A 72,089-nucleotide genomic window follows, 5' to 3' on the forward strand; every position below is an offset into this window, starting at 1 on the left:
TGGCCCTGTTTTATGCGATTCGTTAGTGATCCATGAATATCTTGCACTTTCTTGAATAATATTTCTTTTCTCTCCAGGAAACAAATGTGAAGGTAACTTCCCTGTAACCAAGTAATTAGCAACATCTACAAACCAAAGAGTTTGAGTAGTTACTACAAAAATATATTGATCAGGAAACTTATCTTCAACTGGAGAGTCTTCTTTGATATTTTGAATCCTGGACAAGAAATCAACAACTGAGTTTTGTTTTCCAAGTCTATCTAGCATAGTAATGTTGAATTCTTGCAAAAGTAAAAGCCATTTTGTAACTCTGCCATTAGTAATAAATTTATGAACAAAGGTTTCATAGCTTATTACATAGTGTCTGAACTTATTAATTGCATGAACAACAACTAAAACATCCTTTTCAGTCACAGTATAATTCAACTCAGTGGGAGTCAAATTCTTACTTGTATAGTAAATGGCATAAGGAATCAAATCTTTTTGTCCCAATACAGCTCACAGAGCTATATCTCAAGCATCAATGGAAATGTGGAAAGGAAGTTTCCAATTTGGTCCTCTCAAAATGGGTTCTTTGGATATTTTTTCTTTCAAGGTTTCAAATGCTAGTTGGCAATCAGGATTCCAACTGAATTCACAGTCTGTTGTAAGCAATTTGAAGAGTGGAGATGCTATTTTAGTGAAGTTTTATATAAACCTTCTATAGTATCCTGTAAATCCTAGAAAACTTCTAACATCCTTTTGGAAATTTGGAATTGATAACTTAGAGATGACTTCAACTTTATATTTGTCAACTTTAATTCCATCTCCTGAAATGTGATGTCGTAAAATAATACCTTCTTTAAAAATCATAAAACATTTTTCATGGCTTAGTGAAAGGTTTGTTTCTTTACATCTTTTAAGAACCTTTTCAAAATTTTCCAAATCTTCTTCAAATGTGTTTCCATAGACTATAAAATCATCCATATATACCTCTACACAATCATGTATTAGATCAAAAAAAATTCCTAGTACTACTCTTTGGAATGTTGCAAGAGCATTACATAACCCAAAAGGAAGTACTCGGTAGGCAAAAGTTCCCCATGGAAAGGTAAATGTGGTTTTATCCTGATCCTTAGGTGCTACCTGAATTTGATTATAACCACTAGAACCATCCAAGAATGAGAAATACTTCTTACCTGCTAATGAATCTAACACTTGATCTATAAAGGGCAAAGGAAAATTATCTTTAAGGGTTGATTTATTCAATTATCGGTAATCAATGCACACCCTCCATTTACCATTCCTTTTAGGCACAATTACCAAAGGAGAAACCCATTGGCTATCTGAAATTGGGTAAATGAAGTTTACATTGAGTAATTTTTGGAGCTCTTCTTTCACAATTTCCCTGAGATTTGGATTCATCCTTCTCTGAGGTTGTCTGATTGGTCTACTATTTTCCTCAATATAGATATGATGGATACAAATCTTAGGATCAATACCTTTCATGTCAATGTACTCCCATGGAAATGCAGCATAATGTTTTTGTAATATTTTGGTTAGCTCTTCTTGTTATAGTTTCTCCAAGTTTTTGTTTATGTTCAATGTCCTACCTGGAAAAATTTCAATTGTAGAGCTACCAAACTCTTCCATAGAATAGAGATACATCTGCCTAGATGACAAGTATTCAACGTTAGATTTTTCTTGAAATGGTGCATGATCATATTCTGAAGATGTTTCAAAATTTTCCAATGTGTTCAGAATTTGACTATCTTCACTCATTTTTGACATAGTAAAGAGAGGTTGAATATAATCTTCATCATCAATCAATTCCTTGTCATCTATTGTTGTGATTTCTTTTGCTTGAGGAGACAAAGTAAATTTCTTTGTTGAATTACCATCATAAATATACATGTCACCAGATCTACAATGAATAAAAGCATCAGCTGTGGTCATCCAAGGTCTTCTTAATATGAGTGGGTGTCCTCCTAAGTTATTCTTGGGAGTTAAGAACATGAAATCAACAGGATATTCCCAAGAATCTAAGGATAATGAGATATCTTCTAGCGCACCATCTGGTTTGATTGCTGATCTATCTGCAAGTTGCAGTAAGGTAGGTGCGTAAAGAAGATTAGGAAGTTTAAGCTGCTCCATAGTTTGTCTACTCATAATGTTTATTGCTGCCCCTAAGATAATCAATTTATTTGGAATTTCAATTCCATTTATATGTGTCTTGACAATTGGACTTCCTGGATCCACATATTTTTGCATGGAAATCTTTCCCATGATTATGTCTGCTATCTTTCCTACTAGGTGAATTATTTTTGTTTCTCTTGGTTTTCTTCCTGGTGTTTTGATGCTCAACTCCTTTATTGTCTTGGCTAGAATTGGAATTTCTCTAATGGCATGTAACAAAGGAGTTTCGATACAGACATTCTTCAGTTCATCTAGAAAATCATAATTGGGCAACAAGATTTGTTTCTCTACCCCTCTATCAATTTGTAGTCTTTCAGGAAAAGCAGGTGTAGAAGTAGATGCTAGTTGCTCAATGATAGGAGTCGTGTCCACTGATTCTTTTTGTTTTTCTTTTTCAATGTTTTGGTTTTGGAGGGATGTTCCCTCAACTTTTGTCGACTTTTAGAGAATATTCCTCAGAAGTCTCTTGTTCTTGAATAACTACAGAAGGTTTTTCTAATATCCTACCAAATCTTAGTCGAACATCACTAAGATCTAGAGGAGTAATCATGTAAGTTGGAAATTGTTGTCCTTCTACCACGTAAGCATTCTGAGGGTTTTTACTGTTGGGGTTTAGTAACTGTTGGGTAGGTAGATGATTTGGTTTCTGTTGAAATGGGAGTAGAAGTTGAGGATTTTTACTTTGTTGTGGAGATTGTTGTGGAAATGGCAATGAAAGTTGAGGGTTCTGATTTGGAAGTTGTGGTTGCTGATTTTGTGGCTGAGGATAATTCTAATAGGATGGAGGATATTGATAATATTGAGAAAATCTCCCATAAGGATTTTGTACCCCTTGTGCCCATGGTTGAGTTTGATATTGAGATTGAGGTTGAGGCAAAGGTTGCTACAAAGAATTCCATTTTCGTGGGGGCTGAAGATACATTGGATTTTTAAATCCTTGATTTTGTGGCCCCTCCCAAGGTCTTCTTGCAATAAAACAAAGAGGTTCTACAAGATTTGGGATTTCTTTCTCTTGAAAGATAGCCTTAAGACCTGGGATTGAAGGACAAGCCTTGGTTTCATGGCTTTCTGAACAAATCATACAAGTTTCTACAATTTTTGCATCTAAAGGGCATTCCCTTGGAGCATGTTTTTTTTTGCATTTTGGACAAAATATGGCTAAAGCATCAGCCTCTGTTTTCTACCTGTTTTGAATTTTAAGGGTGTCTAGTTTCTCACTAAGGCTCCCTAGAATGTCAGTTTTAAACTCATCAAGCATATTGCCAATTTCTGCCCTACTTATAGATCCATTTGCAGATTTGTTTGCTCTAACAAGAGAAGGATCTCTTGGCCCTTTCCCTGTTTTAGATTTCCCTCTTGAGAGATGAGCACATAGTTCTAATATGTCACTGAATGTAAGTTGAGAGATATCTCCCTTCCCCATCATATTAAGGATATCTATCCACTCATCTCTAATGGCCTTTAACAAAAGAGCTTTCAAAGTTTCTTCATCTAAATTGTTCATCTTTGCTCTTTTCAAATTATAGTTGAATCTCTCAATCAAATCCTCTAAGTTTTCATCCTCTCTCTACATCATTTTGAAGACCTCATCTTTATGATTGGTAGGCATGCAATAATCCAAGTATCTATCCAAAAATGCCTTTTTCATGTCATTCCATGTTCTAATGGATTGAGTGACTAACCCCATGAACCATTTCAAAGGAGCTCCTTTCAACGTTGAAGGAAACAATTTGAGTTTTCGAGAGTCCTCTAGACAGTCATAAGTTCTGGACAAGACTTCAAACTTGAACAAAAATGTTTTAGGGTCCTCACTTCTCAACCCATAGAAGTTTTGGAGGACAGATGGTGAGATATTTTTCATTGTGGCATGTGATTCCTCATCCACTATAGGGAATCCAAAAGAGTTATCTACTTCCCTATTTCCTCTGCCTCCACCATTATTACCTCTACCTCCTTCATTATTACCTCTACCTCTCCCTCTACCCCCTCCTCCAAACAATGAAAATTCTCCATCTTGTTCTTCTTCTACCATTATAGTTTCTTCATAGTCAGTATGGGGCTCAACTTGCAAGGTTATTCCCTCCTCCTTTGGTTCATCTATCAATGGACTATGGGAGAGAGTTTCTACTTCTTCTTCCTCACCTAGTATTCCTAATTCTTCAACTACAATAGGCTCTCCTGTGGAGGTGAAAAAGGTTCTCCCTGCTATTGGAGATTCAAAAATTTTCTCTCCTAGGACTGTTTTGGTAGATGAAATAGGAAGATCTTCTGATTGAGTTTTTGCCCCTTGAATTCCAGGAATCCTATGGCAAGGAGTATGAGTCTGGGATGTAGGTGTGCCTTTTCTAACTCTTGGTGGAATTGTAGGAATTGAACATCTGCCCCTAGCTAAAAATCTACCCCTAGAGTCTCTTTCGCTATGCATGTCATTGTTTTTTTTTGTTGTTGTTGTTGTTTTTTTTTAATGTAAGAGATAAGGCTACCTAGTTACACTTCCTTGGAAAAAATGCCAAAATTCTTATTCAAATTAGTGTCCTAAATTTCTCTACATAAATAATTAATCTAGGTATCATAAAATGATGAAGTGTAGTGCACTATATGTGCTAGATGACCCTTCTTACTTCATTGTTTTTGAGTTTTATGTTGTTTTGGGGATTTTTGATCCTCTAATCCCTACTGATTTACAATGTGCTTAACAGAATCTTAAATCTAACTTCTGTAAAGACTGCTAAGAACCTAAAGAAATGAGAATTGAAAGAGCTTTAAGTAAGATTTGGAAGTAAAGTTTAATCAAGAAATGAAAACAGAGTTTCTATTTCCAATCATATCATTATTTCCAAATCATGAGCTACAAACTAAAAAGTAAAATTGCAACTACTGTCTAATCAATTACAGAATCAAAACTAAATGAAATACTAAAAATTGAAAGTGAAATTACAACTAATGTCTAATCTATTGTAAAAACAAAACTAAATGAAATACTAAAACTAAAAATGAAATTGCAACTATCTATTATGGAAAACAAAACTAAATGAAGTGCTTAGTTACTCTGCCTCTCAATTTTGGGAGAAAAACCTCCTTGTGATGGCATTTTGAGGAATTCTGTACTTCATTGTTCTAAGAAAATAAATGCAAGAATACAGAAAAGACTCATTGTATGAATGAATTATTCAACCACTTAGTTTAAGATGAGTCATCAACTAGAAGGGCTTTTTAGAAACATTCACCTACACCATGAGTCACTAAACTAGTAATAAAATGGCAAGAACAGTAATGGCACTTATCAGTTTAATCGAAAACCTAAAGACTAATGAAATAGAAAATGAACAAACTACTCTACACTACTGATAAGAAACTAGAAAGAAATTAAGCAAAAAGAACTATTATGCACTGAAAGAAGCTATTCCGCATTAGTAAGAAAATGATAAAGACTGAATTATAAACAAGGTTAGTAAATGGTTATAAACATTATGGAAGAAACAATGGATTTACAGTTTAACTATAAAAGACAACATAGGATGAAATGAAACCTTAGTCAGTGCAGGGGCCCTCTGCAGCTGCTCAGGTTATCCGTACTTAATCAAAACTCCAAAAAAAATTCTTTCAGATATCCATGAAACTTGCGGTCTTCATATTAAAAAAACATAGTAAATGAGTTTTCAAAATTACAGAGCAGTGGTTTCAGCTTAATACATGAGTAAATTCGAATATTGTCTACATTCTTCAAACATGTATTTATAAGGAAATTATACAACTGTTTATGGAGAAAAATAAGCTATAGCCAAAAACACGTAGCAGACAGGCACACAGAGTTCTCTTCCTCAGCTGTTGGAGACATAAATCTAAGGTGATGGTTGTTGGATTTGGTTGCACAGATGGTTGTTGGAGTCTATGGGTTCAGGAAGTTGTTTCGGATCCCATCATTATGAAATGTGTACAAAATAGAGTCATGTTTGTCTTAGGTCTCTACATTTGACTTCTTCTTTGACCGGAATCTTGTACCATCTTCCTTTGCGACCTAGGCTAGGTGAATAGGACACGATCCATGTCATGATGTTTTCCAAGCTACCCATGTGGTTATTTTCTCCTTCTGACACCTGAAACCTGTTAAAGCATGGAAGTAGTTGTAGAACATTCGATTAGCTGCAAAATAGGCTGCATTCTGTAGCTAAAAGACAAAACTTATTTAAACAGCAAAACATAAAAGAATAACATGTAAATCACTAAAATGTTCTCCTTAAGGTAATGTATACTGGTCTTGATGATAGGAGTGCATTTCTTCATGGAAAAACAAAGAACAAGGGATGAGAAAAGTTTCCAAGGAAAGGGAAGTTTTGAGGCTCAGTCATGAATGAAGAGCTTGAGCAAATTGAAAAGAATAATACTTGGGAACTAGTTCCTAGACCTCATGATAAAAATATTATAGGAACTAAATGGATATTCAAAAACAAGCTGAATGAAAATGGAGAAGTCATTTGAAACAAGGCCAAACTTGTTTGTAAAGGGTATGCTCAACAAGAAGGCATAGATTTTGAAGAAACCTTTTCACCTATTGCTAGACTTGAAGCCATAAGGATGTTTCTTGCTCTTTCTAGCTTTCAGAAATTCAAACGGATGTCAAATCTGCTTTCCTTAATGGAGATTTAGAAGAAGAAGTTTATATTGAACAACCAAAAGGATTCATTCTTGGAAATGATGTAAAAATTCTATGCTGGCTCAAAAAGGTTCTCTAAGGTCTGAAATAGGCTCCAAGGGCCTGGTATTACCACCTTGACAAATATCTATACCAACAAGGTTTTACAAAAGGTTCAATAGATAGCAACCTATCTGAAAAGATTAAAACTGATAAATTGCTAATTATTGTTGTATATGTTGATGATATCATTTTTGGTAGTAATGAAGAATCCATGAGTCAAAATTTTGCTTCAGTAATGCAGCAAGAATTTGAAATGTCCTTGCTTGGAGAACTTACCTATTTTCTTGGTCTACAAGTTCAACAAAATAAAGATGGTATTTTTCTTTCACAAACCAAATATCTCAAACAGATCTTGAAAAGGTATGGCATGGAAGATTCTAAACCTATATGTACCCCAATGGTAACAGGATGCAATCCCAACTCAAATGATGAATCAACAGCAGTACATCAACTAATTTACAGATCCATGATTGGCAGTCTGCTTTATCTAACAGGTACCCAACCTGACATCATGCGTGCAGTTGGAATAGTTGTAAGATTCCAAGCAAATCCAAAGGAATCACACCTTCAAGCAGTCAGAAGAATTTTCAAATATCTTCAAGGAACTCAGAAATTTGGTTCATGGTATCCTAGAGATACAGATCTTACTCTTCATGCATATACAGATGCAGATTGCACAGGAAGTGTTGATGACAGAAAAAGCACTAGTGGTGGTGCATTTTGTATGGGCTATAGGTTAGTGTCTTGGTTCAGCAATAAACAAAGTTCAATTGCTTTATCCACAGCTGAAGGACAATATGTGGCAGCTACATCTTGTTGCACACAACTACTTTGGATGATGCAAACCTTGCAAGACATTCAGATCACATGTACTCCACCAATCTCCATTCTATGTGATAATACAAGTGCCATCTGTATTTCAAAGAATCCAGTCATGCACTCCAAGACCAAGCACATACCCATCAAATAGCATTTTTTACGTGAACAAGTGCTTGAACAAAAACTCAAATTGGAGTATGTTCCCTCCAAAGAATAGGTTGCTGATATATTCACTAAACCACTGCCTAGAGAGACATTTGAATATGTCAGACAAAATCTAGGAGTAGTTGCTGCATCATCCTGCTATTAAATCTAATTTTTCAGAGGAAGGTTATTATATGCATGTTTCATGGAGAATAGTCGTGTACACACACGGGTTTCTGTGGGTCAAGGAGAGTATATGTTTTTCAAACAAGAAAAACAGTGGGGCAAGCTCTGATATGGCTGCTATGACTGATATGGATGATTAATGTCTATCTGATTGACAAAGATTCCTTGATCATTGACCTGTTAACAAAGCAAAGGTAGCACAGGTTCGGGGGGAGCATTAACCTTCATGTACATTCAGCATTGTTGGCATTATGGTTGTTGAGTCCAGCTATGGTTTCAGATATCTATAACATTTGTTTCTTAAGTCATGTAAAAGTCTAGGGTGTGATATGTCTTCTCATACGTTTGAATGAGTCCTCTAGGACAAATAATGTAATTTTTATCCCCACTTTACATGGGATGGATGATGTAATGTTTATTGTTTCTGTCATGTATAAACAATTGGTATATCCCCACTTGGTTGGGTGGATGAGTCAAAATTGGTATATCCCCACTTGGTTGGGCAATGGATGTATGTATGAGTCATTGGTGATACGAAGGTCATCCTCACATAGCTGAGTTATAGAGTCATTCTTTTAGAAAATATTTTTTTGCAAACTCTGCTTGTGCTCAGGGGGAGCATTGACAGTTTCAATATATCTCAGCATGTACAAAAGGGAAGCTCTATCAGAGAATTCAACATGTACTCAGGGGGAGCATGAACAACATAATGTATGTCAAAGGGAGAAAGTATCTTGGTCCACCCTTTTCCCTTGATCTCAAAGGGGGAGAGTGACTTGGTGTTGCTGTTGCCATCATGTCCAAAGGGGGGGATTGTTGGCATTATGATACAGGTGTTCTCCTTGATGGCAACCCACTCAGATGAAAAATCATAGTGCAGCATGTGAACAGCAAAGAATTACAGATTAGACTACAAAGAATAAAGAAAGAGAGGTATACGCAGGTTCACCTTGACCAAGTTGCGTATACACGTAGGTTTACTGAACAAAAGAAGCGTATACATACACACACACCTTCACAGAAGGAAAAACACGTATATCTTGGGGAAACAAAGTTTTTGGTCCAAGGTATTTGACCCAAGGTAATTGGTCCGAGGTAGTTGGTCCAAGTTATTAGTCCTAAGTAGTTTTGGTCCATGGTATTGAGAAAGGCCTAAAACTATATAAGGAGGAGAAGATCATTAGGCCAAAGTGTGCAAGGATTTGAATATCTTCTGAAGTGTTGAATCATATATGCAGGTTAATGAGCTCCGATGGTTTTCTTGATCTGATCTAAGGATGCACCTACAAGGCTGATGAAGGTTGATGGATTGGGAGCATAAAGGCTTAAGAGTATTATCATTATGTGGTTTGATCTTGAACAGTCTAGATCTGAATACTGACACATGTTTATTTCTGTAAATGTGATGATATGGGTATAACTGAAGTCTGGAATAGTTGTGATATTTAAGTTATCATTTACAGATCTGTACGCAGGTTCGATTTAGTAAAAGAGCATATACACGTTGGTTCTACATAGCAAAGTAGCGTATACATCATAAATTTGAATTTTCAGATCTGTACACTAGTTCCCTTTGGTAAAAGTTCATATAAACGTAGGTTCAACACATGGAAGTAGCGTATACCTTATGAAGTATGATGTTTAAAGTTTCAATTGTCTCTGTTTGCTGTTGCAGAGTTCTGGGTTCTGCTTTGTGTTCTGGTGACTGTATTTTGGTGACGGTGTTCTGGATGATTAGATTGATTGATTGTGATTTGCTTCAGTGATGATGGGTTATCAAGTGATTGATTGATTTAGTTGTGGTTGATTCACAAAGTAATGATTGGGTTTCAGTGATTGGTTGATGCATATGTATTTGATGGTTGTATTGCAATTATGATTTTCTGAGTTTCAATGTTGTTGATGGGTCGAGTATAAAAATTGGATGAAACGTGGTCTTCAGATTGGGTGTTGTATTCCAGGAGTATCTAGTCCGAAAATTCATGAAACGTGGTCCCTGGTGGAAGAGTGGAGTTTTTCTGTAGGCTAGCACCTACGTACTAGTAAACATATTGGCTAGTACAAGAGCTAGGGGGTTGTATCTCCCTTCCAGTAGTAGCTGGAGAATGAGAGAAGGTTGTAGCCTTCTGCAGGTGGGTGCCTGTGTACTGGTATCAGTCTGCACCAGTACAAGATTTTAAATAGATTTTCTTATTATTAAAAAGGAAGACAAAGAGGACAGTGGCAGGTGGTTTCTACCCACATTGGGTTTCCACCTTATATCTTGGTGTTCATGTGTGTTGCTTATGTGTGATGCTTTATTCTACTTTTACTGCACTGTTTAATAAATCTCTGATATACTGGTTTAAGCTCAATACATGAAAATTTGGCTAAATCAAAGGTTCTCTACATATACACTAGTTGTTTTAAGTGCAGTCACATGTACATGCTAGTTCACTTCATTGAAGTAGCGTATATAAATCTATTTGGGAAATAAAATTATAGATTTGATAATACTGATTCACCCGCCTCTCAATGTTATTTCTAACAATATCATGGAAAAAGCCATCCCCTAAGAGTGGAATTGCTTGTAATAAAGTAGGGGAAACACTTTTTGGATCATTTCTGTGGAATTTAGCCCTAAGTTGGGAACTCTTCATAGATATAACAATAATTTTATTGTTTTCGATTTTTGAGTAGCGAAATAATCTATAAGGATAATTTTTGACATTGTAAAACGAAAATCTATATGGGACTCAATGTATAAATGAGACTTTTATTAATTTGTTGACTATGTTTATCTTTATAATTTTCTTGACAATTTGCTATTATAAAATATATGTAGTCTACTTTAGATTATATTCTAATGTTCCTTGTCTTTCATATCTTATATTTTGCATTGTACCTTCTTTCATTTTCAGAAGTGGAACTCAGTATTGATGGGAAGAAGCAAGAATTTAATAAAAAGGAGAACAACGTCTTGCCAACATAGTATGAATTCATTTGCTAATATTTTACACCAATTCTTATGTATGATGTTTTAAATTTTTACCATCATATAAATTTCATGGATAAATGATTACTTATTGTTTTTAAATAGATGATTGTGCAAGAGCTATCTCCAAACTCAACTGTGAAGGATTTGCTTGAGAAAATAGCTTATGGTAGTTGACTTTGTACATCATATAGTTTGCCAATACAAGGGGAGCGTAGGTACTTGAGCTATCAATTTTGGAAATGTTTCAAGTAGGGATTACTATGGTTTTCAATGTTGTGATTCTTTCACCTCATGGTTATTTTGGGCAGGAAAATGTTTTGGGAATGCCAGACAAGACACTGGTGGACAAGTAAACATATTTTTTATAATTGCAATGTCCATTCCATGATATCCTCTCTTTTTTGTTTGATTGTATTTTGAATGTTTCCTTTGATTTTGTTTTGTCTTTTAAATATGAAATTGAAAATACTTGGTATCATGTCCATTTAAACAACATCCAAAGCTTGAAGATGAGATTAGTAATACACAATATTAATTGAAATCCTTTTCACTGTTTTGTGTTAAGAAAATTTCATGACTATTAGAAAAGTTTACTGTCATATTGTTATTTGAGCACAAGTTGTCTATATATTTGACCAAGTTCATGCGTTACAAAATGAAATTTTGTTGCAAATAAAATGACAAGGATTAGACATCACACCTCAGATTATTTGTTTTCACAAAGTATCCACATCCTGAGCTTTTTAACATGTAAGTTGGCATGATTGTGCTTAAGATTTCTCTAGAGGTTAAATACTAAGTTATTAAGGTGTTATTTTATTTGGGGATGTTTTATTTGTTTTGTTTCTACATGTCATCTGTCCACATAGTGGCCGCTATCACCAGAATGACAAAAAATTGTTCGAGTTTCTTACTTTTATGGGGAAAAATGGCATTGCAATTACTGATGTTGAGGTATATGTTGTATAAATATTTTATAGTCTACTTTAGTTTATATTCCAATATTCATTGTCTTTCATGTCTTATAATCTTCATTGTATCTTCTTTTGTTTTCAGGAGAGGAACTGATCAATATTGATGGTAAGAAGCAAGAATTGAAGAAATATGAGAACAATAACATTCACTGGTACAAAATTATGAAATTAATGACTAGGTGACTAAAGAAGTCAGTCACCGCAATTATTTCAAGTGAATTACTACTAAATTTGAGCAATTTTATGTCACTAAACTAGAAATAACTAACTTAAATGACTAATTTAGTCTAGGGATAAAATATGCGACTAGCTAATAAGTGACTAAACTAAAAGCGACTAACTTAAATGACTAATTTATTCTAGGATTAAAAAATAAGACTAGATAATAAGTGAAAAAATTATTTCATGATGAGACTACCCTACAAGCCACCAAATTTCTATCATATCCATGAGGTCAACAACAATTTGTGGTTTAAGATATAGCTAATTTGGAACAAACTTAGCTCTAGAGCCTCGGGTTTTTTTCCACCTGTAATGTTTATGGACAAAGAGATCAATTTTTAAAGCATGTGGGAGCCAAACTATCACCTTTCCCATGTTGTCTCCCTCTATTGAACATCATGGAAAATCTCCATACATTAGTTATCCTTACTAAAACAAACATTTCATTGGAAACGATCATTAATCCTATGAGATTACTACTTCACTATACTTTTTGACCACACAGAGCTTATTTTGATGTCTAACCTTATTATTTTATGACAATACTACCATACAAGCCACCAAATTTCTATCATATCCATGAGGTCAACACCAATTTGTGGTTCAATATATAACTAAGTTGGAACAAACTTAGCTCTAGAACCTATGTTATTTTTTCACCCCTAATGTTTATGGAAAAAGAGATATCAATTTCTAAAACATGTGAGAGCCAAAGTATTACCTTTCCCATGTTGACTCCCTCTATTGAACATCATGAAAAATCTCCATAAATTAGTTATCCTTATTAAAACAAACATTTAATTGGAAATGATGATTGATCATTACCATGACATTACTAGTTTTCTGTAGTTTTTAACCACACAAAGCTTGTTTTGATATCACCATAATTCACTTTTAATAAATCAACCAAAATCCCCTCAAATAATATTGGTGACATAAATACCTAACAATTTTCATAAATTAATAATTATTTATAATTAGAATTACCTCCCACTAAATGCAAGAAAATACTCAACATTTTATTTAATGGAATTTACTTCACCTTGAAAACACACAAGAATTTAACACGAGCATTTCATTTAAGTTCCATTCAAGGTTTCCTGGATTTGTTTCTTTCAAATATCAAAAGTTTTTGTTTTCCTCCATTTGAAAGGTTTGTCTATGGGGCAGAAGCAGAAGGAGAGTTGTGGCCATACCATCACATGTATGAATTGATTCACTTGGTTGAGTTCATGAGATTGGATTCTCCATGCCTCCAATCGTGGTGATTTGGTTCTACCACGGGAATGTGCATAAGATTTCCCACACTACTAGGTGATGGCCCATAACCAAGCCCTCCATCTCTCTATGCAACTTCAAAATACTTATAGACAAGGACAAACAGGTGCTCAACTAACGGAGATGTATTTGGGAGAGTTAGAAATGTCAGGAAACCTGGCTATGGAAATGGGAATAGAAACGATCCTCACCTCTAATAAAGATAGCCATATCAGGGGTACTACCATCCATCAATCAAGATTTCCTGTCAGATTATGTATTGGGGCCTGGAGGGAATCCCTGATACTAGTGGGGTTGGGAAGGGACAAATAGGTTCCTAAAATAGGGATTCGAAGGTTAAAGCCCATGTTTCATTAGGTTATTTCCATCATCAAATAGGATTGGATGGAGAAGTTGTTTGGTTGGTGCACCTCACATTAATTAGGAATCATTTCTCTATCAGTGTAAGCTAAATCTACTATATGTTTCTTTTTATCTCTTGTCCTTCCTGACATGTATTATGACGCCATCTGTCTAGGATCCCATAGAGGAAGATGAACCCAAAGGCATAAGCAATAATGGCTTCACCAAAGAAGACGACATGTGCCTTTTTGACACAAAAATAATCCAAGAAAATTAGCAAATAAGAGAGAAAGAATGCATTGATTACAACAAGGAAATCAGATATCCTAAGACCATAGGTGGTCACAAGGTAGAGGCTCTAGCACAGATGGATTATGATGATCCAATCATCCCTAAAAATGACAGAGACCCAAAAAGGACCTCAGATTCACCTGGACCCAGGATTTTGAGAGTCCCAAAGCAAATAAATACGATGTCGAGGAAATGGACTTGGGCTCAGACAAGAAGGATTGAGGCCTTGTGCCAGAGGAGAAGTTTACAAAGGCCAAACCCACTCAAAAGGTAGGTAGCTAACCACATTTTATCTTTACTTTTTAATTATAATAATTACTAATTCTTTCCCATGAGGAACTTGAAAGAGTCTCAAACTCTCTAGAATCAGACTACAAAGCCAACCTTCTACTTTATTAAACACAAAAGAAAATGAATATGTATATATACAATGGGATGAGCCCCATGGATAACCTCCATAGTGGGAAAATAGAAAAGCTACGTGAGCTTACATCTCACAACACAACAAAGAAAACTAATTTCCTTTCTTTAGAAATTACCAACACCAACACCCCCCCATAAGCGAAATGTAGGGAGGAAATAAACAAATGGGTCCCAACGACTAGGCCTGATGAGGTACCCATGTACAACAAAAATTAACCTCATAGAAACCAAGAAACAAGAAAACAAAGAAAAAATAACTTAGTGTAGGAGGATTCAAGAGGACCCCCCAAAGACTACTTCCTTCACCCAAAGCATCAAATGAAGCTGAAGAAACCTAGGAGATGCAAGAGGTTTAGTGAAGATGTTAGCCACTTGCGCTTTAGTAGGCCGATATTCTAGATGGATAACTCTATCTTGGATCAATTGCTGTATAAAGTGCATGTAGATCTTTATGTGTTTGCTTCACTCATGCTGAACTGGATTTCTAGAGATGTTGATGGAACTTTTGTTGTCACACCTGAGTGGTCAGATGCTCCTGTTCAATTAAAAAATCCAGCAGTAACTATCAAATCCAAAGTACTTCTTTACTAGCCAATATTGTAGCACATTATTCAGCCTCGGTGAAAGACAATGCAATTACATATTGTTTCTTGCAAGACCAAAAAATAGGAGTTGAACCAAGATGGTAAACAAAGCCTGATGTAGACTTCCGAACATGAACAAAACTAGCCCAATCAAAGTCAATAAAACCTTCCAGATCAAAACAACCAACGGTGTACTGAATGAGAAACTTGGAAGTTCCTTGAATATACTGAAGAATGGAATTAATTGCTTTCCAGTGACTCCCATGTGGATCCTGGGAGAACCGACAGACAAGTGCAACTGCAAAAGAGATGTTTGGTCGGGTATATGTCAAGTACAACAAAATCCCAACCAACTATCGATACAAGGTCAGATCAACACTCAGTGACAAGAAACTTGCAGTGATTGTAACACCTCGCCGAAATGGAGAGGGTGTTGACTTACAATCAACCATGCCAAATCTCTGAAGAAAATCAAGAGCATACTTTTGCTGATAAATGAAGATTCCATCTGAATATTAATGAACCTGCAAACCAAGAAAATAATGCATAAAGCCAAGATCTATCATGTCGAACTGCTTCATCAACTATTGTTGTACACTCTGTATCATGGATGAATAACTCCGAGTAATAATAAAATCATCCACATATAGAAATAATACCAAAGATCAATTCCTTCTCTTTTAGTATAAACTGTAGGATCTAAGTGACAACGAGAAAAGTCTGTAGTCAGTAGAAAACTATCCATCTTCTCATACCAAGCTCGTAGAGCCTGTTTGACACCATACAAAGAATGATGAAGCCTACAGACAAGAGAAGAGACCTGCACAAAACCAAGAGGCTGCTCCATGTAGATTTCTTCCTGCAAATATCCATGAAAGAAAGCACTCTTCACATCCATCTGATAAACTAACCAGTGTTGTGAGGCAACAAGAGACAACAAAAGACATATGGAATTCATTTTGGCAACAGGGGAAAAAGATTCAAAGTAATCAATACCTTCAGTTGCCTGTGAAAAACCCTTGGCCACTAGTTGTGCCTTATACATGTCAACAGTACCATATGCAACATAATTTGTCCTATAGACCGATTTGCAATGAACTAGTTTTCTTCCCTTGGGAAGAGGAATGAGATCCCATGTGTGATTTGTCATCAAAGAAGAATACTCCTCTGTCATGGAAGCTTCCCGTTAAGGTATCCCAACAACATCAAAAAATTGTTGGGGATCCTCTGAAATGGAATGACTGAAAAGAGAAATACCAACTATCTTGGGCTAAATATTTCTGGGAGCAGGCAAAAAATAACGAAAATCAGACACATCATATCCATACCTTTCAGGCTGCTTCTTCTAGAAAAGGCTTCTCCTCCCTTGTTCTTGATTAAGTTTGTTCCTGTCTAGGCTTATCAAATGCAGGAAGTGGTTGTTCTTCTAGTTGATTTTCATCTTCAGGAGGAGGATTCTCATCATCCTCTTGATCATCAAGAATAAAAGTATCATCATGACCTACATAATCATGGTAATATATGAAGAGAGTGGGTTATGATGATTGTTTGAAGTTCTCATAAAAATGAATAGGTCTACGAAACAAAAAAACCTTTGAAACATGATCAAACAATATATATGCTTTCATGTCTTCAAAGTAGCCAACAAAAAACAGTGGTTAGCTCTTTTTCTCCATAGCTTTACATTTCTCATTTGGAATCAAGGCCCATGTTGCACTACCAAAGGCTCTGAAAGTAAAGACATCAGGTTTGAAAATATTCCAAGCTTCCTCTGGAATAATATGTAACACTACTTTAAAAGGCATATGATTCTAAATATAATTGGCACAGTATACTACTTCAGCCTAGAAGGAGGATGGCAGGTTCTTGGATTGAATCATGCAATTGGCCATTTCTTTCAATGTCCCGTTCTTCCTTTCAGCAACGCCATTCTACTGAGGGGTGTAGGAAACAAAGTGTTGATGCAAGATGCCATGCTCTCTACAAAAATATTTGAATGCCTAACTGACATAATCCCCACCATTATTTGTGCGTAGATTCTTGATATAAAGAGATGATTTCTTCTCAACAAAATCTTTAAATGTTTTGAAAGTAGCCAAGAATTCACTTTTAAAGTTAAGAAAATATACCCAATATCTACGTGAGAAATGATAAATGAAGGTAAGTTCATACTTAGCTCCCGAAAAGGAATGGGTTGGAAATATCAGAAGATCACTATGCACCAACTTGAGAGGAACAATAGCCCATAATGCTTTCCCTTTTGGAAAGGGGCCTTGATATTGTTTGCTAGGAACACATCCTGGACAAACTCCATCTGTGCATGACACCTTAGGAAGACCAAGAAAAATATTTTGAGAATTCATTTGCTGCAAATATTTGTAGTTAAGGTGTCCAAATATTTCATTCCAAAGCTTACTTAATGAATCAGCATGTGCAATAAAAGAGTTACCAAAAGAAGGTTCAAAACCTACAAATCTGTATAAGCGAGATTTGTGATCTACCAATCCATATGCAACAACAATTTTTGTATATTGTAGTTATTGAATGACTACACCATTGGGAGAAGACTCAACTATTTTCCCATCCCCGGAATGGCAGATCTGGTAAATAGAAAGTAAATTTTTGGAGATGTCAGGCACAAGAAAAAATTTCTTGATGCAACCATCATCTAACTGCACAGTGCTTGATCAACGAACACCAAGTTGTGAAGAGTCTCCCACTGCAATATGGGAAACACTACAATCAAATGGAGATGGAAGAAAATTAATGGAATGAGTCATATGATGAGATGCACCTCAGTCAAATATCCAGTTGTTTGAGAATGCATGTAAGGCTCAAGTAGATAAAGCATGGTTTGTTTGACTATTCGCACACTTATCTTCGTTAAGGAACTTCCCTTCATTACTCAATGACCTAGCTTAGCTCGATCTTTAAGGATTACCCACTCGACAAGGATATGGTTCTTGTAATCTAAAGAGTGAGAGAAGGCTTCCAAGGTAAAATTTGGTGGCTTTCTTGAGAGTTTCCTTTTAGGCATTTTGGATGGGGTTAAGAATATTTTTTTTTTCTATGAGAGTGTTTGAGTGGATACATAATTTAGAAAATGCTTACAAGGAAATTAGTTTCCCTTGTTCACATCGCCTAAACTACTTCAAATAAAATCATGTTCTTTTAATAACATCTAATTTTGATAAATAAATAATTTAATAAAATTGAAAAAATAAGATTAATATGATTATTGTTATTTTTTGTATATGGAAGAATCTAAAACTATAGTGAGCTTGTACTTACGTGACAGGGGACCGATTCTATCCACTACCACAATCACCTCAAAGTGTTAAAACATTGCCTCACACGTGGAACACTGAGCTAATTGAAGTTTAAACCAATAACATCATAAGAATTTCCTTAACAACCCATTCTATCATGATCTACACCATGGGGCAATTTAAAAATAACTTTTAATATTAAAAAATATAGCCATTTTATTTTATTTGAAAATCAATTTTAATATATAATTTGAGGAAGTCGACTCAATTAAAACTATTTTGCAAGTGAGAGGAGTATAAATTGTCAGGTTGGATGCTATGGGTAAAAATAGTCATTTCGAAAGCAATGAACAGGGGGATCACATGAAACAAAGGAAGGCTTCATGTTGGCTTGATTGCAACACATGCATGCGAGATCAGTAAGCCTCTCCCATTTACATAATTTTTCCAGCCATCTTTCCACCATCTTCCCATGCATGCCCGAATCTTCTATCCTGCACTTCACATTGTTGGGATTCTAAGGTGTTTTTCACTCTCCTTGTTTTTCTCTTTTTCACAATTCACTTTTCTTGCTTTATTGTTTGAGTTCTTCCTCTACTTTTATTTTCTCATCGAAATTTCAGCTCTCATTGAGGAGGTTTGCCGTCATGGTATAAATGTGTGGACTAGAATTGGTTGATCATGAGGGAAAAAATGATTAAACTGTAGAGGCCATAAATTTGGGGTTTTGGGTGCCTTGGTGGTAAACCCCAGGGATTATAAATTGTATATCCTTCCTTGATAATTGCCATTGTTTTACAACTTGGCATTGTTTCTGCGACGATAGCACCTGGACGATCCAGATCTCTATGGTGGGGTTGGATTTTCGATAGATATCTGTGTTTGGTGCCCCTAAATCCCAGCATCTCAACCACCCCAGTGATTTCATAATCTATTAGTGCTTATAATGGCAATTGAACTAGGGACAACTAGTTCTGAACTACCAATTCCATATCTTTGATATCTGTTATATTGTGGAATTTCACCATCATACTAGTGTAGCGAGCCTTTACTGATGGATTGTTTGCACAATTTGAATTTGAATTGTATTGTCCATGGCATGATTGATTCTTCCACCCTTACAAAGTTTGTAGTCCATGCTATTAAATCATGTAATAGTTCATCTTCTGTGCAATCCATGTATTTGGGATCATGAGTACAGGAATCACGGAATTTGCATCAAACAACCATTGGATATAGACAAAAACTCTTTAATCACATTACTTCAAACCATAGTTAGCAAGATCGAATTCGGATTCAGATTCGAATTCGATAGGATATGGTAAAAATTAGAATAATAGTTTTTCAATTCTAAAAAAATTCGACAACATACATCTTAAATTTAAGTATTTGGGGGTTTACGCAGTGCATTATATTAGATATCATTTTGGGATTCAACTGCATTAAGTAAGTCATTCACATATGACCATTTCCATGAGAGGTAATCGTAACTGACTAATTTCTCATGATTTTTGAATAGTTTACTTAACACTCATTGCATCAGGCGATGCTCATAGGGGTGAAAAGGTGGGATTGAAACTCGTGAAATGAATCACATAGCGTCATCATCACTTCCGAGGCTTGCACATCGTAACCAAGACTTCCTGGGAGGTTACCCATCCCAAATCGCCTTTGGCTCAAGCATGCTTAACTGTGGAGTTTTCTCCACGATCAATCCCACTTAGCTTGCTACCCCATTTGTAAAACCTTAGCAAGTATTGTGCCTCATGAACCACTCAAGTAGAGATACATCTTAAATGTTAACAAATATGTATTTTTCTTTCTATAACAACCACTTTTTGCTCATTTATTTCCATTAATTTTGAAATTTAAATATATTATATTAATTTTGACAAATATAAACAATTTTAAATTTACAATTCACCAAAAAAAAACTCATTTCAGTCCTCCCTCCAAAAATTTATATTTTCAAAATTTAAAACTTTAATCGAAAATCTAAATATGAGATATTAAAAATATATAAAATTTATTCTTATATAAACCTATTAATAATTTCAATTAGTTAAGTTTAATAATTAACATGTAATTAAATTTAAATATTAAAAATATAAAAATAAATAAATTAATTAATATAAATATATTTAAAATTTCAAATAATTTGAATTACACATCGAATTTTTTGACTTCACAACTCAAATTCTTCCATCCTGTGGCTATTTATTTTGGCTTTAGTGGCCACCATTCTATGTAGGTAGATATAGAATAAACTCTCAACCTAATTTCTTTATAGGAAAATGATAAACTAATCCTGTAAAATGAATGGAATTTTTTCCGAACAATTCCATATACAAATGGAATTACCCAATTTTCGTATTTTTCACAATAGATCCAAACTCTTTATGTAGTGAACTACTTTGGTCTTCAGACATGGGTCGCATTATTCGTGCACAAAGAAAAGGAGCAAGATCCATGTTCAAATCCCACACCCATCACAGGAAGGGACCTGCATGTTTCAGAAGCCTCAACTATGGCGACATACACAACCCTAGCCACGGCGCTCCCCTCTGCAAGGTGACCTTCAAGAACTCATTCCTTTACAAGCATCCGAAATAGATCTTGGTAGCAAATGAAGGTATGTACATAGGATAGTTCGTTTACTATAGAAGCAAGGCCAATTTGATTGTGCGTAACGTGTTTCCCTTGAGGTCTATTCCGGAGGGAGCCATTGTTTGCAACGTGGAACAAAATGTCAATGATCAGGGTTCTTTTGCTAGGTCTTCTGGAGACTACGCCATCGTCGTCAACCACAATATCAATAACGGCACTACCAGGTTTGTTTTTCAATTATATTTAGGGTGGGTTTGTTTCTGTCACCACTAGTGTCGACCACAATCCTGACAATAGCACTACCAGGTTTGATTGGTTTTTATATTTTAAGGATGATGGTTTTCAAGCGTAGAAATTCTTAGGGTTTCGCTATGTTTTCCCCGTGACAATTGTATTTGGAGATCTAATTGCTCAATATCATTAGGTTGAATTGCATTAGCGAGTTTGTTTCTGATTCCTACCTCTAGGAGTTTATTGGTAACCGTGAAAACCTTAAGTTGGGATCTTTGTTAAAAAGGAAAAGTCTTAAATATATTCTTTCAAAACATAAATTATTTGTGTTTATCTTTAGTGCTTCCAAAACAATACTTGGATTTGCAAAAAGTCGACAGTACTACGAGATAGGCTTCACCACCCCACCGGCCTGCATGTGCTAGCCATGGCTATCCTCTCTTCATGAATTTATCTAAACATGTCACAGTGATGGGGTAATTGAACTCTAGTGGGCGGTATCACCACCCCTACTTGAAAACCAATTAAGTCTCTAGTGAATAAACAATTTGTGTTTTCCTTCAATTTCATTTTTGTTGCAAGTAAATAAAAGTTTATTAGAGAGAAAATAATGTACAAGATTTCTATGTCAAGTATTTAGCTTATATGATACATTGTTTGGTATTTAGGTAAATGATCGATAGACACTTTATACTTCGAGACTGACAACAGTACATATTATACTAGCTAATCAAAAACCCTATCAAAAATTTGACCAAAAAGCATCAATTTATTTCACCTCCCCTTGATTGAAGGGTCATATAATATGAAATTTTTCCCCTTTTATTTCTTATTTAACTTAAATTCAATTTAACCCTTGTCATCATATTTCAAAGAAGACTTCACTGAAGTTCAGGGTTCCTTAGCAATCATGATTGGATTTCACCTGTCTGCTTATTCAAAGGATTGATTTCCAACATCTTCCCCTGCTCATAACACACATTAGCCACATTATTTGCTACAATTTCACCCAACATCTCAGGACCAGAACTGGCCCAATGAGGATGTAAGATTTACATTCACCCTTAAGCTTATCAGAAAGATCTCGTTTTATTTTCTTTTAGCTGCAACATCTCCCCTAGCTAATATGACATATTATCCGGAATATTATTTGCTACAGTTCCCCTAACATTGGTAGGACCAGTGCCAGTACCAGAGGAAGGTGAGCATTTTAGAGTCAGGAGGGCCTGAGATCATATTTATGTGATATTTTTTCTACCCAGTGGTGATTGAACACACTATCCTCTCATCAAGTGGTCCTCTATTTATGTGCATACATGCCTGAGAAAAAGTTTCAGATTTATCCGTTAGACAAGGTTATGCTCAGAAAGAAACGTGTTCATAATCCAACATTTATGTCCAACTGCAACGATTATAATATATCATGAATTTTTCTGCAAGACCCTTTCTCAAATCAATTTAAAGTATTTGGGTAGAGGTATAATTTGAAAGATCAGCTATCCTTGTGGCCATGGAAACAAATCTACAAAAAAATTTCTAATTTCCTTGAGGGAGTTGGCATTCATACATCCAATAGGCAGGCTAGACATTTGCACCCAGATAATGCCTAAGGATAAGAATTCAATGAATATATTAAAACCTATCTTCCATGGCCTTGGAAAAAAATATCCAACCCTCCATAAACCAAGGCATATTGTACATAAGATTTTCTTTTTCAAGAACAAAGATAAATGCAATGATGAAAAACTCTTGCCCCTGGGGTGTATCACCATAGTAGTTTGCAAGAAGAAGCCTCAGGACTTGGATACACATTGATATCTTTCAGCATCGGACATACACTATTTAGTATAGAATCAACCTATGCGCATGGTAGTAAGACTCCTCCACGATAACCTAGGAGGCATAGAGAATCAGAACCAATACAAAGGTTGGCTTGTAGGTGTAAAAGAATGAACGTGAGGGATTATTTGAGATAAAAGAAAATCCTTTAAAGAGAAAATTTTTTGGGTCATCCCTCTATTGGTTGAATCCATCAAAGCAAAAGGGATTGTTTCTTTGTCAAGGGGAGATTTTCGAGGAGCCAAGCCATTTTTGATTGAAAATCTGAATGCCTATATGCCATTTTCATTTATCATATATATAGAGGGACATTTGGAGTAGGCCTTGGGTCATCACTACCACTGAGTGTGAAACCATAAGAAAAGAGATTGTGGTGATTGAATATCCATAAGTGGATGGTGTATGCTTGCAAAGACAACATGAGATGTTTGGAGCCCAATATGCACAAAGTTGTGTATAGCGTGAAATCATAATCACAAGCTTCAAACAAGTTAACAGGCTTTAGCTTGGATGTTTAGGAGACGTTATCCTCTCCACCTAGATTCGAATCGTTCTTTTGACATGTGGTCCTTGTGGGCTATTTGACTCTCCAAGGAGCCATTTCATGTGGATGGGGACAAGAACAATCCTTGGGTGACTTTGATGGGTTAGATTCTGACCAGTCAGTCGCATAGCCAAGAATTGACTCCACAAATATGCTAGTAGATATTAGTTTTTCCAATAGATCGGGGAGTAAACACTATAGGAAAAACCGAGCAATATGAAAAGGTCAAATAAGCCCTATCTTAGCTTTACACATATATATTTAATGAGTTAGAAGAATATTTACATGAGTAACAAATGAATCAACTTACATAACCTTATTGGAAGTGCCACGCCCATAATATTTATGTATAATAGATATGCAAGGTGGCATGTAAGAAAAATGGAGTTGAAAATAAGAGAACATGATCTCATGTGGTGCTTTCATCTAGCTTATAACACCATGCATAGAAAAAATAGCATAGTCAACATCAACAAATTTATTTAAATGACTTTAAGCTAGAATATTTGGTAGTGGAAACATGAGAACGAAGAGTGGGACTACTTAAAAAATAATTATTTTAATTCTTCTTAAAATTTATTGGAAACATGTTAATCACACTTTACAAGTTACTTGGGGCCTTATTTTCAGATTGTATGTTGAATCTCGGTTCTATGTTGAATTTCAATTTTTGTATATGATGTGATTGTCTCATTTTCCAGGGTGAAGCTTCCCTCTGGAGCTATGAAGATTGTGCCAAGTGGTTGTAGATCTATGATTGGTCAAGTTGCTGGAGGTGGAAGAACAAAAAAAACCAATGCTTAAGGTTGGCAATGCATACCACAAATACAAGGTCAGAAGAAATTGTTGGCCCAAGGTTCGTGGTGTGGCTATGAATCTAGTTGAGCATCCTCATGGTGGTGGTAACCATCAACATATTGGTCATGCTAGTAATGTACGTCATGATGCACCACCAGGGAAAAAAGTTGGGCTTATTTCTACCAGAAGAATTGTTCATCTACATGGACAAGCTGCATCAATAGCTGCAAATATGGACAACTAATCTTAGTTCATTTATATTTGCAAGGATTTCATTGTCTTATTTTGGTGTTTTATTTTGTCATAATGTATCTAATGAATTCTACTGTGGATACGAGGAAGTGGACACCAGTTGAACGACTTGCTTAGTCCTGGGAAGCATCGAGTATGGAAGCGGATGGAAGTCTCTTAGAGTGGGTATGCAACATTTTTACCCATTTTCATTTTGTTTATCATTCATTGTTTGTGCTGGTTCTGATAACCAATTTTAATTATTTATCTTTTTTTCACTTTATATCATTAACATTCCATGTTTCCCATGCTAGGTAACATTTTTGGTTGCTTTATACGAGTAGCCTATAGGCCTAGGATGTTCCCAATGAGTTTTGAACATTTGTCGAGTATGCCTTATCGATTCTAGATTGTCATTGCGGGTTATAGCTTGAATTGTTATTAGGTTTTATATTTGATTGACAATGAAATTCCCTGCTTTTTATAAATTAGTTGTATGTTAATTTTTAAAATTATTTAATAAAATTGTCTTCAATAGCCACACTTCAAACAATTGATTTCACGCTACTAGGTTTAAGGTTTGGGTTATTTATTTGGTTAAAATTTCCCAAGATTTATATCATATCTTAGGTGTCAGGTTCGAGTTATTTATTTGGTCAAAATTTCCCAAGATTTATATCATATCTCAACCATTTGAAATTCATGGAATTCGAGTGTAATAGATCGTGACAAGGATGAGCTCTATTAAGTTCACCAACTCTTTTACTACGCTTCATGAATCATAATGAAAATGGACTCTGAATTTGATTATTTTCCTTGAATAAATAGTATTAAGAAAACTCCTCTCAGTCAAGCTTAGCCCCAAGTCATACTAGAAATTCTAACATGTCAAGAAGATTGGCTCAGCAACGAGTTTAACACCCAATTCCTTGCAAGTCAGAGAAGACTGTCTATTTAAAAAATAGATTGATCACATCCTTAAATTTTTAGCCCTTGGACTCCCTCATTAAAGAGAATATCATTCTATGATCCTGATAATTGGTCTATCAAAATGCTCATGGGGCGAAATATGAGTTATGGAGTAGAGAAAGTAATTTTCCTTAACATTTCCTAGAATATTTTAAACTTTTGGTGGCACCTCACTAACACTACCATCTCCACACCAACATTTTTTGGTAATGTTCCATTGCAAGAGGCATCCACTGATTCACATTCCTCAGCCCATGACCATAACGATGATTCTTCTTGAACATTTTGCCTAGATCTAGACATATAGTCCTTATCATCATCAAGTATAGATTTCCTTTCTTCACCTGTGCCCCACCTTCCCCCTCCAAATTTTAAATAAGAATCAATTTCTATTGCATGCTTCCCTTCGATTACAAATTTATAGACATACGTGACATCCTCATCTTCATCCTGGTTCTTATGCTTCTCTTATTGTTCTAAGCTAAGCAATCGGGAAACCATTACCTCCCTACCACCACGAATAGATAAACCATTTTTCCTACACCGTCTTTCATGCTCCATAGGAGGAATACTAAAAACCTCTCGAGTTGTTTCTCCCAATCCAATCGCTAGATAAACATCTTGATTTGGACCAGATTAGTCTATTATGTTCGTAAGATTGGCTTTAGAACTATCAAGGTCCTTCAATGGTGGGGCATATCCACATATTGAATGAAAAGGAGGAACATTTGAATTTCCATCCCAAAGAAAGGTAGCTCTCAGTTCATTCATATAAGCATTTGAAAAGAGAAACCAATCTAACCAAACCTAGAGAGCTTTCATGACTCTCTCCTGCAAAAACGACATAATATAAATGTGAAAAAATTCATAGAGTGATCCACAAAGTTATTACACTTATTATGATATTTATTTTTTTATGAGTAAAAATTACCAGTTTCCTTGCTAATTGATTACCAATAATGTAATATTCCATACACTTTTCCCATATACAAGATAAATCAAATCTAAAACTATTAAATAAGTTGTAAATATAAGATAGACTAGCATTAAGTTTCCTATGAAAACTCTCAAGCAGCTCAAAAATGTCCAGGAATTTCAAACACTACGATGGTACCAAGGCCACTATAAATGATCAAAATATAAAAACTTGAAAGTCCTAACATGGTGCTTCTCAAAAATGAGAATCTCAAAACCTAAGTTTTGTAAAGAACCATTTATTCTTCCTTGCCTTGAACCTCTCCTCAAAGGATGATATCGCACCACAACCTTGGAAACGCTAATGTCACTAGCAGTAAACATAGAGCACTCAAAGGTCATGGGTACACCCATGTAACAATGTCAATAAAAACTGTAGTAAAAAGGGAAAAACCAAGGCTGTGGTATAGAGAATCTGATCTAGTGTCTTTATTAGTCACGGGGTCTATTAACCCATATTCAACTTCTAATCTCTTTATGTGGGAAGAGACATTTCTTTCAATTTCTCTAACATTCTTAGTGCCATGTTCTTCAAGAGACTCAGGATACTCATTAGTGTTACCTCCATTTGACATCGATTTTTCTTGATATTACACATTTATAGTATCAAACCAGATGGTATATATATAAAGGAACAAAATAAATTAGCATCCTAGAGGCAAGGAGAATCACCTGTGACCTTCATCCATTCCATCGTCATTAAGAGTAGAAGCAATGTTGTCCATTGTGACTTCTTGTTTGTGTTCTTTCCCAGAACCCCCAAATATGTCCTCACTACTAGAAGAAGAGTAATTAAAACCAAGTCCCATAAGCTCTGCCTTATCTTCTATATCAGTTCCACCATCCTCACAAGTCCACTTTGAAGCCTGTAATATAGGATGGGTTTTCATAGATTTGCATGTTAAAGGTCTTAGATCGGGCTGTGGGAACGATGACTTTGAGGTCCCCACCACACCAACATATTTTAGTAAAGTTCCACTGTAAGAGGCATCCACTGATTCACGTTCCTCAGACCCTGACCATAAAGATGATTCTTCCTGAACATTTTTCCTATATCTGGACATATATTCCTTATCTTTATCAAGTATGGATTTTATTTCTTCACTTGTGCTCCACCTTCCCCCTCCAAATTTTAAATAAGCATTAGCTTCTCTTGCATGCTTCCCTCCTATTGCAAAGTTATACCCATACCTGACCTCCTCATCTTGACCTTGGTTCTTATGCTTCTCTACTTCATCTAAGCTAAGAAATCAGGAAACTATTACCTCCCTCCCACCATGAACAAAAAAACCATTTTTCCTATACCTTCTTTCAAGCTCCACAAGAGGAATACTAAACAATTCTCGAGTGCCTTCTCCCTCTCCAATCGCTAGAGTAAGATCTTGATTTGGACCAGATCCTAAGATTGGCTTGAGAACTATTAAGGTCCTTCAACGATGGGGCATCTCCACATATTGAATGAAAAGGAGGGACACCTGAATTTTGATATTGAAGAAAGGTAGCTCTTAGTCTGTTCACATAAGCATATGAAAAGAGAAACCAGTCTAACCAAACCTAGAGATATTTCATCACTCTCTCCTTCAAACCTTCTGCAATAATTGACCAGTGATGTTTCGGTATAATTCATTAAATCTTTCCATAATATCATGCAATGCTGCTTCAAACGGTTTCCTATATGCAGAAGATTTTTTTACAGGAGCACTACTATTGTGAAGAATATCAGAAACTAACATGAGTCTTGCAACTTTATTCGGAATAGGAATCTCCTTTAGAGTCAAATACTCTGTAACTACCTCAACTACCTTACCAGTTGCATCGACATTGTCAAAAGAAAACCCCATTGCTTCTTTTATTTGATTTCTCTCCAAGGTTAAAGGATGAAGCATGTCCTCAAATTCATTTCTTTGGCCCTCTCTTAAGGTGCATTCCTGATCCACTCTCTTGGTCCTTCTAGCAGCATAAGTTGTAGTTTAGGCTTTCTCATGCTCATGCACGTGTTCATATTTAATCACATGAGTGGGGGAACTTAGACGTATTCAAAATTGATAAAATTATTATTGTGGAAATATGTCTATAAGAGTTATTTCTTGCATTGAAAGCTACATATTATTTTCACAAGCATGAAACAAATCATGTTACAAACATTTGAGGGAGGGATTGCTTTAAAAAGTCAAGTTTTAGCCTATCTTTAGGATGGGTTAGTTCCTATGGAATCATAAAGCACCTAAATATTGATTGTATGTAGACCAAGAAAAATAGATGTATACCAAACTAGAGAAATCAAAGCTACAGGTACAATGTTGATGTTGGGTTGTTGGAGCCTGACCTAGGTTCGAAGTTAATTAGCCAAACAAATCCCTGTACTACTGGCCCTTTCGGAAACAGTCCACGGAGTGCAGACTGAGGTCTCACCCGAAGTAGTATGGGAGGGTGATAGAACCAAGTTTCCACACCCTTGAGATGTCTGAGAGGTTTGATTGGTCCTTTGTTTTCTCTTGCACATAGGTTGCTTCGCGCACTTCCCATTCCTCGTGGCCTGATACACTGCCTTCGCGTAGCCCTAACCAGGGGTTGTGTCGCGCTCTGTGCTATTACCCGAGATCTTACTTATCTTCCCATGTTAATTAACTACCTTTTCATACTTGAATGTCTTATAATTATCAATCCAAAGCATTTATACACGATTGCGCAGAAAATAAACAATGTATTTGCAAATTATATCCAGTCATGCATTAAACCAGGAAAAGGTACACAAAATTATAGAAAAACTTCTCTTTATTGATTCTTCCAATGGTTACAGACTCGACCTACCCTACGCACTCAGCTGTAGGGGTCTGTGCATGCAGCTGCAGGGGTCTGCGTACTCAGCTACAGGGGTCTGCGCACTCAGCTGCGGACTACTATGCCTCTGCGCACTCAGTTGCAGAGCCTTCTCCTACTCTATGACCCACAGACACACTTTTCACTTAGACTCAATCACCTAGACTTCTCATCCTTCTGTTAGTTAGTTCTTCTATAGTTAGAGCCTCACTCTATTTATACAATCCCATAGTCTATGGACCATGGGTAGGTCTATCCAGATGACATTACATTACAAAAACTAGGGTGGACAACCCTGTGACTCTATTATACTTTTGCGCCCCACGCCCACAATTTGTGGAGCTTTTACAACAATATTCGGTCAAAACTTGGGCTTTAAGCCCCAAAACATGCCTTGAGGGGATTCCTTGCCCAACAGGCCCCCAACAAAAACATCGTGACTCACCCTCGAGTCACTTTGTCAGCGTGAAGATCTTTAGACGAAGTCCCTCCAACTATTCTCGAACTACAGTGAGGTCAACAACACACTGAGTTGCTACTTATTGGATCTGTTGCATATGTTGTTCCAAGACCTTTGTGTTGGACGTTTTTCTCTACATCAGTGCGTGCATCCCCTACATTTGTGCGAGTTTTCCTTCAATTTCTGTTGTGATGGTGAAGGCCTTGTCGATCCAAGGCTGAACATGCGCCTTCAAGACTGCTTCCTTATGTCATGCCACATCCACCTGTTCTTTCAACACTTTAGCCTATTGCATCAACGCAAGCCTCTGAGTGAGGGCCACCGTTTGCACAGTTCCTTTGACGTTTTCATACTGTTGTTGGAGTTCTTGCACCTCTGTCTCTAAGTGTTGGATGTTCGGGTCCTCCTGTAGATTTTTGAAGACCTCAAATGATTCTTCCAACATGCTGGTACAGTCTCGGACTGCATTGCCAATTTCATCCAATCTCACTATGATAGTGCTAGCGCACTGTTCTCTAACTTCTGTGGGGGTGGATGGCTGTGACTTTAACCGTGGCTCGGTGATCTGAAGGTTCAACTATAGCTGCACCTTTGTCATTTCTTCACTCGCCTCATGTACCCATGCTGCTAACCTGTGGATCCGCACCTCTACTGACATGTCTCCTGGGATGGCCAGCCCGAGGACGCTTTGGCAAGCATCGTCTATTACCTATACTAGTTGTTGATTCTGTGACTCCACTTCGTCACGTTGCAAGCTCAATTGTTCCATATTCATTTTCTACTCACTAAGTAATTGTAGTGCGTATCTCTCCCTAGCTTGCAGCTCTGCAGTTATCCCATCCTGTAAAACATATAAGGTCTCTCGTGAGAGTGCAGCTATGTTGATACCGAGACCCTTTAGTGTGCTAACCGTAGGCCTGTCGGCCTCATTTGTTGTCACTAGTGCCCCTTCTGGCAGCACTATGGTATTCGTCATCTGCGCGCGCAACATCTGTTCTGCTCTCGTTGTTCCGACTGTGAGGCTAGTTGAGAGGATACCAGACTGAGGAGGGCATACCTACAATTGCTGCAACTGCACTCTGAGGGCCCCCAACACAATCTAGTTCTCCTACATGAAATTTTGGAGGGCCTCATAGGTGACATCGTGCACTGTCTCATCGAAGTCATGCAAATCACCCTCAGTTAGGGTGATCAGGTCAATCAACAACTTTGATGCCTTGACCTTCTTACGTGACCCTGTCTGCTATGCTGGGTGCTGGCGCTTCAACTATGTTGATGCGGTTCGTGGGTCCGCACCTCCCTCTTCTTCCTCTACTTCCTTCCCATGCAAAGGCTACGTTTAGCCCTCAAGCGCCTTCGTGACTACCTCTTACGCTTCTGCTACCTCTATTGAAGCATGTTGCTTCTCTGTTCCTGTCTGTGCAACATCCTGCGCTGCCCACACTTCTGCTGCCACTGCCTCCTTCCTTCGCTTTTCAGCCAACTATGTAATGCACAACTTGGCCTCGTCTTTCTTTCGTTGTGTGCCAACTTCTCTATCTCCGTGATGTCTGGGGCGCGCCACTCCAGCAGCCATGCCTCTAGTATGTTAAATATGACTTCATTCATGGCTACAAAGAGTAGCTTTGTCCATTGATTGGTCAGGCCCTTGCACGCTCTGATGTAAATATTATGGATGCCCGTTTTAAATTCCACAAAACTCTCCAGGAGCACTATGGACAGTAGAAGCCATGCAGAGTGGAATGTTTTGCCCTGTTCCTGAGCTTCGTGACAATTCTCCAAAAACTCCTTGCAGAGGAACTCCAACCAGTTAAACTGGAACCCCTCCACGCACTGCTCAGCCAGTGCGACCACTAGTGTGGGTACTTCGTCTGCACAGTACTTGCACATAACCTTAGTAGCCAGTATTTGGGTTGCCACTTTCACTTCCTTGTCATTGATGCTAAATATGTTGTAGCCCCTTTTCTTCTTCACCAACTTCTATTTTTTCTTCATGGCCTCCACGATGGCCAAGTCACTTCTCTTCCCCTCTGAGATGTCCGCTGGGTCCTCTCCTTTGCATGGAAGCTAGGAGATGCGGTGAATTAAGTCTGTCGTGACGGGGATGGGCTCCTATAGTGACAAACACCCATCATGCACTAGGCAGAGTAGCTGCCTGATGACGAAAATAGTTATTGGGGTGTGATGGAAATGTGGCACCCAAAGCAGGTTCAATAGCCTAGCATTTTCCATTCTGCGCAACCACTTTCGCAACTCTAATTCTGTAACCCCCATCATGGTGTTCTGCTTGAGCTTCATGAGGTGCCTGGTCTCAAGGTGAGGGAACTTCTTGTGGTCAATGATGTCCCAATCTTTGAAGTTTAGGCTCGGCACCCATCCCATGTGCGTACCCTCAAAAATAATGTTGTCTGGGAGGAGCGGGGTCTTGGAGTGAGCTCTTGGTCTCATACAGGTCCTTGGGAACTATAGCCTTCCCTTTTCACAGGGGCACATAGGCTAGAAACCTTGTCAGGGGGTGCACATGTTGAGTTTCTTCCTCCATGCCTTCATCCTCATCTTCTCCGATGATTAGGTCCTCCAGGTCTTCCTCTTCTTCATCGGTCTCAATGGCGATGGTTTTCTTGTTCTCCTCCATTGATAGCTTGGTGTGCAGCGGGTTTCGCAGGGACACACATACGGGAACCATCACTTATTTGTCCTTCTTGGGTCTTGGCGTGCGTAGTGATTTCAGGATTTCTGCCAGAATCCCGACACCTTCTAGAGCATCCCCCACAATCAGGGCCTGCGTGGCCTCCTCAGTGGTCGTTACTATTATCTGCATAACATCCTCGGCTGTTGCCATCGTATATGTCCAGAAATCTACCACTTGTGAACTTAGGGGCTCAATCAGCGCTCAACACACGACAATCAAGGCTTTGCTCAATAGCTCAATTCGAAAATGACCAAGTGTTGTTTGCTGGGTAGCCCTTTGTAATTTATGGTGCCTTTTGAATTTGAATTCGACTGTTCCCCCCAAATCTGGTTCATTAATGCTCCCTTGGCGGCATATTTTCCCTAATCTTTCCCATAAATCATGTCTTAAATGCCTATTGCCCGCTCCATTTTGTCTCAAGTCGAGCATCCCATCATGAATAGTGACATCAACAGTCACTTTCTGGTCAACCCGCGCGGCAGCACAGGCCCCCATGCACGGTTGCAGACCTTATGACTCTTTCCATCTGTGCGCAACTCCAATATCGCGCAACTCCCGGGTAGAATAGTTTATAGTCTCGCACTCCCTTTCAACTGCCTAGAGTGCTAAGACTATTCTTCCTTCATCTAGTTAGGTGGTCACACCACCCGTGAAAAGTTTCATCCTGTCATCCATCATGTTTCCTGGAGAATACCCACCTTTTATTGTTACAGTTGGCATCGCACACTTTACCATCTCCAATGTGCTACCCTGGTCAATATGCTTAGCAATGTGTGGTCCAAGCCAAGGCATCAGACTAATGAATTCATGGCGATAGGCCTTAAACCTGTCATTGCGATCGTACGCATCGTAACTTATCACCCTATTTTTCTTTTCGAGAAAATCTTCTTTTATCTCGTCCTCCAGCTTGTTGACTTTCGCATTCACTAGAGCACTTTTCTTCCTTAATCGTATCCTTTCATCTTCAAGTTGTTGGAGTCTAAGATTTCCTTGTTGGATTTCTGCTTCCAAGGTTCCGCGAACCGTCATATCTATCGATGCTATCATGCGTGTTCTAAGTTCTCCAAGTACTATAGGGCTTACTGTGGTTGCTTCATACTCCAGCCTTGGTGGTGCCTGCGCGGTTAGGTTTTTGCACATGGTCCTATGAGCCCAGAGAACTACTGGTATGTGCAGGTCCCAGTTAGTCCACCTCACATTGTGGACCTTGTTCAGTGCCTCGCGTACTTTGTTAAAAGCTTCTGCGTGGATATTCTTCTACGCACTTGGTTTTTCCATACTTCGTGGTCCCATTCAGAGGGGTCATTCATGCCATTGCCTTACCTCTACCTCCTTACTGATCGTGTCTCCTATTGCAAGGACGGTGTGCATTTGCACAGGTTTCACACCATATGCCTGTATCCACCTGGATAGGTGGGTGTGTGGGCCGGTTTGTCCACCATACTTGTCTTTCAATTGCATATGAGGCTTCCCAAACCGCATGAGCATCATCCTTTTGCATTCGCGCCAGTCCTCAAAACTTCTTTGGTGCATCCCCCACCATCTTGTGGGCATAGCTCATAGTACCCATTTTAGAGCGTCGAAACAATTCTATTCCAGTACTTCTGTTTCAAATTTGTTCAGGAAGTCATCCAACTCGCTCAACTCATCATACGTAGGTAGATCTCTTACCTTTGTTTCCACATAGCGTAGTGACCTTGTCATCATGTTACAGTTGAGCATGGTTACCTCCTGTAATCGGTTCTACCATCATTTTATCTCCTCATCAGAATCGGATGTGGAAGAGATTTCGTGCTCCAAAGAGATTCGGTCATCCGCAGTTGGATTTACCCAATCTTTCTCCCGCATGGTTATCTTGTAGACGCAGTCCAGATCGTCCTCACTGTCTTAATCGTGCAGTGGCTCTGTGTACCGCGATCCTTCTGCAGGTTAGGGATTGCTATCATCAACAATTTCTATCACTTTGAAATCTGCTAGCGCACTTGCTCCTTTGTGCCTACTGTGATTCCCTACAATCTCCCTATAGGTAGGATCTTTTCCTAGTTTTCCATTCATAGTTGGATAGGAGACCATTGTAGTGTAGGCATGCCCATGCACTCCCATGTCTACTTTGGCAGGACGTTCGCGTCCGATTCTAGCTCCAGAATCACTTGGTCCATCTCATATTCCCCAATCTGCACAATCAATCTCATCTCCCTTCCTGTTTGCATCATGTTCTTCCTGAGCTTCCGGACTATGCGGGGCTCTCCTGGCGTGGTCCCAACGCGTCTAGTTATGAGTTCTTGTAGCCCCTTTACATCCTTTTTATTGCGCAGCAGCTTCATGCATGTCTCCAACAATGTGTTGAGCATCGATTGGTCGATTTCCGGCTCTAGTCCGTCTTTACTTCCTGAAGTGGAGGCATCAATGAAGCTCCTCTTAGCTTCCATGGAGGTCTCCTTAGTGCGCTCCAAATCAAATTCTGGTTCCTTCCTTGGGGCCTTGCGAACCTAGATACTTTCTTTAGGTTACTTGCCTTTGTCATCCCTTGTTGTAATACCACTCCGGAGCATGATATTTACATTAGAGTCTTCCTCGCGTGGCTCAGACCTCATCATTTGCAGGTTCTGAGTCGGGGGAGGTTGGAGTGTTCCTTTATCACGTAACCTCACTATCAGTGTTGGACAGTCCTCTATCTCATGATCAAACAATGTACAATACAAGCATGATGGTTGTGTTCGATTCATACAATCGCGGGCGTAATGTCCTAGCCCTGTGCAATTGTAAAATATCAGCTGTCTACGACCTCTTCATGGTCCCACTCAACCTCAGCCTCATTCACACCCATAAAATCTAGTGCGCGCCATTCCTATGTTTTGATTGAGGGCCCGTGTTTTGGCCTAAACTCTGTAGGTAGGAGTTCAATCCATCATCAGTTCATAACTTCTATGAGTGCACTCATCATGTCCTACTGACCTACAGAAACTATAGAACAACTGCTATGAAATCTACATATACTTCTGTAATAGATGGCAATTATCTGTAGCACGCTTTCCTCCTATCTGACAAATCGCACACCATAATGCAGGCACCACACTTGGTCCTACTTGTGCCTCTGGTCTTAGTGGCATTGGCCCTCCTCTTGCAAGGTAATTTGCGAACACCGGGCAGTGATCCATGTACTGCCCTTGGCCCTTGAATTTTACGCACCATACCTCATCATGCACTTCTGGCTGAGCCATCCTATCTTGTTTCAAACTCTGCATCTCAAGGCACAAGTTTTTCAACTGCGCATGAATCTATTGAACTCCCAGGTTAGGATCTTGTATCAGAGTCTCGTGCAATCTCATCGCGACCTCCAAAGCCTCAGCCTGAGTGGTTAGCCTTTGTTACAACAATATGCTCCGTAGATGCAGTGTTAATGATGCTACAAACCATTCACGGTGTTTCCCACAAGGTTTCACCTGGTTGCATTGCGATTTCCTTGAATCCAATGATCGACTGTGCCTCTGATTTTGGCCTGCTAAATTCATTGTTTAGCGTAGCTTGGATATCTGATATCCTCACATTTGGATTGTCATTGGAATGCTTAATGTACCAGGTCAGCACACGATCCTGCAAAGCACTAACCAACGTTGCCTTCTTTATATTGTCATCCGTGACACCTCGTGCTTCCCATACAGCTTTTATCACAAACCAAAACTGGTTCGTATCTTCATTCCCTACTCCCTTAAACACTGGTAGCTTTATCATGATGGCCATACTACTTCATGGTGGTGGCGGAGGTGGTATGGCCGAAGTCGGGGGTGAAGATAGTGAAACTAGTGGTGGTATGGGTGGGGGTGGTATGCGCGGAATTCTCTGCCTTATCAGATTGATCGCACTTCTTAGCGAAAACTTCAGGAGCACTTATTCTCCCCCTCACAGAGGTGAAATCAAGGGGCTAGTGCTACCTTCATTTCTGTAAATTTTCCCACTCTGCGTAGCCCCAAACATCAATTTATTCACATAACCTATTTTTCACACAGTAGCATTTTAATCCAAGTGTTCAAGGATTTAACATACTTACCTTGCCGTCCCTTGAGGAAACATTGCTCTACCTTGCTATAGCTTATTGAAGTATCTACCGCAAATTCGGTGATGAATCCTCCTATGATCTGATTGAGCTAGTGATCCACAGTGGGCGTGATCTTATCTTCCAATGCTTCCAGTTTGCTCACCAATTCTGGAGTCCACACAATAGGTTTGTCGAGTTTACACCTTGCTTAGCTATCTTCTGGCTTCCCAATCCACTCGTACAACTCACTAAAGAAGGATGCAAAGAAAATTTCATGGATCTCCATGTACAAGTAGAAATCTAACCACTCTTCCTTTGATAGTCGCGGATTCCTCTTTTCCTGTGCCGGGAACTCGTGAATCTTTCTGTCCAACCACTCTTCAATTCCTTTCTTTGTCGGATTCCACTGATACGACATCAGACATATCTATGCAGATCCCAGTCCCGACAACGGAACCATTTGTTGGCTTGTTGGGGCCTGACCCAGGTTCAGAGTTAATTAGCCAAACAAATCCCTATAATACTGGCCCTTTCGGCAACAGTCCGTAGAGCGCGGACTGAGGTCTAACCCGAAGTAATATGGGAGGGTGCTAGAACCAGGCTTTTGCACCCTTGAGATGTCTGAGAGGTTCGACTAGTCCTTTGTTTGCTCCTGCGCACAGGTTGCTTCACACACTTCCCGTTCCTCATGGCTTGATACACTGCCTTTGCATAGCCCTAACTAGGGGTTATGTCGCATGCTATTACCCAAGATCTTACTTATATTCCCGTGTTAATTAACTACCTTTGGCTACTTGAATGTCTTATAATTAGCAATACAAAGCATTCATCAATACAAAGCATTTATACATGATTGCGCAGTAAATAAACAATGTATTTGCAAATTATATCCAGTCATGCAGTAAACCACGAAAAGATACACATAATTATAGCAAAAATTTTCTTTAAAGATTCTTCCAATGGTTAGAGACTCAACTTTCCTTGCGCACTCAGTTGCACAACCTTCTCCTACTCTAGGACCCACAGACACACTTTTCACTTCGACTCAATCACCTAGACTTCTCATCCTTCTATTAGTTATTTCTTCTACACTTAGAGCCTTGCTCTATTTATACAATCCCATGGTCTGTGGACCATGGTTAGGTCTATCTAGTCGACATTACATTACAAAAACTAGGGTGGACAACCCTGTGACTCTATTATACTTTCACGCCCCGCGCTCGCAATTTGTGGAGCTTTTACAACAAGATTCGGTCAAAACTTGGGCTTTAAGCCCCAAAACATGCCTTGGGGGGATTCCATGCACAATAGTTGATATTTGGATTTGAAAATCCTATAGACTATATAAGTTTTCAAGTAATCTTTGGAAAGGACAAATTGTAGTCTTTTAAATGTAGACCCAATATATTCTTGTTTGTTTTCATAAAATTAGAAAACTTGGACAATCTAAATCTCAATGAAACTTAAAGGCTCTTGATCTTCATACATGCTTTGTTTTCATCATTATTATCCTCAACATGTTCTATTATTTAGAGTGAGATTTCATGAATTGGTAGGCATGTTTTCCCACATTGTTGTTTTTATATCCCACACAATTGGAATCCTTCTACATTTGGCCTCCTCTACTTCCCTAGGCTACATGTGTTAAAGAGGGTACAAGAAACTAACGATATGTTCTTTTACAATAAGTTCTTCTCATTTTTTGGATGGATTCTATGGAAATATTATGCATGCCAATTATCTGGCAGGAAAGAATGTTACATTATTCTTTTTTATCATCTCTTGTTTTTGAGTTAGCATGCTTCTATTGTACTAGTTCATTATGCCTATATTATGTAAAGATCGAGTTGAATGGGTTTTACATTTGATTTCTGCTATAGTCAGCAACTTAATATTTATGTTTTCTGTGTTGGTTGGATGATGGGACGACACACTTTGATTTCCACTATTGCTTTCTTTTTCATATACTATCACAAGTACACAAATACAACCTCACTTTTATTTTTGCCTAGATGATCAAATGATGACATCCTTGTATTTTGTAGTGACAATGATAACTATGTATTGGAGGTAGACCTTGAGCCCTTCAATTCATCCGTTCCTTACGCAACACTAACATCTCCTATTGGTAATGGAGTTCAATTTTTGAAACTACATTTGTCTTAAATACTATTTCATGATAAAGAAAGCACACAAATACCACAGTCATGTCATTTTTCTTTCCTTGGTTAATATATTTCATCATTGTGTTTGAAATTTAATTCATTATTATTTTATTCACAATAAATCTCTATCAAATAGAAGAGAAGGATGCGCTCATTGTTTTAGAGATATATAATATGAATTGATTAAAAATTCACGGGGCTATTTCAATTCTTATCTTTCTATTTCACTTCTTTAGAGAAAACTATATATTTAAATACAAACTCAACTCAAATCAAACTAAAATAGAGAATCCTAATTATGAATATGTTTCTCTCTCCATACCTTGCAATGGCATTTTTTTTCTCTGAATTATACTTGAATTTCATTGATGATAACCTGGATTTATATATTACTTTTAGCACCAAATTGACATCATGGTAAACATACAAATATCCCATTAAATATGACCTAAAGATGATTCAAATAATATTACCTTTAGTCTAATCACATGGTAGAGTAATTTCTGAGGTGTGAAGTTTTATTAGAGGCACTTTTGTTTGTTTAGGTTAGATAAGGGTATTCTCTTGCTTTTATGTGACTTTCAATTTATCATATGTACCATGTTGAGAAATGGGAAGGAATAAGGTGTGACATTTATCTTGTAGAAATTGACATTGAACGAAAGGATATAGAGTTTAACCAAGCTACAATCCACTTTGGTAAAGGCAGATGGACATATTAAAAAACTACCCAAGAATACACATATACAGAGTTTGAACATAAGTAATATATGGTTTTTTCTTTTGCAGATATGTTCTTTTTTCTATCCAAGATATCGCAACGAAACAAATATTGATATTATAGAAATTGTTAGAGGACCTCATTGAGGTCCAATTTTCTGATGTACTACTTGATTGATACCTTCTCATGACAGGAAGGATTTAAAAACGAATTCATATGTTCTTGAAACAAATTAGACTCAAAGTTTATAGATATAAAAGATAAAAACAAATTTAAATGACTTCATTTGATTGTTACTTGATTCTGGTGTGGGCAGGTTACATGAAATGTGCTTGGAAAAAGGATGGGGAGACAATGCAAATCACGTTTTGGATATGATTCATTTGTTGTTAGAGATCCTTCAGGAACTTGAGTCATCGACTTTGGAAATGTTTCTAGTAGGTATTCCTATGGTTTTTAATGTTGTGATTCTTTCAACTGATGGTTATTTTGGGAAAGCAAATGTTTTAGTAATGCCTAATAAGACATCGATGGACAGGTAAACAATTTTTTTATAATTGCAATGTTCAATCCATGATATCCTCTCTTTATTATTTAATTGTATTTTGAATGTTTATTTTGATTTTGCTTTGTATTTTAACTATGAAATTGAAAATAATTGTTATCATGTTTGTTTAAACAACATCCAAAGCTTGAAGATGAAATTAGCGTTACACGATATTGATTCAAAATCCTTTTAACTGTTTTGTGTTGAAATATTTTCATGGCTATTAGAAAAGTTTACTTTCATGTTGTTATTTGAGCACATGTTATTTATATAGTTGACCAAGTTCACGCGTTAGAGAACAAAATGTTATTGCAAATAAAACGACAAGGATTAAACATCACACCTTAGATTATTTGTTTTCACAAGCTGTTTACAACTTGAGCTTTTTAGCATGTAACTTAATTGAAATGATTGTGCCTAAGTTTTCCATGAAGGTTGAATACTAAGTTACTAAGGTGTTCTTTTCTATGGTGACGTTTACTTGTTTATATAGGTCATCTAGCCACATAGTGGTATTTATCACTCAACTGAAGAAAACGTGTTCAGGTTTCTTGATTTTATGTGAAATAATGGCTTTAACATTCTTGATGTTGAGGTATATGTCATAAAAATCCTTTATAGTATACTTTAGTTTATATTCTAGTGTTCATCGTCTTTCATGTCTTACACTTTGCATTGTATCTTCTTTTGTTTTTAGAAAAGGAACTCAATATTGATGGTAAGCAACAAGATTTGAATCAAGAGGAGAGAACTAACACTGGAGAGACAAATGCAAAAGGAGAGAGAAAAGAATTGGTGTAGTGATACCCTTAAAGTCAATATCCCACAGAAGACACACACATATAGACTTATGTTCAAGTCTTTATTGTTGGCGAATTCACCTGCAATGACTTGGCAACACAATGATAATGTTTTGTAGTGATGAAACAACATTTCATGTGTAAATTGTAGTCCTACCAATGTTAAGTTGGAAACTCATATTGTAATCCTTGACATTTCATATAATATAATTTATGTGGTTGGAATTATTTATAGTTGCACTTGATATTGTTTAGTATTTTAATTAACATATGTAACTTTTCATTTTCATATTAGATAAATCAGTGCACATTGTATGACAATTAATTTAGTCGCAAAATCATACCAATTAATTTATGTTGATTAATAATGAACATAAAATCAGTCTAAAACAACTAAATTAGTAGTTTATATTGATTAATGATGAACACAAATAAAATGAATATGCGATTAAATTAGTCATTTATAATGATTATTAATATAAATAAATGAAATGAATATAAACTACTAAATTAGTCGTTTATATAATGAATATGAAACTACCAAAAAAATATAAATGACTACTGCAAATGATTAATTTGTGATTACAAATGACAACTAAATTTTGCATATATACGACTATTAGTAGCTAATTTAGAGTATCTTATAACACGACAAAAATTTAGTCATATTTCTTTGGTCATTAATTGGATTCAAATGGCAACTAAAATTTTTATATATATGACTATTAGTTACTACTGGTCACCAACTGAGAAATGGTCGTTTATATGAAAATTTTAGTCATTGTTTTAGTAAATAATTAGTCATTTTGTACTAGTGATTGGAGCGACAAATGAAAAAAGGGAGAGAGAAGAAAACCAGTCTAGTGATACTCTTAGAGCCACTATCTCACATAAGACACACACATAGAGACTGATGGTCAAGTCTTCGGAGTTGGTGAATTCACTTGCAATGCCTTGGCAACACAGTGATAATATTTTGAAGTGATGAAACAATATTTCATGTGTAAATTGTAGTCCAACTAATTAATATCAAGTTGGAAACTAATATTTTAATACTTGACATTTTATATAATATAATTTGTGGTTGAAATTATTTATAGTTGCACTTGATATTATTTAGTATTGTAATTAAAATATGTAGCTTTTTGTTTTCATATTATATGAACATGCACATTGTATGCCAAATTTTTTTAATTTAGTCGCAAAATCATACTAATTAATTTATGTTGATTAATAACGAATACATAAAATCGCTCTAAAACTACCAAATTTATAGCTTATATTGATTAATGATGAACACAAATAAAATTAATACATGACTAAATTAGTCATTTATAGTGATTATTAATGAAAGTAAATGAAATGAATATAAACTACTAAATCAGTCATTTATGTAATGAATATGAAACTACCAGAAAAAAAAAAAAGAAGATAAATGACTACTACAAATGATAAATTTGTGATTAGAAATGAAGACTAAATTTTGCATATATACAACTATTAGTAGCTAATTTACAGTATCTAACAATGTAGACTTTGAAACACAAACTATAAACTAAAAACGGGAACTATAGCCCAAAAACCTCGAAAAAACATTAAAAACAGTGCTAAAAATGAAAAGTGTGCATACTGGAACAATGGTTTTTTTTAAGGGTAAATTTTGAACATGTTTTACAAATGGAAGTGAAAACGAATTTTGTGTGCAAAAATTGTGCAAAAAACACCTTGAAAATTAAAACTGTTGATACTAAAATGATGGTTTTTATTTTAGGGTCAATTTTCAACATTTTTAAAAAATGCTATTAAAACCGAATTTTTATGTGTAAAAATTGTGCAAAAAACACCCTCAAAATGAAAAGTGTTGATTCTGCAATAACACTTTTTTTTTGTAGGGTAAATTTTCAACATGTTTTAAAAATGGCACTGAAAACCAATTTTTTGTGCAAAATTTGTGCAAAAAACACCCTCAAAATGAAAAGTGTGATGCTCGAATAACACTTTTTTTTCCTGGGGTAAATTTTCAACATTTTGAAATAATGGTGTAAACGATTTTAACATGACTCTGAAAAACATTAAAATTTCAAAAGAATATTGAAAACATAGAATTAAAAATTAAAACAATGAAAAAAAACCAAAAAAAGAAGTTAAAAAAAAATAAGAAAACATAAATAAAAATATATATTAAAAACAAAATTAAAAATTAAAAAAAAAAAAAAATATATATATATATATATATATATACAAAAAAGACAAAAAGAAAAAATAGCAAACATAAAAAAAAATCAATCATAAAAATGTTAAAAAAAAAGGAAATTAACCTACAAAAGATAAGAATTAAAAAACTAAAAAATAAAAAATAAATATAAAGAAATAAATAATAAGATAAACATATTTTTATAGAAAGTTACATTTTTTTTGTTTTATCTCGTAAACTATAAAACAAATTGGAAAAAAAAACCTATAAAATTAAGCACGTAAAAATAGAAAAATTTAAAAAGCATATACTAAAAAAATTTAAGATTAAAAAAGAAAATATAGAAAATTACCAAAAAAAAAAATACTAAAATTAAGTTTAAAAACATTAAAAAAAAAACCTAAAAAGATAAAAATATACTAAAATTAAAAAAAAAAAACCATTCTAATTTTTAAAAAATATATATATTTTCAAATTAAAAAAAAATAATCAAAGGTGTTATATATATATATATATATATATATATATATATATATATATTTTCCAAAGGAAAAAGCAGTAACTTTTATTAAAAAAATAATGAAAGTTACATTAGCATATGCCACTAAGGCTCGAGTGCTTTCGCACCCCCCGCAACGTTAGGAGGCTAACGTGCAAAAGAAAAAAGAGGAAATGAGAAGAGAGAGAAGAGAGAGAAAAAAGAAACAGAACAAAAATTCCGGCTGCAAGTGAGATTCGTGCCTCAAGTTTTTCTCCCCTTTTTCTTTTCGACCTTTCGCCACTCTCCTTGAGAGGGTTCGATCGAAGCTATGACTATCTGTGTTTCTGCATTCTGTGGGTTGGTTTCTTTGTCTGAGTCTGAGGTATCAGAGTGGTGATGACGTTTGATGCCTCCCATGCTTGGATCCACCCTTGTCATCTCTGTCTTGTCATGCGGACTGGTTCCCTTCTGATTCTCCATTTCTTGTGGTATCTCAGTCTTCTCTGCAGGGGTCACTTCCTCCTCTGCTTCTGACTCTTCTTCCTCAGAATCTGGAGGTGAGAATTTCCATCCTTTCTTCTGCTTCCCTTTCTGCTTCTTGTTGGTTTTCTTTGCTTCTGGGCATGTGCTTTGCAGGTGTCCTGTCTGCCTACATAGCCTGCATCTGAAGGCGGTGTTTTCATAATCTAGTACTTGCTGCCAATTTTGTTGTTTGTAGATCAGCCTTATACTGTCCGGCAGCCCTTTACTTAGATCTACTTCCACACAAATACGTGCGAAAGTATAGATCCTGTCATCAATCCTTTCCAGGTCTGTTTTAATGTACTTCCCTATATTGTTTCCAATGCCTTCCAAGACTCGATCGTTCCAGAAGTGCAAAGGAAGATTGTATAGTCTAACCCAGACTGGCATTTTGGTTACAGTCATTTTGTTTGGATCAAAATCTGGGAACCATGGGGTCATAAACAGCCCCGAAGTTCCCCAGAACCATGGCCCTGTACTGATGACTGTATCTCTGACTTCCTGGGATGGAAATTTTACGATAAAAAACCCCTTAGAACATAGGTGAATCTCACAATCCATGGTCCATCTGGTAAATATCCAATGGAATAGATCCAAGGGTTTGGGCCAATAGCTGTTAAATCGGCAGATTAGTGCTTGTGTTTCATAGGATTTGACGAAATCGTCAAGCCCTGTAGAATCTAGATTTAAAGCTGGGGTTTGTTCTGCCTGATCTACAATGTATGGCCTGGGTACGTTTCTGCTCGGATCTGTAGATGGCCCTGCGTCTCTGCTGCCCTGAAGAATGTTTTTGTAGGATGCAGCTTTTTTCCCTTTGTCTCCGTTTTGCTGTCCTTGAGGTGGAGCCCCTCCTCTCAATCTGAAGTTTAAAGTAATAATGGATCCTGGCCCAATCTCATAGCTTTCCATCGATCTACAGTCCTGGAGTGACCGCCTACCACTGACCAGGTGTTGGATCTGCATGGGATATGCCATTTCTGCCCAGATTTGTTGTTTCAACTGCAGAGAAGTGCTTCCTGCATGGACCCATACTAGACAAGCTTTCCCCTGTGGGGGTTTAATCAGAATCTGAAAACAAAAAGTTTTTACCTGCTCTGGTTGTAGGCAAACTTCCAGATCTGGCCCTGATTTCTCTTTTGATCTGATAACAAATTGCTTCAGATCCGCTGTGTCTGCTTTGTGGTCCGGATCTATCTGCCTGGATCTGGCCAGATCTGATAGATCCACCCCAGATCTGTACTGATTGACCCGATCTGATGAGCCAGTCCCCACATCGGGATTATCTCTCGTTTGCTTGATGTAATCTGTGATACCTTTGTCAAAACAATGCGGCGGAAAGATAAGATCCCAGATCCGCGCAGCAAAAAGCAGAGGAAGCTTATACCATCGAGGATCCGTGTTCATACTCCCAAGCCCTACTAGATCTTCAATCATATCAGTTAAAAACAGCCCTATATCGGCAAAACGGATCCGCTTCTTATCAAAATGGTACATGGGAACCATACGTCTCTGTTTCCCATTGAGAGATTTGCCAGACCTGTGCCATGCAATCGCGAAGAGAGGCGCCTCCAAGCAAGTCAAGGTAATGATCGATTGATTTAGGGTAAAAGACTCCGTTTGATAAACTGGTGCCGCCCTGAAATAAACGTCCTGCTCCCAGCGTTGTGCGTAAACCACCGATCTCTTTTTGCTGTTGTTTGGATCCTTAAGATCTTTCCCATCGTAGAAACCGGCCCAAGACCAGAGATACTTTTCAACAGTCCGGCTTCTAGCTGCTCCAAGGCAGAGCAAAGCTCTAGGGGCCGCGGCGGCGCAATCTTCTGAAACCCTAGTCTGAAACGCCTCCATCGCTCCTCCCGCCTACTTTTCAAAGCCAATATTCAAAGTGTCAAGTTAGAGTCATATATATATATATATATATATATATATATATATATATATATATATATATATGATTTAAAACAAAAACATTTAAAATTTTATGTTAAAAAATTAAAAATTAAAAATTTCTTTTTGACATTGACTTCAAATTCCGATTTAAAAAATAAATTAAAATTAAAAGAAGCTAAAAAAAATACATTAAACATTTTTTTTTTTTTTAAATACATTATCATTTAAATTTTTTGGTTTTTATTTTTTTTATTTTGTTTCAAACATGTTAAATGTTTTTTTGGTTTAATTAAATGTTAAATGTTTTTTTAATTATATATATATTTTTAAATATTTTAACTGTAATTTTTTTTAAAATATTTTAAATTCTTTTTTTTTTAAATCAAAAGTATACTTTGTTTTTTTTTTTTTTAATCTAAAATGTTTTTTTAAATCATAAATATATGTTTCTTAAAATTTTAAATGTTTTTTATTTTTTAAAAAACAATAATATATGTTTTTTTTTTTATTTTTAAATGGTTTTTTTTAACAAAGTTATATATATATATATATATATATATATATATATATATATATATATATATATATAGATATAGATATATATTAAAATTTAAAATATTTTTCATTTTTTTTAATATATATATATATATAGTATTTTTATTTTTATTTTTTATTTTATTTTTTTAGTTTGAGTATATTTCGGTTTTTTTAGGTTTTTTTTTATGTTTTTAATCTTAATTTTAATAGTTTTTTAGATTTTTATTGAGTTTCTTTAATCTAGCTTGTTTTAATTTTAATTTTTTTTATTTTAGTATTTTGTTATTGTTTTTCTAAATGTTTCTCTTTTAGTTACTTAATTTTATAGTTTTTTTAATTTTTTTTGTTTTTATTTTTCCAATTTTTTTATGCTTTACGAGATTTTTTTTTTTTTACATTTTAATATCTATATATATATATATATATATATATATATATATATATTTGTCTCTTATATATATATTTTTATATTTGCTTTTTTATGTAAAAAAAAATTGACATAGAAAATTTTAAAGTGTAAAAGCATGTAGCATTTAAAAAAAATATCCACACTTAATACATTAAAATATTTAAAGTGTCAAAAATTGTTAAATTTAGAAAATATTTATTTACATTTCATACATTATAAAATTGAAAGTCAAAAAATAGGTCCTTTAAAAAAATGGCCTGATGCAGAATCACCACTTTTTTAAATCAGCATGCAAATCACTAACATTCTAAAATGTAATGTATATAACAGAATTTAAAGTGTCAAAAACTATGCTCTAAAAAAATATGTGTGTTCTGCATCGCCCCTTTTCAAAATCGGGTCACTTTTTTTCTATCTATACGAAACGGGTAGCAGTATCAGTTCCCATTTCAAAGTTTACATTGTTATCTTATAACACGACTAAAATTTAGTCATATTTCTTTAGTCATTAATTGACTTAAACGATGACTAAAATTTGCATATATATGACTATTAGTAGCTAATTTACAGTATCTTATAACACGACTAACATTTTGGTCATATTTCTTTGGTTATTAATTGATTTTCTTGAGTGATAATGTAGTAATATATTTTGTTTTATATTTGGTCATTAAATGTGGCAATTAATGACAAATTCAATGAATAAATTAATAACCAAATTTATGACTAAATATACTACTAAACGATAAAATTGAAACAACAAATTAATGACTATGCTAAAAATGACTACAAGTTGGTCATGTTATAAAATACTGTAAATTAGCTACTATTGGTCACCGACTGAAAAACAGTCGTTTATATGCAAATTTTTGTCATTTTTTAGTAATTAATTAGCCATTTTGTACTAGTGAAATAAATTCAAATAATACCTCATTGGTCCCTTGTCAATAAAGTACACTTGCAATTTTGCTTACTTCCTGTCACAATAAGTTAACTAGCTCATCGATCAAATCATCATATATAAGCATATCACATCTAATTAGCTCAAAACGCAACCATGATAAATCAAAGTCATATGCATTATAAAAACTGAAATAAAATACTAATATTTATCCTTTAATTGGTCCTCACTTTTGCCTTTGTTATTTCCATAGAAAAATTGGTTCAGTTGCCACACCAAGCAAGTACCCAGTGCGTTTGCTTCTATTCAATTATGTACACTATACATAGTGTACACCACAACACATACACCCATACACATCATACAACACCAAACAATACATGCACCTACACCCGTCATACAACAAAACACATACACCTACACCTGGAGTACAACATACCATGTACAACTACAACTGGTGTAATAAAAAACACATACACGTACCCTTGGTGTACAACACAACACATACGCCTCACTACAAGAAAAAATGACATTGGTGAGGGTCATGCCTGTGACGGACCTTTAAGTTCCATCACCAATGTCACATATGGTGACGGTCTTTAAAAAAGCGTTGTTGTAAGTGTATATAGTGATGGTCCTTTAAGGTTTGTCACCAAATCCATTTTTAATGACACTTTTGGTAAGGGTCGTTAAAGGCCCATCACTAATTCTGTCTTTGGTGACACTTCTGGTAAGGGTCATTAAAGGCCCATCACTAATTCTCTCTTTGGTGACACTTCTAGTGAAGATCTTTTATTGACTGTCACTCATGATCTTTTTGGTTACTTTTGGTGGCGGTCAATAAATGTTTCTCACCATTGATCATTCCAATGATTTTTTAATGATGCTTCATGCCTCTGACGGACCTTTAAGGTCCATCATCAATGTCGCATATGGTGACGGTCTTTAAAAAATCATTGTTGTAAGTGTATATAGTGATGGTCCTTTAAGGTTTGTCACCAAAGCCATTTTCAATGACACTTTTGGTGAGGATTGTTAAAGGCCCGTCACTAATTCTTTCTTTGGTGACACTTTTGGTGACGGTCGTTAAAGGCCCATCACTAATTTTCTCTTTTGTGACACTTCTACTGATGATCTTTTATTGACCCTCACCAATGCTCTTTTTGGTTACTTTTGGTGACGGTCAAAAAATGTTCGTCATCATTGATCATTATAATGAATTTTTGATGATGCTATGTACCTGTTACTATATTCTTTTTCAAAATATAACAAATTAAGACAATTTTTGTGGATTCTTTTTCGATATGTGTCCAAGGACATAATGGTTATAATAGTCAGTCAATTTGTTAAGAAGTAATTAGTGTATATCATTTCCCTCAATTCATAAGAGTATAGTTTTCCTATGAGTCAACACATGATTCATCTCTATTACGTTTATTATCAAGCAAATTTCCTTTAAAAAAGATTCCACTGGTGTGTCTATGAACTATATTATTTAATACACTCATGACACACCTTAACATGCTTTGGAACAATACACTAACATTCCTTAGCACCTCGCATGTCTTGGAACATCTTTGTACTTGGAACATCTTTGTACCTAGAACATCTTGCCATGAGTAGGATGCCCAAGCACATGTTAGCTTTCCCTAACATAGCATATCACTCCCATATCATGTGTTGGCAAGCCCTGTAGTCCCTAGCATGCCCTAGAACACATTGGCATAACATTGCATTGAAAAACATTAGCACTTCATACACATTGGCACCTGGTATGTATTGGAACATATTATTACTGTGCCTAGCATTCCCCTTTTGAAAAAGATAAAGTCTCAAATTATTAACCCTCTTATGTGTTCATTTCCTTGCATTTTAGCTTGGTTATTCCTTTTGTTGCCTTGAAAATCCTTGATGCATATTGGCATACTCTGGCACCCTACACATCCTAGCATGTCTTAGCACCTGGCATGACTTGGCACTATTTGGCACATATTAGCACACCCCAGAACTGCCTAGCACACTCTATCACTTCTTGAAATTCCCTGATATTCCCTGGAATGCCTTACTCATTCTTAGCATAACTTGTCACTCTCTCCTTGGCATGACAGCTAGCACTCATTAACACTCCCCGACACACCCTCATATTCATTCACTTCCATGCATTTCGACCTAGTGCTCCCTTGTGTTTTCCTAATACTCCATAACACTCCTTAGCATGCATTGGCACTCTCTAGCACACCTTAGCACTCTTCAATATGCTCTTCCACTTCATAGCATTCATCACACTACCTGATGCACATTGTCACTTGGCACATGTTGGCACTTGGAAAGTCTTATAAGAATGTTTGACATGCATTGAGATGACTTGGTATGCTTTGGCATGGTTTAATATTAAAGTTATTTGAGATCAATTATTGGAAACTATATGAGAAGAAATAGAGGAAGATTTGGAACGTAGAATGCTTTGACCCTTGGCACCTATAGTTTGTGTGCCTAGCATGCCCCTCATATAAAAGGTAAATGGATTACTTATTAACCCTATTATGTGCTCATTTCCTTGTATTTTAACTTGTTCCTCCCTTTTGTTTCCTTGACAGTCCCTGGCATGCATTGTCACACCCATGTACATCTTGGCATGCCTTAGCACCTGGCACATCTTAGCTTTTTTGACATGTCTTCATACTATCTGGCACATGTTTGCATGCCCTAGCATTCCCTAACACACCTTGGCAATCATGACCTCACAACTAGAATTACATTTTTCCATGACTTTGGAGCCTTACTTTCACTAGAACACCTTGGCACTCCCTAATTATCATGCCCTCTGTTATCCTCCATAACGTCTAGGCTGATGAGGATATCGACATAGGTAACCACAGAACAAGATTTTAGTTTGGTAGCTAGCACTACCAAACCAGAGAGGGCTCTCTCTATGAAATCACAGCCAAGAGATGACTGGAATGTAAAGGATTTTAGGCTAGATAGATAGGCTCAGGTGGGTTTTGGAAAATCTAGGCTCATCATGTTTTCTTGATGATCCCACCTCCATGGCTTGTACTGACATGGTTTGGTGCTAGCTGGGTGAAGTGGTTATATGCGTTTTCAAGGCTGCCTCAATGAAGGTGTCTCATGTCATGTTCTTCTCTTTCACCTGATGGAGTACTATAACCTTTATCAGGATATGGTGAAAGAGGCTGGGATAATGCATGTTTCCTTTCCATTGCACCCTTTCATACATTTTGGTTAGGCTCATATACAAGTAGCTAGACAAATTTAGAGACTTGTGAGTTGTAAAGTGCATGAGCAGTCTTATGTGGTATTGATATAGCCTAGAAAATCTTCCCTCACATGTGAATAACTTCATGACAACCTTCATCAGTGGTGCATATCTCTCCAACAAGTATCTGAATGGTAAAACATGTGAGTGAGCTCCTTTGTATTGTGATTTCAAGTAGCGTTTGTACTCTTCTAGGTCTAGGTTCATGCCTTTGAACCAATTTTCACCATGGTTTGGTATACTTGTAGCTTGAGAGATGGCATCCACTAAAAACATGAAATCACTCCCTGCAATGGTGATCTTGTCTTCCTTCAAGGTGAGGGAAAATATACCTCTGAGATGCTCATGGCAACCTACTTTGTGCACTCTTTGAAAAACCCCCAAACAATTGACATATCCAAAGCATTTCATGACAAATGGGGAGGGGGCGATTTTAGTGAAATCAGAGGGCTCAAACCTCAGTATCTTTTCCCCCTCAGTATCTTTAGACCAAAATAATTCATGCTATTATAGTTAGGTGCCTTTGGGCTAGGCCTAAATCCACAAATAAGATATTTTTCATCTATTTAGAGGTGCTTGCGAGACATGAGAAGGATCTAGGGTGGGTTATAAAGGACACATAATGTTTTAGTAAGGATTTAATTGTCAAGAAACTATGGAAAAATTTCCAAGACAAAGGTATTTGGTAATAGGTTATTAAAGAGAAATATCTAAAAAATAGACAGCTTAAGGAATGGATTAAAGAGGTGGCTCCAAAGAAGAAGGTGGCATCTTATATATGGAGAAGCATGATGAGAAACAAATACTGGCTACTACGAAATCTAAGATGGGAGGTTGGAAGGGGGAATCAGATAGCAATGGGACCAGATGATATCAAAGGAGTGGAGGGAATACATACTCTTTCTATTCGCATCCTTGAGCATTTACATAAGAAAAGGATTTACTTTATGAACTAAATCTCTTGTGATTGAGGATCTTCTTTTGTTACAAGTTATCAGCTTAATGCATTTGAACTTGGATTTCCAGAGGACCTATTTATGGAATGGGCACGTTTCACAACACAGTTAAGTCTAACAGGTTTAAAACTCACAGAGAAGAAAGAAAAGATAAAATGGGAAGGTGTTATGTATAATGAGTAGATCTTGGTTAAAGAGATTTATAAACATATTTCTCATGGACGTGGCTTGAATGATAATGCTTTTTGGTTTCATAACACGTGGAGATGGGATATACCTCTCAAATTAAAATGTTTTGTGTGGTTGGTGGTCCATAATGATATTTTAACTTGGGATAATATCCATAAAATGGGCTTTCAGGATCTTGGACAATGCTCTTTATGCAAAGAAGATTTAGAAGACATGGACCATCTATTTCTAACATGTCCTTTTGCGATCTCGGTATGGAGTGGGGTTCTTCAAACACTTAAAATACATGTAATCTAGAACATGGTTTCCATTTAGAGATGTATCACTCAATGGTTTGAAGGTTTCAAGACATATCATTCCTTTCCTTTCTATATTTTGTGGGGCATATGATGAAGCAGGAATGAGAAGATTTTTGAACAAACAGAACCAGATACTAGAGATTCCTATTTAAAGATCTTTGCATATTTTATGGAGATATGGCTAATGAAGGAGGAACAACCTAGAAGACATTTTTGACTCATGGAGATATGGCCATAGTTTATTTTTTTATCTTTAATTTTTAATTTTATTTTTTATGAAGCATCCACCAATGGGGTTTGTGGAAGTGGGACACATTTGGTTTTGAAGCAATACAACACCTTCCATTTCAGTTGGTATAATGGCACAGGGTCAAATAATAGAATTGAGCTAATCATACTCTTGGGGGTTCTTGTATGTGCTAACTGGCTTGCAATTAAAGATTTACCTGTGTTTGGAGATTCCAAGATGATCCTAGATTGGGTACAATTGAGAAAAAAAATTGGACCACCTTCCCTTACTTTTTGCATGCAATGCATAAGATCTCTGATGAATACCTTTCAAAGACTAGCCTCTAATAATGTCTATAGACAGTAGAATCAAGTGGCAAATCTCCTATCAAAGAAGGGATGCAACTGTGTGCCAAGAAGGATTTTCTACTCAGTTTCGACAAAGGAATTTGTTGATGGTGTTGGACCCACCAAAATGTCAAGGGGATCTCCCTGGTAAGAAGTCCCAATTAGACCTCATACCTTTTGGTGTAGGAGTCCCAACAATGGGTCGTAAAGCAATGCCTTGATCGCAATGTTGCACAGAGGCAAGTAAGATAACTCTGTCAGTAGGAAGGGTGTGACTACTACAGTGACTCTAGGAAGGTGCATGAGAGGTTCTAACACAGGTGGATTGGGATGAGTGCACCCCTTGGAAACCAGTAACAATACTCAGCTAGGAAGGGAACACATGAGCGAAGATGCATCACAAGCTGGAAATCAGGTTAGACGACAATCCAAAGTGATGGTTAAACCAATAGCACATCTGCAAAAAGATTCATATAATTGCATACAAAGTATTTCATACACAAATACATAATTTAAATAACATACATTGCTACAACAACTAGAACAATCCAACTACAATAACAACATATGCATGAAAACATGTTGGCTCTTATTATATAAAGAAGTGTAAGTTCCAATCATACAATACATCCATGTAAACTTGCTAGCCCCAACAATGGAACGTTACAACCACATTCTCTTGCTCCTCCAAAGAGATGAACTAGCTCTGTGCAGTGGAGAAGCCAAGGCACGTTACAATATTGTCCAAGCTCTTTCCAAGATAGTCTTATCAGAACCTTGGCTGACCAAAAGCCTATACAATGAGTTATGAGGGACTATTTATTGCAAAGGCTAGGAAGACCCTTGACATTCCCCTTTATGACCATTCAACTACCCTCATGACTCTTCACCTTCTTTATGACTGTTACATCCACTATTGACACTTGACTTACACTTGACATGACTTAACATTACAATGCACATGTACCCATGTGAACAAAAATGGCTTGAGCAAGCCAAAATAGACATCACTCTGACTTAGACAACTATAGAAGTCCAACTGCTCGACATCCTCATGCTGATCAATAGTAACATATTGATGCCAAGATTTGTAGTCCTTGATAGTGTCTGTGTGTTCTGTTGTGACATCTATCTGAAACCTGAACCTTTCCGCCATAGAATCTGGGTACATTGCTTAGGTTCCTCTATCCAACTCATTTCAAAGCATGTGCATCATTGTCTTCAATCTGGCTGGACCGGCAACATATTTGAGCATGATTTCTACACTGATAGGCAAGTCTGGGCTGGTGTCGATGCGCATCCACTCGTCGAAGTACGAGTCAAGCTCTAGTCGAACCTGCTTCTTGGTATTAACCTAGGTGACAATCCCAAGTGATGGGATTGCATGTGTGAGCACCATAACGTCCATGCTCTTGAATACTCGTGCATGGCAAAACTGTATGCTAGTGATGAGTTGTGGGAGGTCCTGATAGTTATGGATCTGACTCCAGATATGTGCTTCTAGCTTGACCACATTGGCTGTCATCATCCTTGGAAAGTGAAGTGGGGCTCCATTGTACTTCATGATCCATGTTTGCATGTTATCAACAACAGCATGCACATTGGTCAAGATGCATGCTCTTCTAGCACATCGCTTCTGCCATCTATTGAGATGGATGACTGCCTTGTGCATGGTACCAAACTTGGAGTACAATGCTCACATAACTGTGTCAAGGGATAATACTTCATCTAGTATTGCCTTCTTCAGTTCAGCTCGGGCGGACATTCTCACTAAGTCTCCTCATTGCTTGGCCACCTGTAGTTCCTTCGCCCTTCGCTCATTCTCAGCTATCAGAAAGCTAACACTTGAGCTTGTGGCTTCGGCATACACTTTGGTTGCATTGGCCAAGGAAGCTAGATGCTTTTGCACATCACTCACAATCACTCGCTCCTCAACTTGCACAGGAGATGTTTGATCCTCCAGAGTTGGTACTCTATGAGACTGCACAACTCTATGATGAGATTCATTAAAAGTGATGTTGTGCATCTCTCCTTCTGGTTGACCACCAAGGATCTCAGTGCCTCCTTGGTCATTTGAGACTTGCTCATCATCTTGATGCATTGAAGTCGGTGAGTTGACCTCTTTGTGGTGAGGTATGAGGTTGGTGTCATGTTCCAACTCCTATTGCTCCATGTCTGCATCCAACTATTGAAGTGCTTGTTCTATCTCATGAGTGAAGTCTCACTCCAATGATGGTTCACCATGTTCACCTAATGCTAGCTGTTAAAATGAATCAACTACTTGTATGGGAGATGCTTCATCTATCTACACATGTTGTGCCACCTACTATATTTGCTGCTGCTGTACTTCCCTCTCGTGTTTGCACAACTCTTATTCTTTTTCAGAGTTTCTCCCTCAGCTCATGCAACTCCTCCTCTGATTCTTCCATTCTCTTCTTATCCCTCTACCTTCACGCGATTCATTTGTCGTGTTGCTACCTCTTTTCCTGAATAGCCATAGCTACTTATTCTACAAGTGGATCTGCTCAAAACTTGTAGCTTTTCTCGTCCTCCATGCGATCGAAAATATTCCTCTTCCCTTTGTCGCGCACAGGTATCTGTCTAAATTCTTGAATACTTTATTAATCCAAATCTAAAATAAATCTAATAACAATGTTGAATTCCAATTCCAAGTCCACTCAACTAGTGCACATTACCTAATTCAATAGTGTTGTGAACCATTACATGTAGTTACATAAAACAGTCCCAACCAATTTTAAAATTAGCTTCATCAAAAAGCTCTAACTTCAATCGAGACCAACACAATGACCCAATCGAACTTTTCACATCTTGGTTAATTGAGATACCAAACATCCAATGCTACTGTGTACCACACTGTCAAAATCATCAACAATGGCTGCAATCTGAACTTCCTCATAACTAATAGCCATGTAAGTCAAGCGTCAGCAGCATCGCTTGCATCAAATTCCCATATATTGAATTAGTTAAACACATTGATTTTTATTTGTTCTAATGCCTTAGGGAGATTTTTTGTTTTGATTTGGAATCTCAGTTGCGAGCAACCCAACTTCTTATTATTGGACTTCCAACATCAATCATCAATTTTTTGTATTCATACTTTGGGTTCTGAATACCTGATTTTGTACCCCCACAATAGACATATATATATATATATAGCAGATTAGAGATCTTATTCAGTGGATATTATATGCAATGGCAGTTGATTTTGAATCTTTTACAAACATAACTTTAGGATCCATAACAGGGCTCATTAGAACTACCATATTGTATCCCTTAGATACATGCAAGACCAAGTACTAGGAAAAGGTTTATGTCGGGGATCGATAGAAATACATGTCTATAGCTCCAACGCATATTTTCCTTAGAATAAAATCGGGTTCTTTCTTTTTTTTGGAATGGGTTTTGCTGAGTTCGATATGACACACATATATTTCCTTAGAAATCATCTAGGTTGAGTATTTCGAAGTGGGTTTTGTATCTAGTTTCAATTTGGGTCACTGGATCCTTGGTTTATCCTTTGGTTAGTGTGCTTAAGTTTGGTGGGGTCGATCCTCCTTAGCACACTTGGAACTCGCTAACACTCCCTATCACACGCTCTTATTCATTCATTTCCAGGCAATTGAAACTAGTGCTCCCTTGTGTTTCCCTAGCACTCCCTAACATGCGTTGGTGCCGCATTGTATAACCTGGCACATCTTGGCTTGTATTGGCATCCCTAACATGTCTTGGAACTATCTCACATGTGTTAGCACTTCTTGTCATCCCCTAGCTCACCTTGGCACTCCCTAGTTATCATGCCCTTATAGATAGCCTTACTTTTTTTTCGATTTGGGAACCCAACCAAGTCATTGAAAAAATAGTGTTGTGCATAGCACAAAGTCTCCCTTTATCTGCAACTGCTTTTTCCCAACCCCTTATTGCAATCGTAGGCTTACCTCCTGCAAGTGCTATTTTTTCCCAACCTCTTTGAAAGGTATTTCACTTTCCTTTCCCTTTTCCCCTTCTAATATTTTGTCGTGATTTTTGTTGTGTGTTAAGAAGGTGAGATTTTCAACCTATTGCATTTGAGACTTGTGGTTCTGAAGCTAATCCTCCTTTCGACAAACATTCTTCCATTAGTCTAACCTTAGGCTTGACAGTGTTGGGGAAATTTGAATGTTTAGGCTTATTCATTGCCTGATATCCTTAACAATGACCATTGAAGACTTATCCTTTTTCACTCTAACATAGATCTTTGGCTTACACAAAGCTCTGGAACCATGGGGGACTAAAAGAGGCTTAAAAAGCTTAAATGGAAGGGAGTTTGGCTGAGACTTAGGGATAGCTACTACCTCAAAGCTAGAATGAGAGATTAGCTCTTTTGCACTACTATTTTTGCTTAAAATGAAAACAACCTTGGATAACTCATGCTCAAATTAAATATCTACCTTGGAACACCATCCATCTTGGAAACAAATCATGATTTGGTTGGAGATGATCTGTTAAGACAATGAAGTGTCACCTATAAATTCATACTAGGATTTGAATGCCTCATGTGGACATGATTGGGCTCATAATTAACAATATCAACTTCCATTCAAAACTATGGAAGGATGTAATTAATTGTTGAAAGGACCCACTGTCCGACAACCAAGGCAATCAAAACCCTTGGTCAAAAGAAAGAGAGCACACAAACTTTACTTGTTGTCAGAGAAAAGTGCCTTCAATTCTAACCACTAGATCTGAACATGTCAAACTTTGTAGCAATTGAAATAATGTAATGATATTTTCCAATAATCAATGTTATGGGTCTAGACATTTTCCTCATAAAACAATTCAATGGCCTTGAATAAAATATCTTTGATATCTACTTTGGCTAGAATCAAGGTCCAATGCCTATTAATTGAGACATACCAATTAGGGTCCAGAAAAATAAATCTACCAAGCTTCTTGCGAATAATGTGAAGGGCCTCCTCTATCTATAAGACAAGGGGAGGGCTCGAAAATATAGCCCAAAATTGTTGCACCGAGAGATTTTTGCGAGCGAGATCACAATCCACTAGCCATGTTTCCAGGACTAGGCCCGATGGCCCCCAATCCCATTCTGCCTCCTTGATCTTATTATTCTCCCCCATCAACCAAAATTGAAAGAATATCCAATTGTGAACAAATCTATGGAAAATTGACATATAACCCATTGCTAACATCTAATTGTCCAAAACCCATGCCATGAGAGATGCCTTCTACATTGTCTTACCATAAAATCTTCCTATCGAAGTAGCTTCTAACAAGTTTGGGATGTCCTCAAACTTGATATCCTTACCAATGACCATTGAAAACTTATCTTGTTTCACTCTAACATAGAACTTTGGCTTAGGCAAAGCTCTCGAACCATGGGGGACCAAAAGAGGCTTAAAAGGATTAAATGAAAGGGAGTTTGGTTGAGACTTAGGGATAACTACTACCTCAAAGCTATAATAAGAGCTTAGCTCTTTTGCATTACTATATTTTCTTGAAGCAAAAACAACCTTGGACAACTCATGCTAAAATTAAATATCTACCTTGGAACATTATCCATTTTGGAAACACATCATGATTTGGTTGGAGATGATCTGTCAAGACAATGAAGTGTAACTTGTAAATTCATCCTGGGATTTGAATGCATCCTTTGGACATGATTGAGCTCATAATCAACAATATCAACTTCCATTCGAAATTGTGGCAGGATAGAATTAATTCAAATTCCATTCGTAATCGTGGCGGGATAGAATTAATTGTTGACAGGACCCACTGTCTGATAGCCGAGACAGTGAAAACCCTTAGGAAAAAGAAAGAGAGTACACAAACTTTACTTGTTGTCGAAGAAAAGTGTGAAAGCAGAAAATCTCCATCTTTTCTCAAAAAACATTGGAACCATTATTTTATAATATCCTTTAAGAGTATAATAAAGAAAATATAAATTTCATATCAATAGAGTGTTCTCTTTATAATAATATCTTTTTTTCTATATAAATGTATAGAAAATTCACCAGATAATTTTTCTCATTCCTAAAATAATATCTAAACTATGAGGATGATATCCAAGGGACTTAATACCACAACCTCCTACTCATAATCTACAACACTCAGCCACTCAAATTAACTCATTACATGTCTTTGAACTAGAAAAACTTCTTTAAAAAAATGATTAAAAAAACACCATAAATCACAAAATATTATTGTTTAAATAATATGATAAATATATCCGCTCTAAATAAAATTTATAATTAATAATATAAATTAATAATGCTATTGGATATATAAAGAAAATAAATTATAACCTATCTTTAATGGAGTCCACATTTCTCAAATTATCATTAATCTTACTTTTATTTAAGTGCTCAAGGATGAGAATGAGATTTAAGTCAATTAATTAATGTCACTATTACTAAATATAAAAAATGCGATATAATTGAATAAATGTGTAGCATCCCAAAAGGAAAAGTTAAACACTTATCTAGCGGATGACATTGCGACCAGGCAAGAAGACTGATTCTCTATTTTATTTCAACTTAATTGGACACCATACTGCCCACAAGATATAAATAAAAGTTGAAAATAAGATTGTTATTTTACTTAGGTTTCTATATGTTTGGAGGAAGGATGGGAGAGTTTGAGAACAAATCACTGTAAAAAAAAGTAAAAGAAGAGTTTAAGATTACAATTTATCATCTTCTTTCCCACCATTTTTCGCAAAACAAGGCCAACAGAGCAAAGCACGTCATGATATTACGTTCCAAGGAGATTTCTTATGTATGCCCAGGGAGATCGGCAGATTCGTTCGATTGATCTTCCTGATTTATCCATAATTTGTTTTGGATTTTCTGTTTGAATAGGCTGGGAGAATGAGTGAAGTATTTGAAGGATATGAGTGACAATATTGCAAGCTCTCTGCAAATATTTCATGGAAATGCACCTCAGCAGCTCTTCTCAATGGAGGTAAGAGGATCGATCATATGGTGCTTTCACACTTTTATAGAAATTATTAAATTTTTCTTTCAATTGATACAAAAACCAAATGTAATAAAGATTGAACCTTTCAACTCTCCTGATAATTTGATGTCTTCATCAATGCACCATAGGAAGATTTCCATACTTCCCTTCCCCTTGTATCTTCGACCTCTTTTCTTTGTTTTTTGGCTAGTTGGGAAAAAATTTCAAATTGATACTTGCGATGCAATAACAATGTATATGAAGACACCCTAAAACTCTGGGACTGAGACATAAGGTTTGATAGCATTTAAATCTATGCTCTGTTTTGGTGGGGTTGGTTAATTTGTTGGGTACTTGAAATCATAAACACCTGGTTTGTGAATAATCATCTGTTAGTTTATTGAATTTTGATTATGAAGGCTTTCTCTAGTACAATGGATGCTATGTCAAAGGATGGTTGGATAAGTTTCCTGTATATTACTTAAATGTTGTATTTATGGGAATTTAGATATCAAAAAATGTTCAATTGTCTATCTATTTATCTGTATAGGATATTTCTTGTGGTTTGGTTTATGTGGACAACCCACTGGACAAATATATTCGTAATATTTTATGGTTTGATACCCCTTTTTGTTTCTATTTTTGATGGAGAAACCTCTGACAGTACACCTTTTACCACAGAGATGTTATTGTTGGATAGAAATCTCCAGAGGAGTCTTACACCAAACATATAAATGGCTATTTTATATCACAATAATAAGCATTAACATATGAAGATGCGGTACACCATAAGCTCTATGCATTCAATCCATTTATTTTTATTTCACGCCAGATTTATTTCTGCATAGGAGATGTGTTCTGGCACTTGAGTGTCTTCGCATCAAATATTCTAAGGCTAAACCTAGATTCTCATGTGTCATGGAAATTCAACATATGCCTTGTTCACCTAAGAACTACTTGTAACTCATATTAGGGTACTCATGTACAATATCAACTCATCCCACCTAACAAGTTAGCAAGACAAGGCTCATCACATACAACCGTGGTCTAAAACAATTAAGCAACACAATTTACATCTTGACATGACATAGCACCTGGCATGTCTTAGAATTCCTTGGCACTATGTGGCATGCCTTAACATCCCCTACATTCCTGGGCATTCTTTGACACTCCCTACCACATCATGGCACTTCTTGACATGCCTTGGTAGTTTAGCATACCTTGGCATTGCCTAGCATATAACCTTGTCACTCCCTCCTTAACACACCTAGAACTCATTGAAACTCCCTCTCACACACTCTTATTCATCCATGTGTTCTAATAGGTTGCAAAATATCTTGCCACCCTCATTGACTGCAACAAGTCCTTTAAATATTATGCCTATGAGTGTTTGTTAGTCTCCTCTTAGGTCTTGGGTCGAATTATTTTTTCTCTTTCAACTATATGAGTCGAGCTATGTGATATTTAACCCCCCCATTGATAGAGTTCCTTATACTAGTATCATGCCCTTGGTATAAAGACATATGTATAGGTTATTATGGTATATGTTGAAATTTGGTTATTACGCTCACCTTGAAGTCACTGAGGTTCCATCTAACTCCCCCTAGTTAATACAAGGTCCATTGAGTTAGTAAAATGTGGCATCAATAATTATAAGTGGTTACCTTAAGGAAGGACCATTGGTTGAAGCCTCATCAATCGATATTGGGTCGATGGTTAGAGTTTTGATTTAGTTAGACACTATTCACTATTATATTTGTGGGCATACAGTAATTATGATCTTCCCCATGTACACAAGGATAACTGAGAAGTGTTTCCCATAATCATGCAAGTGGAACTCCAACATGTACATCAACATAACCACAAAATATTTATCATATTTATACAAATGCAAGGTGATAGGAAAATATTTAAAATATATACGTGAATGTACTAAGATCAAGACCATTAGCATCATAACTACATACTTACCACAAGACTAAGGTCATTACAACCACTTAAAAATAGCCATAAGGCCTTCCTCTTTTGCAGCTCCTTGACCACATGGGTTTAATTGAAAAACACATAGTTCCTTTAAAGATTTGAAGGTTGAGGCAACCACTTCCTTGAACTTAAAGATAATCCAATATTTTCAATTTGTTACAATAATAAGTCCATTATGCACACTCCTCATCTTAGAGTTGGGTAGAGAGGGAGAATAATTTATTGATTCCAACCTTGTAAATGAACAACTTTTCCTACTCATTGGTTGGACTCTCCACCAATAGTTGACCACTAACACACACCAAAAGTCCAAGATACCCATAATATGTGCCCTACACCCAAGGGCTTAGAATACACCTCCATAAAATGTACCTTAAACTTTAGATGTCCCAAAACAGTAATATCCTAACCAAATATAGCCTATTTGTTAGATTTTTGTAACTTTCTCCTTAACTAACACTTGTTTTTAACTATTTAATCCACTTACCATATAATTTGTCTTGTTTGCACCCATCTAGTATACAAGAACACTTATGTTTTTAATACAACCAAGTTAAGAGGGCATGTTTCTTTCTTACACTTAAATGTTTTCAATACAACCAAGTTAAGAGCACGTGTTTCCTTTTCAAATTCCAAAAATATAACATGTCTATCTCTATAAACTAACAACAAAATCATGGCATAAAAAAGGTAAGATTAAAATTAAATTAAAATTGGATTATTATTATTATGATAAATACACCAAATATGGAAAAAAAAATTCAAACAAAACCATAAAAAAAAGTGTTAGTTTGTCAAATACAACTACAAACTTATTAAACCATCCTAGATCCATATTAACCCAGATCTATCAAGTGCCAAGAGGGATCCAATTTCCCGATGTGAAAACCTCTTTTTTGGTGCTTGATAGATCCAGGTTAAGATGGATCTAGGCTGGTTATATAATACTATATAATATATATATGTGTATCTATGTGTCTCTTTCTTATTCCCTCTCTCTATCTCACCCCCAAAACATACACACTCTCTCTCCATATTTATCTCTCTATCCCTCCCTCTTCCTCTATACCTCTCTCTCTTCCCTCTATCTCTCCTCTCTCCATCGCTCCCTTGTCACACACACTATCTCTCTACCTTTATCCCTTTATGTCTTTCTTATTCCTTCCCTCTCTCTCGCCCTCCAACTTCATCTCTCTCTCCTCCCTCTTAGTCCTCTCTCTCTCTTTCTCTCTCACCTCCCTCTGTCCCCCCCTCCATCACTCTCTCTCTCTTTCCCTTCTCTCCCTATCTTTATCCCCACCTACTCTCTCTCTTCCATCCTCTCTTCTCTCCCTCTATCTCTATCCATCTATCCCTTGTCACTCCCTCTCTCTCTCCACCTTTATCTCCCTATGCCTTAGTTCTTTCGTCCCTCTTTCTCCCCCTCCAACTCCATGTCTCTCTCTCCCCCCCTCTCTTCTTCTCTATCCCCCCCTCCAACTCCATATCTATCCCCCCGCCTCTCTTCTTCTCTCTCTCCCCTCTCTCTCTTCCTACCTCCTTCTCTCCCTCTCCCCCCATCACTCTCTCTTTTTCTCTCTCTCTCTCTCTCCACCCTCCATATCTGTCACTATATCCCTCCCCCTCTCTTCCCTTCACTTTGCTTGCTATCATCACTTGGATCCTTAGTTAAGATATATCTATGTTGGTTCTTACTAATATTTGTATTAGATAAATTTCACATCTTTAAATATAAAAGTATTCTCATTTTTAATTTTATTAAAACCTTAATTTAATTTATATGGGAATAATTTTAGTAGTCATGAGGATAGAGGGTTTATATATATCTCAAAACTAATTACAACCATTTTCCTATTAGTTTCAAATAAAAAATGTTATAAAACTAAATTAAATTAAAATCTTTTTATTGTGAAATAAGTTATGGTTTTTGGGCAAGTGGTATTAATAAACCATGGTATTGGCCCATGGTATTGTAACAAAGCCTATTTACAAGTTAATAATATCCATGGTAATGTGGGGGTGAATATCGATGGTTAAGAATATTTTCATATTGCTATAAAATATTTAGATTTTGAAATAATATATGATTTTTTTGGCATGTGGTATTGATAAGCCATGGTATTGGCCCATGCTGTTATAACAAACCCTATTCACAAGTTCATAATATCAATGAAAAAGTGGGGGTGAATATCCATGACTAAGAATCCTATCATATTCTTATAAAATATTTTGATTTTGAAATAAGTTATGTTTTTGAGGCATGTGGTATTGATAAGCCATGGTATTGGCCCATGGCATTGTAACAAAGTCTATTTACAAGCTAATAATATCCATGGTAAAGTGAGAATGAATATCCATGTTTAAGAATATTTTCATATTGTTATAAAATATTTTGATTGTGAAATAAGTTATGTTCTTAGAGCATGTGGTATTGATAAGCCATAGTATTGGCCCATGGTATTATAACAAAGCCAACTTTTTACAAGTTAATAATATCCACTATAAAGTGGGGGGTGAATATCCATGTTTAAGAATCTTGTCATATTGTTATAAAATATTTTGGTCATGAAATAAGTTATGGTCTTCGGGCTTGAGGTATTGATAAGGCATGGTATTGGATCATGGTATTGTAACAAAACCTATTCACAACTTAGTAACAAAATCATTATTTTTATTATTAATTGAGCCAACATTTAGATTTTTGCACCCATACTTTTGACTTTTATTATTATTATTACTATTATTATTTAACTAAGCCCATATTTAGAATTGTTTACATACTTACATTACAACTACACAGCTATTATATACTCTATAAATATTGTATTTATTGTTTTTTAGGGAGGAAAATTTTAACATTTTTGAAAAAATTCAGCCTTAATTTTGATGTAACAAAGCCGTCCCAAACCCAATCTTTATTTACATTCTAAAACAAGTAGTACATTTCCACTTTTCATAAAGCTCAGGGAAAACAAGTAGCACATTTTTCCTTTTCACAGGGTGGGATGGAAAACGAGATTAAAATAAGTAGTATATTTTCACTTTTCATAGGGCAAAGGGAAAACGAGTAGCACATTTTCACTTTTCACAGGGGATAGGGAAAACGATATCGAAGAGAGTTTTGAATTAAGGTTTTACCAGTACCATATTGATACCAAACCCCACCATTGGATATTCAGTCCATTAATCACACCTAGGTATGTTTCATTTCTAACCACGTTGCTTTTCCAGCCCACTTTTAGTCTTCTTTCACATAGGGAGGAGTACACACCCCTCATATCTCTGGTTCAAAATTCACTTCTTTTTCATCCTTGCTTTTAATTTTATGCGTTAATCTATGTGCCAAACTTTGTTACTGTTTGCAGGGATGACATTGGCATTTGATGACTTTGGGAGGCCATTTAACATAATAAAGAAGCAGAGGCAGAAGACCCAAATGAGAGGATTAGATGTTCAAATTTTCTAACATTGTGGTTGCCAACGCTATTATGAGAATACTGTGCACCTCACTGGACTCCAATGGAATAAAAATGATGCTCTAGAATCCCTGCCATGATGTCATCATCAGTAAGTTCCTATTCCTTTTATTCATTAATACTGTGCACCTCATTGGACTCCATTAGAATAAAAATGACGCTCTAGAATCCCTGTCATGATGTCATCATCAGTAAGCTCCTATTCCTTTTATTCATTTTCTAGATCAGTGAAACCACCATTAAATTATGAAAATTAGTAGAATTTACTTTAAAACTTGTATGATTCATAACTAAAAATTACTTAAATTTTTTGTAAAGACTGAAATAAGCCAATACTCTACTACTCACTCTTTCTCACAAACCTTGAGGCCCTCCGAGCTAGATGCTCTACATATGTCGATGCCTACCTACTAAAGCTCTTAAAATTGGTGAATGCATTCAGATGTCTTTTGGATCATTGCACGTCTAATGTGCATTAATGGCATTTCAACCCCTCGATTTGTATGTGCCATATTCCATCATGTTGGTTCTATTTATAGGTGCATGTCGGTTTTCGTTGTGGGTAGAGCTTGACACAATCATTTTGGTTAGATTTTACAACTTGTTATTTAATGTAGTTCTCCTATTTTATATGAGCTAAATTTTTAGGGCGTGCATGTCAAACATAGCTACATGGTATTGGTCCATGCATGTAACTTCTGTGCACTTTGAGGATGTGGTGCTTCAGTTTACCACTCAAATTCACACAAAAACGGAACCCAAATTCACACAAATTTACGAAGTAACTGAACTGAATTGTTTCTATTATTAACTATTTACTATTGTTGGGAATGAAACTATAGATTTATGCAACCTAAATGCACACAACCATTCCATTATTCACGAATCCATAAATAAAAAATGCAACTAACACAAGAAGTTAAAGAGGCAACCTAAAAATTAATTCAACCATGAAATAAACCATAAAAAATTAGTAATAATTCAATACAATTCATATGTACATTTAGGAATACTTCTTTGGAATTGTTCAACAATTAGTTGAAAAAGAGGGAAGTAAGATCAAAACCATATAACCGAAGATCAATTACAGTTCATATTTTACTCAAAAGTACGATCACAACAATATAACTGAAGGTCAATCACAGTTCATATTTTACTCGATCACTCGCTTCATCATTGACATTAGCACTATTTCACTTGATCACAGGATCCATTGTTAATAAGATATTTGTTTGACAATAAACCACACATAAGGGTATGCAGGCATATTTTCTTACTGTCCATAAGCATCCCTGAAATATGTTCTCTTCATGAGTATAATTGATGGCCTTTACTATATTGGAGCTAAGCAGTTGCTAAATTGAAGATTAATTTTTGCAAAGGATAGTGAGTAATTTCAGTGCCTTTATTTTCATAAATCTTCCTCCCAGACTTATAGTTATTCCTAGATGATAAGTACAGACAAAACAACATGATGCACTTCTTGTCTTCACATTATTGTTTGTCAAGTCTATGCTTTGAACAAGACATAATAGCTCTTTTGACAATACAAAAAAAACACTTAATACTTGGTGAATAATCTGAAGAAGTGCCTTGGTGTTGCTGTGCAAAAACTTATGGACAAGAACAAGAAAGTGAAAGAGATATAAAATTGGTTAGAACATAGATTTTCTACTAATCACTAGATCCAAAACTAATGATGCAACAATCTTAGTAGATAATCATTCCTTCAAATAATGATCCTCATATGTCTTAGGTTAGTTTTGTTTTATTCCACCTTCCATGGCACTGATCTATAATGTGGAAGAAATTTTATGATGAAGGTTGTTAAATTAACCCACCAACTTCATAGGGCTCCAATTGATGTTCTTATCTCTAGCTTCTAATTTCTAGTCTTTAATCTCTCTCTCAATGGTATATATATATTGATGGGCGTTTCTGGACTATCTATATAAACAGCTGATATTTGACTAGATAGACAACGAAGTTCGTAGCTTGAAGTTTTCTATCACATTTTTATTTTAAAAGAGAGTCCTATAGTTCTTCTCTCAGGGCTCCTTGTTTCCCTTCATGTTCACTTCCATCATTTACTTTGGCTATAATTTTTCTTAGCTGAGTTGTTTCTATGGTTTTAGTGTTGTAGTAATTGTTCTCAACATCTCCGTATTGTTTGCATTTCTTCAATATATGCTTCTCCAATTCACGTCCACTCCTCCACATACCATGTTTTTTCTCTTTTCGTGATTGGCTTCTAGACAACATATTACTAGTTCTCATCTTGGAGCTTCTTCTCTCCCCTAAATCTCCTATGTTGGATTTGTAACAAAAGAGGGAGAAAAAAATATGCTTTGTTGGATTTCCCTCACTACAAGTTATTCCTGCTTTAATACAAATCGATGAGTGATGGAAAATGTAAAACCTGTGAAAATGCACACCAAACTGTAGTAGGTAGATAAGAAATAAAATTTACTACCCATCTCATTGAATGGTGTCAATCACAATCAATGTATTTCTCTAAACAGAGGCCAAACAATTCCACATGACGATTTTGTCATTAAACTTGTATTATAACATTCAAGTAAATTAGTGAAATAATAGTGATGCTACTCAATTACATTCACTTTGCAGCAGAAATTTATCCTCATGCACGGATTAAGAAAGGATAAATAAAAAGAAATACTTTGTTTCTCACAGAAAAATTAGTTGCACAGTTTCTCGTTTAGGTAGAGATTCCATGTTACTTCTCTTTCCATGAGTTTACCCTTCTTTCTCCTCGGTGATTATTCTTTAACAATCTCCTGCATTATCAGTGGAGTGATCTTCCTCAATTGCCCAGTGATATGCCTCAACTGATCCAAGGATCTTCTTGCCCAATGATTGTGCTCAATTTCATTTGTGGAGAATACAGAAGCCCTCTATAGTAACATCATCAGATGTGAGTACCAAATACATGGCATTTCCATTCTAAAGCAGAGCTTTGGAAGCAATTTCCCCTTCCACCAGAGCTATAATTTGGCTCTGCTTAAAAGATATGACAAGGGAATAATCAACATCCAACTTCTTTTTTCCTAGCCTTGTATTTTCCATGGCGATGGCCTTGTTGGACTAACCATGGTATCTCTGAGTGGTTTTACACCAGATGTGCAAAGAGGGCTCTAGGGTCTTACTGACTTTCAAGGACTAAACAGAATCTGCCACAGTAGAATGCTGAGTAGGGTTGAATCTGTCATACCAAATCAAATGAACATCCACAGAGAAACCCTACAAACCCTAGTGCTACCGGGTTTTTGTTGACAGACAAGAAACTCATAAAAAATTTCTCCCTCCTTTGTTGGATTTTCCTCACTGTAGGTTATTCCTGCTTTAATACTAATCGATGGGTGCTAGAAAACACAAAACCTACACAAATGCATACTAATCTTCTGTAGGTAGATAAGAAATAAAATTTACTACCCATCTCAGTGGATGGTGTCAATCACAATCAATGTACATCACTAAATAGAAGCCAAACAATTCCACATGAGGATTTTATAATTGAGCTTGTATTATAACTTTCAAGTTAATTGGTGAAATAACAATGATGCTACTCAATTACATTCACTATGCAACAGAAATTGATCCTCATGCACGGGATTAAGAAAGGATGAATAAAAGCAAATACTCTATTTCTCACACAACAATGGGTTGCACAGTTTCTTGTTTAGGCACAGATTCCATGCTAGTTCTCTTTCCAGTAATTTACCCTTCTTGCTGCTCAGTGATTATACCTTAACCATCTCCTTCATTTTCAGTGGAGTGATCTTCCTCAATTTCCCAGTGATATGCCTCAACTGCTTCAAGGATCTTCTTTCTCAATTATTATGCTCAATTGCATTTGTGGAAGTCATTGCCTTCTTCTCGAGAGAGTCTGTTGCTCCTCTTAATTTGTTTTCCTCAATGAATTCTTCCACTTTAGCCTAGTGATTTCTGGTCTATGTTAAAATTTCTTTATCAGTGATCTCCTCCTTTGCAATTAATGTCTCAATTATTGCTGGAGTTGATTTCTGTTTCATCATTCAGCAAGATGTTTCTGGAAATAGAAAGATCCATGATGCCATGCCATCGCACCCTATTGTATTTATGTTAATTTCGTATCTCTTTGTTTTTGTCCTATTTGTCCAGTAGCAGCAATCTGTCATCTCAACTTCTCTTGTTTCTATTGTGGTTCCAGTGTAATGGGTGAATAAACTAAGTACATTGTATCTTGCCTTTCCTGCCAGCGATTTTTAGAAATGTCATGTTTAAAGTGGGAGTCGGTGAAACTAAGAGTGATCTCCTAGGGGCTCAAGTAAGTCTCACAAGCACAAATTGATGATTAAACATGAATGGGATGCTGGAATTTAAACACATTTCTGGTGATGCAAGTACAATAATGGACTGGGGATGCTCCTGCATCACTCATTCCAATGTCCAACAAATAACATTTCATTGAAAATATATGTCAAAGTTACAATTATTTTTCATGTGGCACCATTTGGTGTAGTTATAACAGATTGAGTAGACAACTAGATGAATAGATTCAATAGAGAAGTGGATCCAAACCTGAGATTCCAATGGTAGTTTTCTTGATTTCAATGATAGGAATTGGATTTGCAACATGCCCCTAATGTTTCTAACTGCTTTCAACTTTTCTATTTGACAACATGTTTATGCCCTTATTTGAATGCTACAATTTAGTTATTTTTGTTGGAAATACTACTGAGAGAGGGGGGGGTGAATCAGTATTATCACATTAATAAAACTTTTTCATTTCCATAATCAGATTCATATATGCTACTTCCACAACTTCTTATGATTAAGTTAATTGATCTTCAATGAGTGCATTAGAACATTATCAACCATATTATTAGATAACAGATGCTGTAATAGAGAATAGATCATCACACGTAAGGCACACACATGAACACCATGATATAAGGTGGAAACCCTATGCGGGAGAAAAACCACCTGCTGCAAGTCATCTCAATCTTCTTCTTAATAAGAAAATCCTTTTACAATATTTGTACTGGTGCAGTCTTATACCAGTACGGGAGCTACAACCCCCTTTTCTCTTGTACTAGCCGATCCATTTACTAGTACGCAGGCTCCTACCTGCTACAATGCTCCAAAGATCTCCCTTAGCTTTTGTACTAGCTTAGATACTAGTACATAGGCGCTGGCCTACAATCTTCTCTCCTCCAGGTACCACGTTTCATCAATTTTCAGACTGGATACACTGAAGCACAATACATAATCTAAAAGGCCACTTTTCATCCAATTTTCATACTGGACCCAACAACAACATTGAAGCTCATAATCAAACAACCTTCTGAATCACCTAATCACCAGATCCATACATATAAATTGATATTATGAGAGTTATCAACCAGATCTAGTACATAAAGATAAGTCATTAATCATGTTGTTATCTGAACTCAATACCAGTAACCAAACATCAGTTATGCACCCAAAACCCTGCAGAATAGTCAAAGGTAGTTAAAACAAATTTTAAGCAGGGATTGCAACTTCACTGGTATAGATCTGCGGATATCTGTACTACCTCTGCACCTGCGCCTTCGGTGGCGCCGCGACCACCGCACCTGCGCCTTCTGTGGCGCCTCCGCACTGCGCCTTCTATGGTGCCTCTGTGGCGTCTCTGCACTGCGCCTTCTGTGGCGCCTCCGCACTGTGCCTTCTGTGGTGCCTCCGCACTGCGCCTTCTGTGGCGCCTCTGTGGCGTCTCTACACTGTGCCTTCTGTGTCGCCTCTGCACTGCGCCTTCTGTGGTGCCTCCGCACTGCGCCTTCTGTGGCGCCTTCGCACTACGCCTTCTATGGCGCCTCCGCACTGCGCCTTCTGTGGCGCCTCTGTGGCATCTCCGCACTGCGCCTTCTGTGGTGCCTCTGTGGGGTCTCTGCACTGCGCCTTCTGTGGCGCCTCCACGCTGCGCCTTCTGTGGTGCCTCCGCACTTCCGCAGCTGCAGTGCTCGAGAGATCACCCTTCACAGATTCGCTTTCAACTTCACTTTCATAGATCAAACTTTCAAAACAATAACCCAATATTTCAGATCTTAAGATATTCAATTGCTAGGATGAATTTGCCAAGTGATCTCCTTTGCTTTATATAGGCAAGATTTTTCCTAAAATCATGGATCAATACCATAGATAACCAATACAAGGGGCCCAAAAACATGGGGCTCAATAATACCAAGGACTAACCACCATAGACCAAAGGTAAGTTCTCCAACATATACGTGCTTTTCCTTGCATGAAAGTGCGTACCATGGTCCAAAACCATAGGTTCAAATATCAAGGACTAACTACCATGGACCAAAGGTAAGTTCTCCAACATATACGTGCTTTTCCTCATAGGTTCAAATACCAAGGACTAACTACCATGGACCAAAGGTAAGTTCTCCAACATATACGCGCCTTTCGTCATAGGTTCAAATACCAAGGACTAACTACCATGGACCAAAGGCAAGTTCTCCAACATATACACGCATTTCCTTGCACGAACGTGCGTGAAATTTTTCTCTTCATGAAATAAACTTTTCTCTGCATAAAAGTGCGTCAACTTTTCTCTACATGAAA

At 36.5% G+C, this 72,089-nt stretch overlaps 2 pseudogenes; one reads left to right on the top strand and one right to left on the bottom strand.

Moving 5' to 3' along the window:
• Positions 1-20,807: 20,807 nt before the first annotated feature.
• Positions 20,808-24,643, top strand: LOC149235620 (large ribosomal subunit protein uL2-like; annotated as a pseudogene).
• A 2,599-nt stretch (positions 24,644-27,242) lies between these two features.
• Positions 27,243-28,535, bottom strand: LOC149235621 (protein RRC1 pseudogene; annotated as a pseudogene).
• Between the last annotated feature and the right edge of the window lie 43,554 nt (positions 28,536-72,089).

Source organism: Pinus tabuliformis, chromosome 8 (assembly GCF_031772625.1).
Source record: "Pinus tabuliformis cultivar Carrire ecotype Pingquan chromosome 8, CPIR1, whole genome shotgun sequence".
NCBI lineage: Eukaryota > Viridiplantae > Streptophyta > Pinopsida > Pinales > Pinaceae > Pinus > Pinus tabuliformis.